At 40.1% G+C, this 64,688-nt stretch overlaps 1 protein-coding gene across 2 annotated transcripts; it reads right to left on the bottom strand.

The window, feature by feature from the left end:
- Positions 1-23,182: 23,182 nt before the first annotated feature.
- Positions 23,183-62,083, bottom strand: GPNMB (glycoprotein nmb). 2 transcript variants are annotated; one of them, XM_051961482.1, is made up of 12 exons: positions 61,834-62,083; positions 57,197-57,352; positions 54,988-55,131; positions 51,397-51,564; positions 47,196-47,354; positions 45,848-46,165; positions 39,116-39,250; positions 37,592-37,694; positions 34,019-34,227; positions 31,662-31,755; positions 30,474-30,663; positions 23,183-23,777 (listed from the first exon to the last, which is right to left on the bottom strand). In XM_051961482.1, the coding sequence occupies exons 1-11, from the start codon at positions 61,901-61,903 to the stop codon at positions 30,510-30,512; spliced, it is 1,710 nt and encodes a 569-aa protein (XP_051817442.1). In that variant the 5' UTR covers positions 61,904-62,083; the 3' UTR covers positions 23,183-23,777; positions 30,474-30,509. The 2 variants fall into 2 exon arrangements, with proteins under 2 accessions (XP_051817442.1, XP_051817441.1); XM_051961481.1 differs by lacking the exon at positions 23,183-23,777 and having other exon boundaries at positions 30,259-30,663; positions 61,834-62,081.
- Between the last annotated feature and the right edge of the window lie 2,605 nt (positions 62,084-64,688).

Genomic DNA, 64,688 nt, shown 5'->3' with positions numbered 1-64,688 from the left:
CTGTTAGGAGAAAACACTCAGCATCAGTGCTTTTTCCATGATATCTCACGGACAAGTTTGAGCTCTACAGTCAGGGAAGAGCAAATCTATGTAAATGAATGATTTGGAGAGATGGGGTCGTATTTTCTTATTTCTTTAAAAATACTTCTGGAGAGAAGAACCATTCTTTTAAAAAATAGATCTTGAAAGAATTCAGGCAATAAGTACATCAATTTGTTTTTTAGGGGCCCCAGGAACTAAAGAGTACTTTCCACAAAACAAAACTACAGGGGAAGTGATTTATGTTGAATATGTGTGTGTGTGTGTGTGTGTGTGTGTGTGTATAATATGGATAACACATATATTTATATATTACATAAATATGTATTTAAAATATAAATATATTTACATGTACAATTTATATTTGTATATAATATATTTATCTTAAATATATTTATATATAAATTATATATGTGACATTTTATATATAAATTACATATATTATATATATATATAATTTTTTTAAAAAACCAATGCTCTTTATGTTATAGTTCTTTTAAGCATTAAGCAGTTGCTATGTCATTTACCACCTGACTGTGGTTTTATGGCATTATCTTATTTGATAACACTGTACCTTATACTCTCTGTCTCTTCCCTGATTTTGTGATGAACTGAAACATAATGACAGCTTCAGATACAGTGTCGAGGCGGCTTTCACAGTCACAGATTCCTGGAAGTGTTTCTTAGGATGGCATAGATATACTTTGGATTTGTTTCTTCCATACCGATAACAACAGAAAGTGCATCCTAGTTGTGAGGAGGACTGATAAGGTCAATAACCATCAATTATGGATTAAATAGAGATTGCTTCTGGGGTCTATGAATGAGGGGATAATATAAAACCATGGATAACTCTGAAATTTCCTTTTTTACCCAATGTCCAATAGTAGATAAAATGTTCCCTTTCTAATTCAGTAGGAATAATGAAATGGACAAAAAGGAGAAAGAAAAAGAACAGTCTGTAATCATCTAGAAACTAGACTTCTACCTCAAACACTCAAGAAGGTATATACTTGGTTTTCAACCTGGTACCCACCCCATGTCAGGGTATGGAAAGAAACATTTCCAACTGTGATTCTGACCAGGGCAGGTGAGTGGAAGATTTAGTTGGGTTGTAGAGGGAGGGAGGAGAGGGATCTTGGATAGTTCTGTCTCTTCAGAGATCTTCTGAGCCTTAATTTTTTTTTTTTTTTTGCATAGAGCATTCTTCTGCCTGCATTAGCCTTTAATTTAATGAAGTGCTTAGTTATTTGACTACTTTCTCAGTGTTTAATTAAAATGTCAAAAATCTAACTTCACTGGGTTTATGAGTAGACATCTTTTTAGTACTTTACCAATTTCCTTGGATTCTGATCACTGTCTTTGGTGTGTGTGGGTGTGTGTATGTGTGTGTGTTTTTAAAAGGTTGCATAAAAAATCACCATCTTCCCCTCAGAGTTTCAACTATTTACCAAACAAGGAAGAATTTACAAAAACTGGCAGTTTGAGGTTTCTAGGCATATTTCAGGAGCCTCTTATCATTTTTTACAGTTGAATACTACTTGGAAATTATAGACTCCAAACCCTTCCATCCTAGTGAATATAAACACATGCAAGTTCTACCCTGATTTTTCCCAAAGCCCCTCTCTAACCATTTTAGTTAACTTAGCACCTGGCTCAGAGCAAGTGCTTAATAAATGTTTGTGGATTTACCCTGAATAGAGAAGCATCATAGTTGGTTGGATGGGATTGGGAAAAAGATCCAGATTGGAATTTCACTTCTGGCTGCTAGCTATGGGACAGGGTCAAGACATTTCACTCTTTCTTTCCCTCAGATTCTTCATTTGTCAAAATAAGGATAATGCCCTTCCTCTCTAGAAGTGAAGAAAAAGGCTTTTGTGAAATAACAACAACAACAACAACAATAACAATATTTATTGATTAAAATCAGCATTTTCAGATTGTGGGAATCCCAGTGGGCCACATTTTGGGAGAAATCTTCATATACCTTTGCTGAAATCAGTTAACCTCTGTTTGTTTCAGTTTCCTTATCTAAAAAGTGAGGGTAATAAATAACATCTGTCTTCACAGTTGTTATGAGGATCAAATAGTATAACAATTGCAATGCATTTAGCACAATGCCTGGCAATAAAATAATATACTATAAGCATCAGTTATTATTGCTATTATTAATTATTATTATTAATATAAGCATTATTAATACTGATCCAACTTCCTTCTTTCCTTTCTTCCTTCCTTTTATCCTTCCTTCCTTTCTTCCTTCCTTCCTTCCTTCCTTCTTTCCTTCTAAAGTAGTGAAAAGAAAGATTCCTTTCCAGGGTGATCCATGGAAAGCTGTCTGGATGTGAAGTTAGGTTTCATTCCAATTAGCTACCAGTTAGCTGAGTGACTGTGGGCAAATAGCTTCAATCTCTCAGCTTCCTTTTCTTTATCTGTAAAGTTAGAAGGTTAGTCGTAAGTGACATCTAAGATCCAATCTGGCTTTGAATTTATGATTTTATGACAAAAATACTTTAATCTGCCTGTTCCATCTCTGAGAAATCTATTCATTTATTCATTCAGCAAGCATTTATTAACTTCAATTGATAAATAGCCAAAGGATATGAACAGGCAGTTCTCAAGGGAAGAAATTCAAATTATGGGAAAAAAAAAAACCTCATAGTTGTTGTGAGGATCAAATGAGGCAATAATTATAAAATGCTTAGCACTCTGTGCCTGGAAACATAGTAGGTGCTTAATAAATGTCAGTTTTCTTTCCTCCTGTAGTACAAAGCAATCAAACCTAAGTGGGTTGTTACACAAAAGCCCACAAATCCTTTATTTTTACCGTTAACATAATTTGCCCCCCCCTATTTGGGATTTCTCTTTCTGCCAGGTCCTTTAAAGCTGAGCTAAAGAGGCCTAAGGCAAACAGCAGCCACGGAGGTCTGACCATTAATCTGAAGTCCAAAGGTAGAGGGTCTGGGTTAGGAGTGAGCAACCCTCTCACTTCCTTTTGCTCTCATCAGTAATGAGTCCCCTCCCTGCAGCAATCACTGACCTTCCTTTGAGTTTATCTTCCATCTCTTTTCATTTAGTATTCTTTCTGTGTTCTCACCACCTCTTGCCCCTTTCTCTGAGCCCCTTTTTTTCTCTCTCTGTCTCTGTTTCACTGGGCCTGAGTCTGTGTCTGTCTGTGTGTCTCTTCCCCACCCCCAGCCCTGGTTCAGCAGCCACAGCCCTGGATTGGTCAGAAGACCCAAATTCACATCCTAATTTTTTCTACTCACTTCTTCTGTGATATGGGACAAGTCACCTTACGGAATTGTGGTCCGATTCATAGACTCTTAGTTAGAAGAAACTTTCGATAACTTCTGCAGGGCCTTTCAAGTCCAAAATGCTATTATTCTAGGCCAATCTTCCATCCATATCCATCCCTGATGTGGCCCTTACCATCTGATTAGACCTTTTGTTCTCATTGTTAGAGAGTTCTTCCTTATATTAAACTGAAATCTGTAATTTCCATCCACTGGGCCCAGACTCTGGAAACAATGGCGATGGAAGGGGAAATTCCCTTTTTGCCCCCAACTAGTCCAAACTCTATTACTAACGAAACCCGCGATAATGGTGAGGGAAACAAAACCCTTTTTGAAGAGGAAAAAATGAGGCAGAACATTTAAAAAATACCCATGTAAAGTGTTGTCTGCCTGTCGGACAAAAACACCATGTGATACGTGGAGTGTGTTTGGTTTCTGGGTCCTTTGTTACCTTGCTTTGTGTGGGTTAGTCGAGTGTGCCTGGGTATGCTCTGTAAGGTCAGGGGGACAGGGTTCTTCTCTGATTAACCCCTGTATCCAAGGGCTTAGAGAATGCCCATCTCAGAGTGGGCATTCAAGCCTTTGATCAGATGAATTGTCAGTTTTTCCCAGTAAACACACAGCCTTTTGTCTGGGGGTAGCTAGACACCACTTCTATTTCATCTGGCCTCTGATGTAGGTAGCAGGGTCCTGCTACCTTCATTATATTCAGTTTCTTCAATAAGCATATTTGATGGGCATTGTACAGCTTTGTGCTGGCTTCCCAAAAGCGTTTTCAGTGGCATTGTTTCTCCAATTGCTAAGCCTCTTACCCTTGAATACTTGCACAAATGTAGGAGGGGAAGTTTCCCAGACAGTAAATGCTGCTTGCAAACATCTTGTACATTTAGGGTTATGCTGGTAGCCAGCTTCTGTTGCAAGTTCCTGGCCATAATGGTTGGTGACCGTCTTTCCCGTGGCAGCCTTTGGGTGGATCCCCAAGTTGGTTGGTTTCCTTTTCATATAACCTATGTAATGAGACTTTTTGTCCGTACAGATGGTCTACAATATGGGAACCGTGGCTTTTCTTCTTTCTTGCCCCTCTGTGAAACTGCCCCTGCCATCCAAGGCCATGCAACAAGAAGTTATTGTGTGCCTGCTGTCTGTAAGACTCCACACTTGGTATTGGGTTTATGCAAGGAGAAGATACAGGAGACAAACATAAAGCAAGCCCAGCCACCAAGAAATTTATGTTTTACCAGGAAGAACAGTCAGGGAGATTACATTTGGTATAAAAACATATTCCCCCCCTCCCCCATCAAAATCATTTCAAAAGAGAGATTGCTAAATTAAAAGAATTGGAAAGGTCTGAGGTGGTACCTCAGCTGGACTTTGAAGGGAATTAAGTATTCTAAAAAATGGAAATGAGGAAGAAATGTGTTCCAGATGGGGTGATAATCTGTCCTTGGATATTTAGTAGTTGTGTGAACCTGGGCAAGTCACAGCTTCTGTTTGCCTCAATGTCCTGAATTGCAAAATGGGAATATTAATAGCACCTACTTTCCAGAGTTGCAGTGAGGATCAAATGACCTAATATTTGTAAAGTGTTTAGCCCAGTGTCTATAACATAATAATACTTAACAAATGATTATTTCCCTCCTTCCAAAGAGATCAGAGAAAGGAAAAAAGAACTCTTTTTTTTGAAAGGTCCAAAAATATTATAGCAACTTCTCTAGTGAATAGAAACTATATCCATCCATTGGAGAATGGCTGAACAAATTGTGGCATATGAATGTAATGAAATAGCATTCTACTATGAGAAATGATGAGGAAGATGGTCTCAGGGAAACTAGAAAGACTCGTATGAATTGATGCAAAGTGAAGTAACTGAAATAGAAGGACAGTTTATCCAAAACTTAGACTAAAAAGTCTTGAGAAGTCTGATCAATGCGATGAGTAGCCATGATACCAAAGGTCTGGTGGTGAAGCACCCTTGGACTGGAAGTATCTACCAGTTGACAGAGAGGTGACAGCTACAGGGGGCAGAAGGAGACATCCTTTAGGATATGGCCACGGTGGGAATTTGTTTGCTTGGCTATGTATTGTTGCAAGGGTTTTGTTTTTTTCTTTCTTTATTTTTTTCTTGGAGTGGAAGAGTAGGAGGAAGATAAAATAGACTTTTTTAATTGAAATTTTTTTTTCAAAGGATGTGTGTAGAAGAACATGAAACATATTATCCACTGTATTTATGGATCAGAGAAGAATTTATGCAATAAACAAGAGCCAGGGAACATTGTAAAATGTTAAATGTAAAGATAATTTTGATTGCATTAAATTAAAAAAAAAGATTTTTTATAAATAAAATCAACATAACTAAGATTAGAAGAAAAGTAGAAAATTGGGGGGGAACTTTATAGATAGTTTCTCAGATAAAGGCCTCAGATCTTAGAGAGAGAACTTTGTCAAATTTATAAAAAATATGAGTCACTCACCAATTGATAGATGATATGAACAGGCAGCTTTTGGAGGAAAAAATCAGAACTATATATATATTTGTAATCAGATAAAACTGCTCTAAATCATTATTGATTAGAGAAAAACAACTTAAAATAATTTTGAGATATCTTTTAGCCATCAGATTGGCTAAAATGATAGAAGGAAATGACAAATGTAGGAGAGGATTTGGAAAAATTGGAGCACTAATACACTTTTGGTAGAACTTTAAATTGATCCAATCATTTTGGAGTACAATTTGCAATTACATCCAAAGAGCATAAAATTGTGCATGTACCCTATGACTCAGCAATACCACTATTACATCTATTTTTCAAAATAATCACGGGAAAAGAGAAAGATACTACATGTTCTAAAATATTTATAGCAGCAATCTTTGTCATGGCAAAGAACTGGAAAGATAGAATTATGGGGCAAGAAATGATGAGCAGGTTGATTTTAGGAAAACAAAGAAAGACTTGAATGAAATAATGCGGAGTGAAATGAGCAAAATCAAGAGAACATTGCATACAGTAAGAGTAATATTGTTCAGTAACTATGAATGACTAAACTCTTCTGAGTTATGTGAATATTCAAATCAATTGCAAAATCAAATACAAATTGACTTAGGAAGATGCTATCCACTTCCAGAGAAAGACCTGACATATGGAACTATGTATTGTGTGCGTGTGATTCTCAAATACTGGGTTGAGAGGGAGGGAATGAAACAGTTTGGAACTCAAATGTAACATAAAGAAAATAAATATTTAATAATAAAAAAAAATCTACCTAGCTGCCCTAGATAATGGCTGAATATTTATTCAGATTTAGCCAGATTTGGGAGCCATTTTTATAAAAACAATTGAGGCTGATGAAATCATCAGAGGAAATACTAGAGTGAGTGAAGAGAAAAAGACTCAAAAGCAGAGAAGAGGATACACTGAATATTTTTTAAAATTAAAAATTTTAAAAATTAAAAAAAATAAAAATTTAAAAATTTAAATAATTAAAAATTAATAACACCAGGAGCTAACCTCCTGTGGATAGGGGAGGGCAGTCTCACTAGTTCTCTTTTTCTTTTAATCTATCGTAGGACCATAGGGACCACAAAGACCATCCAGTCTAACTCCTTTGTTTTCCAGATGAGAAAACTGAGGTCCAGTGACTTGGCCACTATCACACATATGTGCTAATAAATTAGTACAAGAGGCAAAATTTGAATCTGGACCCCCGGACCCCAAAGTCAGCACCATCTACTTCTTCCCACCAAGCTGCTAGATGGTCCCTGATAGCCGGAGGTTTCAACTTTGACAAAAGGTTGATTCTGGCTGAACCTACACAGATACCAAGCACTTGCATCCATTGGATAGTTGATAGTGTGACCCATTTTATGTGGGGAGGCGGGCTGTCCCTTTAGTTGTTCTCTTGTGCTTCACACCAAAATCCTTGCTTGAGACTTCCCAGTGTTGGAATTTGTGAAGAGTTCCAGCACTGACTTGGACCTCCCTTCTAGCTCTGAGTCCCAAGGTCTTTTGGGGTTTCAATCAACTGAAAGGACTAAGAAGGGCTCTCTGGCCTTGGAAGGTTATCCCCGATTATCCCCACATGGGGCCCCTCCTGCTCACGTGATCTGGCCATTGGTCCCTTCCCTCTTTTAAAGTGCTAAAATATCTTACATCTGAGATAAGCCGGGGACCTCCTTCTTGCTTCTCCTGTGCCCTTTTGTTAGAACTAGCCAAGGTATCAGGCATCCATCCCCTTCCCTGCCACAATCCAGACCAGCTCTCCTTCCTGGTGGTTCCATAAATCCTTCCCCACGGGGAGTCAGGGGATGGCCGGCCAGAGCCTTTAGGTCTATTAATCCATCCAGGCTTGTTTAAAAAAAAAAAAAATCGAGGGGCCTCCTTGCCTTGCTGGGGACATGTTTTAGGTAGACTCCGGTTGGAGTCCTGGGGCGGCCTCTGTGGAGCCTTATTTTTCCTCCTGCCATAATCTCCCTCCGTTCTCCCAGCTCCTGAGATTGTGAGAGTGTGTGGGCCCCCGTTCCAGCTTCTGGTGAAATGTCAGCCACGGGGTGATGGGAAACCTCCGACGATATCAATCTTAGACTCAAAGGGTATATTATTCTTTGGGTTTGATAGTGTTAGTACAAATATTGCCACTTTATTATACTTTCCCACAGGGTGTGTCTGGGATCTGAAATGTACAGTGCAAGCAAGGGAGAGAACAGAAATCTTCCCTCCCCACGGCCTCCCCCCACCCCTTTTTTCCAAACAGAAAGGCACCGAGCGGCCTTGTAGATACCACCGTAATAGGCTCTATTTATAACGAAACACTTCACTGGCTGTGGGTAAACAAGGCCTTCCGATAATTATTTCAACTGGAATATGCCTAAGAGCCAGAACATTTCTCTCCCCGGCTGTCGGTAGTCTAAGATGTGGAAGCTACGTCCAAACAGATGGTTGCTCTAATAAAAACAAATCTGTAAAATTGGACGGGTGATGGACAGATTTCTGGATGGAAGTTTTCACCTTCTAGCTGGCTGCGCCGACGGCGTGTAGCCACAACCCCAAATGTGACATTATTTTTAATTATGGTTAGAAATTGGTCCTACAGATAAAAAGGGAGATAAAAAGCGCTGTCCCCGTGCTGACCGGGAGATTTCTCCAGCTCCATGTCGCCAGTCCTGGAATTGTCTTTTGTGGAGCCATGAAAGTAATTCCTCGGATGTGGTCCTCATAAAAACAGGGGGTGGGGAAAGGAGGCAGAGGGAGGCAAATAACCCCAAGCACCAATTTTCCTTAATAATCGCTAGCATTTAGATAGCAGCACTCTTAAAGCTTTCAAAGCACTTTACATATGTTATCTCTGCCATCCCACCAAGTAGGCTCTGTTATTATTCAGAAGAGGGAACTTCTCTAAATGCTAAAGGTTAAATGACCAGGATCCTACCACTAGAATTTTGAGGCCTGCTTTTTATTCAGGTCTTCCTGACATGAGACCTCTCAACCTGTCCCAGCTTCCTCCTTAAGCTGTTTCCTATCGAAAGCAGGTTACAATGGGTGGAAATCTCATTTCAGATTCTGTCTCCTGCTTCTGTTGAGTTAATTACAGCACGGCTCTGGCTCCTGGGCTCCTCCGAGTAGTTTGAGATTACTAGCCCTAAACCACTCCTTTTAATATAACTGATCCCATGCAAAAGTTTGAGCTTCCCCCATAGGTCTAGTGGGACAATAAACTTTTTAAAGGCTCGTTTTCATTAAAGACATATTGTCTGGCTTGAATCTTATCCTGAAGATGTCTTATTAAGGGCAGGCTGGCAGTTTGCCCCTCAAAGCTTCTCTCTTCACGTTGCTTTTGGTTACAGTGCCTTGAGCTAAACAGAGAGCTCCTGCAGCTTGGGTCCCAGCCTTTTATCCTCTCAGGCTGAATCTAGAATGCTAATAATGCCTTGATTACATACTATTCTATGAATCTTTTAAACATCTTTAGTAGACTGAGGTTTTCTCCTGCAAATCTTGATTTTTCTACCCCATTTGCTTTTAAATTAAATCTAATTTCAATTTTTTTTTAAAGAGAGAAAGAATGTAGATGTTTTTGTCTGGGAAAAATAGAATTTTAAAGTCCAGAAACTTTCAGGACTAGGAGTCTCTTAGCTTTAGGAAAGCATTCTTTCCCCTAATGCTTTAAACAGAAAACCAATAAATCATATTGATGGTACCTTTGAAGTTACAGAAATGAGACATCAATATATAGCAATTACATTTACTTCATATAAACTACAGACATTGAGGATAAATTTGGCATTTATCAGATTAGATCACCTACCTTTGGAAGATAAAGACTAGAATCCAGTGAGGATAAAAAAGCAACAACAAAACAACTGTTCCCTCACTACACTGGCCAGATCAAGAGTATATTTCTTAGCTGTCTCTCAGCACTTAAGGAAAAAAAAAATCTAAAAACATCCTTTATAAGGATCCAGTTCTATCTAACTTCAGACCTGAAAATCTACAGTCTAATAGAGGAGCCATAGCCGTGCTTTCTACAAAATGGTGCGGCAGTATTTCCAGAGAAGGAGGCTTTTGGTACAAAAGGTTTCCTAATTTGAGTCAGAATGGAGGTCAATGCATTCTTCTTCTCCTCTCCTATTTATTCTATTCAGAATCTCTCCGATAATTGGGTTGTGATCGAATTGGAACTTAAACGGGGTCTTCGTAGAGAATATTACAACTGAAAGATGTCCAGATGCTTTGCAAGCCGAGGTGCCCGCCTGGGTGACAAAGGGAGCCAGAGATATTCAAACCCAGATAATACAGTACAAAAGGATCCTAAAACCAAAAAGCTCTCTCAGCCAGCTCTCTCTTTCAAGGACAAAACCCCCTCCCCAGGACTGGCTCTGTGAAGAGTCCTGTCTCTTCGAGTACTTGTGCAGAATAGGGAATGAAGGAGCAGAAAAATGTCTGGAAACTTTGCAGGCCCTTGCAAAAGAAGAAGTTGCAGCTTGTGGCGACCTTCCTTCCCTTCTCCATCATGATCGCGCAGAGGAATTCATCCCTTTTCATAGGTCCTAAGCCTGAGAGCTGGAAAGGCAGCTAGCAGCCGGTAGCAGAGATAGGAATCGAAGCTGGACTCTGATATAAATCCAGCAGGAAAAAGAGTAGAGAGTTAGAAGGATTCAAATCCAACCCAAATGTTAATCTGAGATGAGTTACAGGACCTACATTCAAACCCCTTTTTTGCTACTTATTCTCTGTGGGAACTTGGGGAAGATAAATAACTTCCCTCTTTAAGGCCCTCTATTCCCCTTCTAAATCTGTAATCCTACTATGGACCTTGTCGAACATCAGTCTCCTCATCTGGGAAATGAGAATAACAATAGCACATTCCTGCATCACAGGGGCAAAAGAAATCATGTATCTCATATGTGTCGCAAATCTTAAAAAATTACATTATTTAGGCAATTTTGTTCAGCATAGTGAAAATCTTACAATAATTTCCCAAGAATCTTCTCCCTCTGGTTTGCCTTCTTTCCACATGCACATACATACACCTGTGTATGTGTGTGTGGAGGAGGGAAGATGCGGGGGAAGGTGTGTGTGTGTGTGGGGGTGTTTTGCAGGGTGGGGAGAGGAGAGCTAAAGCCCTGCAGGGGTTATTTGTATCTGAGTTTTTCAAAAACAGCTTCTAAATGGGCTGAGAAGTCTTATTCTAACTCTAAGGCAGGGGCTCTTAATCCGAATCTATGGACCTCCCAAGGAATCTGTGGGCAGATTTCAAGGGGTCCGTGAAGGTAGATGGGGAAAAATACACCTTTATTTTCATTAATCTTCCGTTCCTTTGTAATCCTATGTATGTTATTTTATGCATTTTAAAACATTATTTCTTTTAATCGAGTCTATTTTTGCCTTCTCCTTGGCTGAGATTATGATTGCCATCCCTGCCTTTTTGACTTCAGCGGAAGCATAATGGCTTTTGCTCCAGCCCCTTATTTTAACTCTGTGTGAATCTTTACATTTGAGGCATGTTTCTTGTAAACAGCATATTGTTGGATTATGCTTTTTAATCCATTCTCCTATCCATTTAAAAACACTCTTCTGAGAAGGGCTCCATAGGCTTTGCCAGATGGCCCAAGGGGTCCAGGAGACAAAAAAGGGTAAGAACCCCCGCTCTCCAGGCTCATGTAAATGAATGAGAACATCACATAAAGAACCCCTAGCTAGAATTTGCACTTGAGAGTCAAGCTGGAGGTTTGTAACAGCAGTCACAACCACAAGGCTAAAGGAAGGTAATTAAGCCTTAACACGATAATTAAATAATTGCTTAATTAGGCATTTAAGTATTAAAAGTGGAATTTTCTAAGTGGTGCCTTCCAATTTCTTTTGCTGGTTCCATTTTGTAACTTGATTTTGGTCCTTCTGTCACGGAAATTACCACTATGATAATGAGCTTTCCAAGGGTTTGGTTGTTTTTTTGTATGTTGAGTTTTTTTCTTTTTTCTTTTTGGTCAATTAAAAAACACTGGGAATGAGAATAGTTCCAATTCACTTCAACAAACATGTACTAAACACCTGCTCTGTGTCAGGCACTGGACTAAAAGCTGGAGATAGAAAGATAAAGAAGACATTCTTGCCCTCAGGGAACAGACAATCTAATGTGGCTTAAACTTACAGGAGAAGAATCCCCCCCCCCCCAGTTTTAATATTTAAAAATAATTCTAAACTTTTATAATTGTAGCAACAAAACAAAACAATTCACAACAGCAGATTTCTATTCCCCCCGGAATGGCTCTAAAATTTTAAGCAACAATACAATTCAATAAGATTCTAGGGTAAGCAAAGAAATCAGGCAGTCCCCTAGAATTCATTGTATTAAGATTTGACCTGTAATGAAATAAAGAAGTGTTACCCCCATCTTCTCTACATTATTGGCAAAAATTGAGTCTTTTTGCCATGGCATGTTGTTGGCTGAGTGAGTGAGATGAAGGAAATTTCTTATAGTTAATATTCCAGATGAAAAAAGAAATTCAGTAGCAATTTAACATATAAAGTATAGCACATAAAAAGACAGTTAGGATCATGATATGATAAATATAAATACTTATATTTTGAACATTCATTAAAACATTTTTTAGTTCCAGATTTTCTCCTTCTCTTCAGCCTCTTCCCCACCCATTGAGAAGGCAAGCAATGTGATACCCATCAAGTATATATACTTCTGATATCATGATCCCATAACTCTTAAAGGTTATGCAGCTATGGAGAATGCACAGTATGTAGTTGGAGGGGGCTTTCCCGGGACAAGTGAAGCCTTTCCTGGCAGACAAAATTTTTTCCAAACCATCTGATCTTCTTGAGTTCAAAGTTCTTTAAATAGTCAATCCCCAAAGAAGTGCACAGCAGGTTCAATTAAATGTCATTTATAAATAGGGAAGTTATTAATGTTCCCTTTCAGATGGGTGGCAGCTCCAACCTTTAAGATGAACCATATTCATACTATGGGCTGCCATTTTCCTGTCTCATGGTGAATACCAAAAGCTCCTGACTTGTTGTGGAAGGACTTAGAATTGGAACTGGAAGACCTTGCTCTACCATCTAATGCCAGTTAGCAAGTTATTTAATAGCCTTAAGTCTCAATTTCCTCATCTGTAAAATAATAAATAATGAATGAATGAATGAAAAAGCTTTTATTAAATGCTTCCTAGATGTTAGATGCTGTCTCAAATGATGAGAATGACATAAAAATCAAGACAGTCCCTACCTTCAGAAAGCTTAACATTTTTAATAGGGGAACTCAACAAATAGAGAGGAATGATGCCCAATAAGGGTTGTTTTGGTCTGAAAAATCACAGGGATAATTAATGGAGCCAGTTGTCAATTAACTCAACTTTTCTAGGAACAGTAGGTTTGATTTCATTACTGTTTCCAGAGGTCAAGGTAAAAGTGTGTTGGAAGGCAAGAAGAAGGAGAGAAAATGCATTGGCGTGGCATGGAGATGGTTTAGGTCTGGGCTAGATAATTACAGTAGTTAGCATTTTTATTGTAAAACACTTTTCATGGCTAATGTCATTTGATCCTCAAAACAATCTTGTGAAGGAGATACTATTATTATCCCCATTTTACAGATGATGGAATTGAGGCACAATATGATTAAGTGAGCTGTCAAGTGTCTGAATCTGGATTTAAAATCAGGTCTTCCTGACTCTAGGTCCAATACTTCTAGTTGACAGAGAGATGTGGAGAGTTATCTCCAAACAGAAACACAGTAAGAGGCAGAGGCTAGAGCTAGGCTAGATTCCACAGTTATTTGTGTTTTAAGTTTTTGGCATCATGTACTTATGAGTTTTGGTGTTTTAAGCATTTCTTTTGTACTACAAAAGAAAATAAATAGCTGTATTATATCTGTTGTCTCTTTATACATGGAGTACCTTCTCAGGAAGGTATTCTTTTTAATTCTTTTTAAAGAGGAAATCTTAGATATAAGCCATATCTAAGCATGAATTTTGAGTTAGAAGGATAAGAGATTTTTTTCAGAACTCTAGGAAAAAACCAAGAAAAGCCTGATTTTCCTATTTTGGAGTCAATAATTTTTAATATTATACCCAGTTCAGCCAGTTCATAGCCCCTTGAGATAAGGATTGATGTTTGTCATTGGTTGATCATTTTGACTCTCTACTCAAAAAGCAGGGGGTTGTTTAAGATATTGTCTCTTTTTAAATATAATTAATTGTATTTTTGTTGTTTGATACTTGTTAGGTAGCTCAGTGAATAGAGAGGTAGACTTGGAGTTGGGAAAATATGAGTTCAAATTCAACTCTGGACAATTATTTGCTGTGTAGCTGAGCAATTTACTCAGCCTCTCTGTGCCTCAATTTCTTCATCTACAAAATGGGGTGTTAATAGCACCTTCCTCACAAGGCTGTTGTGAGAATCCAATGAGATGACATTTGTAGAGCATTTTGCAAACCTTAAATGCTATCTCATTGCTAGCTATTAGTATTATTGGTTATTAAGACCTATTTCTATGTCAGGTAAAGCTGACCCTGGTTTTCCCAGGCTATGCGAGGTGAACACAAGCTCAGATATGTTTTTCTGTGCAGGAAAGGTCTCCGGGATGGCCTTGGACATCAAAAAGACCAACCTAGGTGAGTATTCAGGGTCTAATCTTGTCATTCTCCTACTCAAGAAACTCCTGTGGCTCTCTAATACTTACAGGATCAAACAGAAATTGTTCTTTGGGGTATTTAAGCTCTCTCCAACATGTCTTCCCTCACCCCAATCCTTATGCACAATGACCCAACCATGTTTGTTCCTCACACCTGACTTGCCTTCTCCCATTCCCATACCTTTGTGCTAAGGGGTCTCTCTGGAGAATTCTTCCTTCTCTGCTCAGCCTCTTGAAGACTCAGTCCAAGCACAGCCTTTTCCATGAGGTTTTTCCTGGTTCCCTTGGATGCTAGAACCTTCCCCTCCAAGATTAAATTAGCTTTGCTTTTGTGTATAGCTGTCTAAGGTCTATAAAAATACAGATTGCATCTCCCATTGCAATGGAAACTCCTTGAGGGCAGGAACAGTTTTGCATTTGTCTTGGAGTCCCTAAGAGTACAGTAACTTCTTAATAAATGCTCTCTTAGCATGATTAGTTACCTGGTGAAGGAGTGTTTGGATGAAGAAATCCATGTCACAGAGAAAATTCTGACATGGCTCCCAGTTCTGCACAGTTCCCTATTGTTTTTCCAGTAACAATGCCTGGAATGATTTAGAAGTGGGCAGAGGGGGGGCTCCTAATCACAGTTTTTAGACCATCATAAACTTTAACTAAATTTTTGACATTCTAAATGTGAGACCTTTGTGCAGTAATCAAGTGGACACAGTACCAGAGGAAGTGAATCATACTAATTTTGACATTTGAGCTATAAATGAAGGCACAAGAAAAGAGAAAATTACAGCTGAATCAGAGGCTGACTCATATGTTCCTTCTGTGAAGTTCTTCCTGAAGAAGAAAATAAAGGAGTTATTGGAGTTAGTTTTATTGTTTGTTCCAATGGGGATGAGAAATCTCATTTCATGTTCTATATGGCCACTTTAGATTGCCATACCCATGACAGGCCTTTGTAAGGAGAGGAACAAGAGAATAATTGGAGCCCAGGTGCCAACATCCCTTGCAGAGGATGAGAAGCTACAGAAATTTTATGAAGACCCTGTAGATTAAACCAGCATATGTTTTAATCCTTAAGGACTTCAGTAGGAAAAAATAGAGAAAAATGTACTGCCAGAAAACATGATTATTAATAATAACAATGAAATAATTATAATAGCAGTATGTGGTGTTTACTGTGTGCCAGAGACTATACTGAGCATTTTATAATTATCTCATTTGTTCTTCAAATCTAGGGCAAGTCTTCTATCTGCCTCAGTTTCCTCCCTGAAAAATGGGGAAAATAAATGCTATTATTATTCCCATTTTTCAGAGGAGGAAACTGAGGCACTTAGAAGACTTGCCCTAGATTACACAGTAAGTGTCTGAAGCCAGATTTGAATTCAGGCTTACCTGCTTCCAAGTCCAGGGCTCTATTCCCTGAGTCACAGGGGTGCTTTATTAGTTCAGAAGTAAGAAAGAAAACACATGAGAGTTCTGCAAGCCTTACAGAAACATCATTCTTAGATGCCTTGAACACTTTATTTAGGAAGAGAGAATTGGCACCAGGCACGGAAAGCACTGAATAACATTGCAAGGGGAAAAAAAACATTATTTGGTAGCAGACAGAAAGTGATGAAGGAATCATTGATGAATCAGTCTCTGTGTATAATCAGTCTTTCATCTCGTTACCAGCAAAGATTAAGAATCAAGCCAAATTAGAAAGTAAGACCAAAAACAGGGAGATAAAGGGTTCAGTGAAGCAGCTGGCCCTTTTAATGCTGGTTTTAAAAAATAGGAACTGGGTGAAAGTCCACTTTGGACACAGACTACTACCATTTCCTGGTGCCATTTAACTGATGGAAGCCGGTTCCCACCACAATGAAAACAACCACGGCCAAAGAATCCCAGTGTAAATGGGGGCTGGCCACTAAATCCCTTGCTTGTGAGCTTCCCCGGAGAACGTCAGCTGCCTCAGCAGATGCAGTTCCCCAAATGGAAAGGCTGGGGAATTCTACTACTGAGAATGATGGCGAGTCTTTGGATCAGCCTAGACATTCTCTGGCTTCTAGGCGGCGCCATAGACACCCTGAGTCAGGCATTCATCTTTGTGAGTTCGAATCTGACCCCAGGTACTTCCCAGCTTAACTCTGTTTGCCTCAGTTTCTTCATCTGTAAAATGAGCTGGAGAAGAAACGGCCAACCACTCTACTCGCTTTACCAAGAAAACTCCAAAGGGGGCCATGAAGAGATAGATATGACTGAAATGACTGAACAAGCAAATAAGACTTTCTGTAACTGGTTGTGTCGTGCTAACCACATGGTGAATGGCCCCTTCTTTTCATTGCTAGAGTGGCCAAAGCAGAACTCATTATTGCTGAAGATCAAGTCTTTATCATTCGTTTTCAGGCTATCAAAAAAGTAAAAAAAAATTTTTTTTTTTTAGTTTAATAACTACTGGCCCACACGCCCACTTTCCCAACTCTCCAGACTTATCCAGGGCATCTTCAATGAAGGTCTGATAAGGAAGCAGATAGACCAGCTAGTGGGTGGCAGATCAAAACATTAAAGTCATGCACTTGAAAGCTGAGAGAAGACAAAGTCTCATTGTACTGCTTTCAAAGAGCATCTATTTTAAAACAGTTAAGAGACCTTAAACACTCTTCCAATAAGTTGTCTCCTAATCATTGGTTAAAAAAAAAAAAAAAAAAGATTTTCAGTGTTCTTTGACAAGTCATGTATAATTACCCTTCCATATCATTGATACATGTGTAAGTCCTTAAAGATACAAAGATAAAAGCCAAATAGTATCAGAGACTATACTGAGCATTTTATAATTATCTCATTTGTTCTTCAAATCTAGGGCAAGTCTTCTATCTGCCTCAGTTTCCTCCTCTGAAAAATGGGGAAAATAAGTGCTATTAGTATTCCCATTTTTCTCAGAGGACTTACATTCTACTACTTGATGTATAGAAGTTAAATACATGGTAAGTAATTCTACTTATTTACTGAGTTACTGAGGTGTCTACCAGGAAGCCTCAGGGAGGATAAAGCACTTGAGCTGCCCCTTAAAGGAAGCTAGGGATGCTGCAGAGGGAACTAGAATAGTCCACTCATTGAATCTTAAATCTATTAAAAATTTTTTTTGTATATATATATATTTTTTACTCTTTGAGTTTCAATAGCAAATGAGGTATAAAACAAGAAGATGCATGTTCACCCAAAATGGTGTCCAGTGTTGTGAAAGAGGTCTAGCTGAGGCAACAAATAGAAAAGGAATTCCCACTTGGGAACAACCAAATTGATAAAGGAAATATTTTGTTTATACTCTGATGTCCTTAGAACTGGTTCATTATCATATATCTTTTGGACAGACCTTGTGAATGGACAAGGAACTGGGACCGTAGTTTGGCTCATATTTGAGAGACAGAGCAGCCTTTTTAGAAGCCCTAAGCTTTTCCCTGAAGCAAAGAGTTATCTTCTGAATCATAGGTCCACAAATGATGGTCCATGAATCAGTCTGGCCTGCCACTGTATTTATATGGCCTTGTGAGCTGGGAATGATTTTTATATTTCAAAAGAAATTGCCTTTAATAAAATAAATTGTATTTATTTAAATAAACTGCATGTTTAAATAAATTATATTTATTTAAATAAACTGTATATTTAAAATAAATTACATTTATTTAAATAAACTATATTTAAAATCAATTACATTTATTTAAATAAACTGTATGTTTAAATAAATTACATGTATTTAAATAAACTGTATATTAAATGTATTACATTTATTTAAATAAACTGTATATTTAAATAAATTACATTTATTTAAATAAACCATATATTTAAATTGTATGTATTTAAATAGACTGTATATTCAAATAAACCACATTTGCATTTATTGCATTTATTTAAATAAATTGCATTTAAAATGTAAAAACCATTCTTACTCATGGGACCATACCAGAACAGACAGTGGGTTTGGCCCAAGGGCCAACCCTGTTTGTCCAACACTGTTCTATATAGTGACTTTTTTTTTTTTTCTCCCCGGGGAAGAATAGTGCTTGCAGGGCTGATTTTAGTTCCCATTCCATCTTGGATTCAGCTTGGCTCTGTGTGACCCTGGGCGCATCACTTAAACCCTTCCCAGTTTCAGGCAACATTTCAATATTGTGGATACAAAGCAGGTACAGATCTGCATAGATAATGAGAGTTTGCAGAAAAAAAAAAAGAAAAAAGAAAAAGAAAAAACCCTTGAGAAAAATAAAGTTTAAAAAAGTTTTTTTTCACTAAGTTTTGCCTCTACTAATGATATCACAGGTCTGAGAACTCCATAAATTCTTCCTGTGATAATCTATGGCCATGAGTCAAAGAATACTATGGTTTCCAAAGAATTCATGCTAATGATAACTTAAATGGCCGTTTAGAATACAAGGCATCCATGATTAGGAATGATTAAGCATAGAGCTGCACAAATATAATGAGTAATTATACCAAAGAAAGATGTTACCGAAGAAAAGAAGGTGAGTCAACAATTTAGCAAGCGGGAAGGATACTCACTAGCCAGCTCATCTGTGCCTTTGATGTTGACCCAGTGTCAAGATATCTGGAGTATAATGCCTGACTCCCTAGAAGTATTTATCATAGACAAAAGTCATAATGGATGAGGGGGTACGGATGAGATGCCCCTCTACACTTTAGTTATAATACATCTCTTGATGAACTCCTACATCTTTCAAAACATCAAAGTCAAAAGTTGACTTTTTTCTGAAAATGCTTCTTTTTTATTTTAAATAACTTTTTATTTTTCCAAATACATGCAAAGAAAGTTTTCAGCATTCACCTTTGCAAAACCTTGTATTCCAACTTTTTCTCCCTCCATCCACTTCATCCTATAGACAGCAAGTAATCCAATAGAGTTAAACATGGGCAATTCCTCCAAACGTTCCCATATTCATCATGTTGCACAAGAAAAATCGGATCAAAAGGTGAAAGAAAAACACACAAGTAAAACCCCAAAAATAATAATAACAAAAGTGAAAATGCTATTCTTTGATCCACATTCAGTCCCCAAAGTCCTCTCTCTGGATGTAGATGGCTTTCTCCATTACAAATCTATTGGAATTATTTTGAATTACCTTATTGGTGAAAAGAGCCAAGTCCATCACAATTGATCATCACATAATCTTGTTGCTGTTTGCAATGTTCTCTTGGTTCATTTCACTCAGCTTCAGTTCATGTAAGTCTCTCCAGGCTTTTCTGAAATCAGTCTGCTAGTCATTTCTACTTATAGAATAATAATATTCCATTATATTCATATACCACTTATTCAGCCATTCCCCAGTCTATGGGCATTCACTCAATTTCCAATTCCTTGCCACTACAAAAAGGGATGATACAAACATTTTTTGCACATGTGAATCCTTTTCCCTTTTTAATGATGTCTTTGGGATACAGCCTAGTAGAGACACTGCTAGTTTAAAGGTATGCAGTTTGATAACCCTTTGGGCATAGTTCAAAATTACTCTCAGGATGTTTGGATCAATTCATAACTCCAGCAACAATGCATTAGTGTTTCCTACATCTCCTCCAACATTTATCATTATCTTTTCCTGCCATTTTAGACAATCCGAGAGGTGTAAAATGGTCCCTCAAAGTTGTTTTAATTTGCATTTCTCTAATCAATAGTGATTTAAAGAATTTTTTCATATGACTAAAAATGACTTTAATTTCATCATCTGAAAATTGCCTGCTCATATTCTTCAACCATTTATCAATTGGGGAATGATTTGTAGTCATATAAATTTGAGTCAATTTCTATATATTTTAGAAATGAGAACTTAATCAGAAATACTGGACATAAAAATTTTCCTCCAGATTTCTGCTTTCCTTCTAATCTTGGTTGCATTGGTTTTGTTTGTACAAAACCTCTTAAATTTAATGTAATTAAAATTATTCATAAAAACATTTTTGTAAAGGGTTCAATTTTTGATGATGATGCCCTTGGATTCTGGTCAGGTTTTTTTTTTCCACTGGTCAAATTTGCTGACATCCTCAGGTTGCTTAGAGGAAATGAACAGAGTTTAAGTTAGTGATTCATAGGGGCTGCTTTGGAATCCAAGGATCTCTTGAGCAATGAACAGGCCTGCGTGTTTGTTAGGATGTCTAGGACAAAACAGTCCTAGGGACAGCCACAGTGGGATGCTTTGAACGTGGAGGAGTAACCTGAAATAAACTGAATTCAAACTCAGATATTCAAAACCCAAAGTGCCTGGCCTGCATTGGCAGCTTGTGAGTGTTGAATAAGTCTGCTGTCTCCACATAGTAGAATTATCACCAAACTCCAATGCCGGAGTCAGGCCTCTGAAATGATTAAGCCTCCAGGGGAGTAGATTTGGCCGGCAGAGGCCAGCTGCCTCTCATGTTTGGGATGGAGGCTGCCTCTAGCTTTGGGGCCTTGCTCTTGTTTTTGTGATTCCTGCAACTTAGTTCATTTTACTCATAATTGGTTCTGCATGTGGTGACCCTCCTACTTACAGTTCTCCCTGAGAGCATCCAGTGGGGTTTTTTCTTCTTCAGAAGAGATCATTTATGATGTTCTCGACACAGCAATTCATGGATCACGTACGCAATTACCCTACCATATCATATAATGCTACATTTTTAATGATGACAGAATAATGTGACAAGCAGAGAGTGGGTAAGGAATTGAAGAATTGTACCAAGGAAATTACATCTCATGTAACTGACAGGATGAAACTGAAGATTCTCTGGAGAAAGCATATGTTTTTCTAATTCATGTGTCATGGCAGAATAGGGCGCCAATGTTCTTTACAAGTTCATAATCCCCAGACATCCCTGGAAGGTAGATCAGAAATACTGTGATTGCCATGGGGAATCATTGAATGCTAGACCCAGAAGGGAACTTAGATTAGACATCATCTGGTTTAGCTAACCTCCTCCTCGGATAGGTGAGGGAGGTAAAGTGTTGGGAAGAGAAGTGACTTCCTCAGTGTCACATCACCGACAGACATACCTAGGCTGAAAGTTTCCTGGATCCCAATCCACTCAGTTCAGTTCAACAGACATTTGTTGACTGCAAATGTGGAACCTGAGGGGACATGGGCAATTGGAAGGATTTGAAGTTTAGTTAAGACACCTATCATTTAATGAATAAGAGCCAGAATTAGAATACTGGGATGGGTATGTAATGCTCAACTTAATAGATATATCCTTAAAGATTAATTTCCTAAGTGAAGGAATCAATGAGTGGATAAATACAATAACTTCAGCACATGCATACAAATGCCAGATGGAGAAATCCTGCAGAATCCTTTTATAATATGAAGGAGATTGTCCAAGGAGCTCTGGAGAGAGAAGGTGGGGGACCTTAGGAAAAGCTCATCTTTAAGGATCTAAGGGATAATTTTCCTTTGATTTTCTATTTCCTTGTTTTTCTATTTCACAAGTTTGTGATTTTGTGCATTGGCATAGATGTATACCCAGGATAAGAACAGTATTATTTGTAGGTTCTTTTATCATTGAAATTTTTCTCTGAATTTTTACTATTATTATCTCTCTTTTTATGTATGTCCTAGAATTTTAGTCAGCAATTTGATGATATGAAAGGTTCCCTTAGAAACCATTAGCTCTTAAGACTTGTTTATGATGTTAGCCTGAATGTTACCCTTAATATTCTCCTATTTGTTTGTAGCTCATTGGGCTAAAACTCCCATATTTTCTAGAGGACTAATTTTCTTTACGCCATTCAAAATCAGAGGCCTTTCTTCCTTTTATCATGTCCTCACCAAAAGCCTTAGGACAGTTTATTTGGGCATTTGTTTGTAATGTGGAAGATGTCTGACAAGTAGCTGTAAATGAAAGCTGACTGAAGAATGAAGGCAGGGTTAGATTTTGGTATCAATTACACAGGATTCAAATCATCTCCAGTAAACCAATGATCTCATCAATGGAAAAATTTTTCTAGGGATGCATATCATAATCCTACTCATCCTGGGTAATGCTCATCAGTGACTTCCAATAAAACACACTGGGCATTTTCTCCCATTCTCTTGTCATTGAGACTTCAGTGGAGGAAGGGGTGGAGATTGTTTGCCCCCTGCTTAAATTCTGTAATAGTTCCTCTTTTTGTTGTTATTATTAATCTGTTTTTGATGGCATTCTTCATACTACAGCTTCTGAGTAAGTCTTTATGTATAATATATTGCAGCCTGCTTCTGTACATCAGGCACATCTCCTCTGGATAGTCCTTACCTTTAATTCTTTGAAGACTATAATATTCAATCAATCAATCAATCATTTATTAATCAGTCACTTATTATTACTGGTGCCAGACTCATGTCAATACGTGGGACAAAAGAAAAAAGCAAAACAGTGCCTGTTCTCCAAGAGTTGAAATTCTACTGGGGAGAAGAGAGGCAGCAATACCAGATACAGAGATGGACATAATATAGAATACAAACAAAATTGATATGAAATGATTGGTGAGTGGAAGGCACTAACAGCCCAGAAAGGGTAGGGAGAGTGGATTAGAAAAGCTTCATGTATTTTTTGAAATTAAAAAAAAAGATTTTTCCCATTTAAAAAGAAAAATCTATATCTATTGTACATATACATTTATATATAATATAAATATGTATCTATAGATTTATCACCATAATTTCCCCCAGTCTCTCTCCTTTCTACTTCAAGAGAGGCATACTCTATAATAAATAACATTTTTAAAAATGTTGTATTGTATTTTTATTTATTTGATTAAGTATTTACCAATTACATTAAAAAAAATTCAACAGTACTTTAGGTTTCCAAATACACATAAAGATACTTTTCAACATTCATTTTTGTAAGACTGTGTTCCAAAATTTTCTCCTCTTCCTTACCTCTCCTCTCCTCAAAACAGCAAGTAATTTGGTATAGGTTAAATATGTGTAATTCTTTTAAACACTTTTCTGTAACAAATGGTATTTTTAAAGAGAAAATAAGAAAAAAGAAAAAGAAGTAAAAACAACCACCAACACCACAAAAACCACCTCAACATGACTGATCATTGACAACATCTGAAAATATATGCGATGCTCCTGGACCTCCCCCTTCTCCACAACTGGATGGGAATGTCTTCCCATGTCTTTTGACTGAGAGCTTTTTCTTTCAAATTTTGCAGCATTCACTTTTGATTTTGGTTTTAGTTGTTCTTTCTGTTTACTTTGTTGCAGTCTTTGATCTATTTTTCTTGGTTCTTCTCATTTTAGTCCACATCAGTTCATGTTGCTCTTTCCATGCTTCTCTCTATATTGAGCACATTTGTCATTTTGTCTGTAACAACATAAATGTAATGCTGTGAGAATAGTAACATGTATATGTCACCATTTGTTCAGTCATTCTCCAGTTGAAGAGAATCTATTACTTTGTTTCTAATTTTTACTATCACAAAAATGGCTGCTATAAATACTTTGGCAAACATAGATAGGGGCTTTTTTGTCAATGATCACCTTGGAGTAAAAGCCCAATAATGGAATCTGTAGGTCAAAGGATATGAACATTTTAATCACTTTATTTGAATAATTCCAAATTTTTAACTGAGTCTTCAAAGAAATTAGGGATTTTAAGATGTGGAGTTGAGGAGAAGATGCCTTTTGCACTGGCAATATGACAAATGGAGTATTGTCTATAAGAACCATTTTGGTCTAAAAAACCATTTGGATTGGATTGTAGAGAGCATGAAAGATAAGTTATAGTAATAACATGTAGGATTCTGTGACTTACTGTCATGAAACATCACCAGAGTATTGGTGTTATAAAAGGAGCCATTTCCAGTTCCAGTGATGTCTTGTGATGGAGAGAGCCATCTGTACCCAGAGAGACGACTGTGGAGGCTTAGTATATTTTCACTTTTTGTTGTTGTTTGCTTGCATTTTGTTTTTTTTCTCATTTTTTCCTTTTTGATCTGATTTTCCTTGTGCAGAATGATAATTGTGGAAAAATGTATAGAAGAATTGTATATGTTTAACATATATTGCATTACTTGCTGTCTAGGGGAGAGGGTGGGGGAAAGGAGGAGAAAAATTTGGAACCCAAGGTTTTGCAAGAATGAATTTTGAAAACTATGCATATATTTTGAAAATAAAAAGCTTTATAAATAAAATAAGTTTAATGTAAAAAAATTAAAAGGAGTCATTCATTTTGGGGGAAAGTTTAATATGATTAAAAGAATACAGCAATTCCTGAAAGATAATCTCCCTATTTATATTTTCATATTCCATTCTGGACTTTGTTTCCTGTCTGTTTGCTGTCTGTATTTGTCCTAAACATAAGTATTAATAGATCTATCTGATAGGCTGTCTATCCAAGAATATAATCCAGAATATTATTATATTCTGAACAATAGTTAGTCTTCATTTCCTCCTCCCACCCTGTGTGGATGTTTGACATTTAGGATGTTTGACAATGTTCTGGGATTTTATGCAATCTCTGTGTATAGGAAATTCCCCTTCAGTTTTCCTATTAGAATTTGAGCTTCTTGAAGGCAGGGATGATTTTTGCCTTTTCTGGGGTTCTGTGTGGGATGATTTCCAGTGTTTAATACAGTGTCTGACACATAGTAGGGACTTAATAAATATTGACTTTGTTTCAACTTGGACTTAGCTCTTAGAATCTTAGGACTTAGAATCATGAACAAATGAACGATACAGCAATTATTAAGAACTGACAGATACTATATTAAGCACTGGAGATACAAGAAAGCAAACTACCCTCAGCCCTAAAGAAGTGTACATTTGAATAGGAGAAGAAAGGGGAACTGAAAGAGGGTCAGGACCATGTGTGAGGTGATATTGTGTGGATGTACTTGTCAGGCAGTGACAGGGAAGTCTTGTTCCCAGCAAGGTAAAGCAGAATTCGGTCATCAGAGCCCAGGTTGGCTCCGGGGATGGAGTCCAATTTTTTTTTAATTTTTTATTATAGCTTTTTATTTACAAGATATATGCCTGGGCAATTTTTCAGCATTGACCCTTGCAAAACCTTCTGTTCCAACTTTTCCCCTCCTTCTCCCCCCTTCCCCAGGTGGCTGGTGGACCAATACATGTTAAATGTTAAAGCATATGTTAAACACAATATATGGAGTCCAATATTCTTTTGGGAGGGGGATGAGGACAGTGTCCAGGACAACGGCTTGGAGCACGAGTGGCCAAGTTTGGAAAGGGCATCAGGAAGAGACTCCTCCGGTCTCCGAGGTGCACCATGAGCCAGTCTATAGTCTCAGATCTCGTCACAGGACATTTGGAACGTTCGATTTGGTCCAGTCAAGAGGAGCTTTGGAAGGATTCCTCCTTAACTCCCCACACAAGGTGATTCTACGAGCCGGCATGTGAAAAAAGCCTCCCCAATCGCCATATTGAGCAGATGGCCCGGCTCTGCAGCATATGCAGCAGTGCCCTCCCTAGAATTTTGATTATGTTTGTGGAGTGCAGACCTCACAAGGATGGCTTGGTGGTGATGGGGAGAAGTGTGCTTTCAACAGCCCCTGAGTTTATCAACTTTTTTGGTTGTAGGCACAGCAGGGGCAACGAGGGAGCTTTCTCACGGCATATGTTTGGAGCCTGCAGACTGGCAGGAAGCTCGCCGTACTTGTTCCAGAAAAGGGTGCCGGGTCTCAGGGATCCCAGAATCCCCCACACCGGCCGAGCCCAGGCTGATTTCAGAGCAGTCAGCCATTTGAAGTTAGGTGCTGCTCATGTACCAGAATGGAGGCTGCATTCACTGACTCCCGGGGGTACTGGAGAATGCTATCCTGTCCTGGGGATTTGCAGCCTTTTCACAGGGTCCCATCCCTTGCCAGGATGGGGGTTAGGACTGATACCAGTAACAGGTGAAGGGCTAGCAGAGCTGCAATGTGACTGAACTTTATCCTGTAAAACCACTTGGGAAATCTGCAGTATCAATTACTTTAGCAGAGCTTAAAAGACGCAGAGCACTTAGCAACTGTCAGCTGTACCACAGTGCCCCCTGGCCATGCAGAGGAATAGGAGCAGAAGCTCAGAAGCCTTAGCAACAAGAACATTCTAATTGAATTCACTGAATAGGGAATCATTTCCCAGAAACAGAGTTTTAGAGCTGGAAGGGGCCACAGGGATTACTGAGTCCAACCCTTTCTTAATCTTATAGATAAGGAAATGGAGGCCCAGCAATGTGGAACTCTGATTAATTTTTTTCATTCTTGTAGGAAAGTCTGAATAAATCAACTAAGCTCTGGTTTTCATGATCTCAGGGACTGCTAAGAAGCACCACAAAAACAAGCGACATCATTTCTGATTTCATAAAGCATATTGATAAAGGAGATGTGAGAAGAGATTTCTAACTATAGACATTTTCGTCTTTAAATGACAAAAACCTGTGGCTCTGACTACACAGTAATTGGTCATTATTAACAGCTGGGTAGTCAGAGCTGAGGGGAAAAAAAGATTAAAAGTATAATTGTGATCTGAAATAAAGGTCTCCATGAGTACACAGGTTGTCATTAGTCTCTCAGGGATTGACTATTCTTTCATGTTTCTAAAAATAAATAATCTCCCTGACTATCCCTGACTGCTTTCTTAAAATTATGAAAAAAACCCCACTAACATCAATCTGTAGTGTTAAAAACGAGCAAATTGTGCAGTTTCATGTGCAATCATTAAAAAAAAACAATTATACTATGTTCTGGAAAGGTTTTATTCTGTAAATTAAAAATAAATAAAATACTTTTTAAAAATGAGCACAATATAGAAACAGATGCAGGGCTCCCATCAAGTATCCTGGTCTATATAACCCACTGCTCAGGGATTCCTGTCACCCTAAAGTCAACCAGTCCAGAAATCCTAGCCCCTATAATGTGAATTTAAGATTATTTCATAACCCAAGCTGGCATATTGCAAGACATGTGTTTTAGCTAAATTATTATTCTATTTTTACAACTTCATCTGAGTGTATCTGCAAATATAAGGCTTTCCTGTTGATATTTTCAATATCCTTCCTGTGAAAATAAATGCTTTTTAAAAAATGGCATGGGGCTTCATGCACTCAACATAGCTTAGGGCCTGCCAATGTCATAATCCATCCCTGCCACTGTAAATCAAATGTACTTTGGAGGCAAGATTTCAGAACAAATCGTTGTACTGAAAGCAAATTCATGCTGAGAGATCGCCTGCTGGAGTGGATGGGATGACAGTGCCATCTACCCAGCGCTGGCTGAACTGCCATCCTTTTGGAGCATAAAGTACAAAAGATACCCCAGCCCGGACTAGGTCTTTAGTGACCCAGGACCCTCAATCTGGTGCCATCTGAGAGCCCAACAGAGACCAGGCACAATTCAAGCAGCTGTGCCTCTGCATCCCTGCATTAGCGAGAAGACGGGCATCTACCCTTTCTCTTCAAGATGATAGAGATAATTGCCATTTTTACCAGATCCATATTTGTACTCAACTCCTCACCAAGGAGACAAAAAGCAGGTAACCAATTTTAAGAAAAGAGGTTGTTTAAAGTACAGAAGCTGAGTTTAAGTCACATGATCAGTGGGATTTGAGGAGAGGTTCATTTTGTTAATATTCTCTATCCTCTTTTCTTTCTCTCTCCTCTCTTTTCTTTCTCCTTTCTCCCCCTCCTCTTTCTTTTTCTCTCTCCCCTTCTTTCTCTCTCTTTTTTCTCTCTCTTTCTTCTTCTTTCTCTCTCCTCTCTCTCTCTCTCTCTCTACTCTCTTCTTTTTCTCCTTCCTCCATCTCTCTTTTCTTTCTTTCTTTCTCTCTCTTTCTCTTTTTTCTTTCTCTCTCTCTCTTTTCTTTCTCTCTCTTTCTCTTTTTCCTTTCTTTCTTTCTTTCTCTCCTTTTCTCTTTCTTTCTTTCTTTCTCTTTCTCTTTCTCTTTCTTTCTTTTTTTTCTTTCTTTCTCTCCTTTTCTCTTTCTTTCTTTCTTTCTTTCTCTCTTTCTCTTTCTTTCTCTTTTTCTTCTTCTTTCTTTCTCTCCTTTTCTCTTTCTTTCTCTCTTTCTTCTCTTTCTTTCTTTCTTTCTCTTTCTCTTTTTCCTTTCTTTCTTCTTCTTCTTTCTCTTCTTTCTTTCTTTCTTTCTTTCTTTCTTTCTTTCTTTCTTTCTTTCTTTCTTTCTTTCTTTCTTTCTTTCTTTCTTTCTTCCTTCCTTCCTTCCTTCCTTCCTTCCTTCCTTCCTTCCTTCCTTCCTTCCTTCCTTCCTTCTTTCCTTCCTTCCTTCCTTTTCTCTCTCTCTCTCTCTCTCTCATCAATGACTCCTTCCTCACATCACCTCTCTTAGGACCCTCTCTTAGATTCAAGAAATACACTTTGGCAAAAGCAATCAGCATGTTGACCAAGTTTGACTATCTATTCCTCATTCTGCATCTGTGGTCCACAATCTCTTTCAAAAGGGGGGGGGAGACCAATCAAATTTCCATATTCCTCAATGTCCAAGGGGCCCATGACCATCTCCAATAAAACATACCATATGCCATCTTTACCCAACATTGCTTTACAGGAGAAATTAGGTTAAAATGAATGCCCAGGGAAGCCACAAATGTGAAAAGAACTTAACAACACAAATGTGGAGAGATTCAGAAGAGAAGCACAAGACAGAACAGATTATTGAAAGGAAAGAAGCAGGTTATTTTTTACCTTCTTTCTAAATCCGATCTTTCCTGTGCAACAAGATAACTGTATAAATATGTATACATATATTTAACATATACTTTAATATATTTAACATGTATGGGACTACCTGCCATCTGGGGGAGAGAGTAGGGGAAAGGAGGGGAAAAGTTGGAACAGAAATTTTTGCAAGGGTCAATGTTGAAAAAAATTACTCATTTCACATGTTTTGTCATTAAAAAGCTAGAATAAAAATAAAATTATAATTAAAAAAAAAAGAAAGGAGATAAAGCCCTCCAGAGCCCAGCAGACACAATCTCTGCCTGAGCAAGCATCCCCTTGCTCCCAGTGGTCATCTAGCCATTGTCCGAGGGCCTCCGGCGAGAGCAACCAACAATTTCTTAAAGCAAACCACTCCACTCTTGGACAGCACTGATAACTAGGATGTTTTGCCTACCATCAAGCCTTAATTTGTCTTTTTGCAAATTTATTCGTGATATAAACAGATCCAGGCAGTACAGAAAGGTATTTTTTCTCTGTGAAGTCAAGGACATCAAGATACCGGGTCCTAGAATATTGTCGTGGGTATCATTTGTTTTTCATTACAGTTCTCAAGGTACAGGCGAGCTCCCCACTGCATATGGGCTGTGGGCATCTGGGAGTCTAAAATCAGGCAGGCAGCGGGGACAAACTCACGCCCGTTGTCTGAGTGAGTGAAAAGGAAAGGGGGAGAGAGAACGGCATGATTATGCAGCTTCTGGTGTTCTGAATCCGAGCTGCCCAGGCGACATCCTGCTACGGTCTCAGGAAATTTCATTAATCTCCTTTCTCAGAGGTCTTTTATAAGTATATATACACACTGATCACTTTTCTATGGGCTTTAATACATCAGGTTTTTAAAAATAATTTAAACAGAGAGAGGACTGTGTGTTCAGAAATCACCCAGAAGCAGATTTTATTGTTTAAGGATTTTTTTTTTTTTTTTTTTGCTCTGTTTTGCTTTGACAGTGTTCTAATGTAGAAGACCATGGGAAGTCGACAGCTTCGCCTGTTAGTGTCCTCTGCCTCCTTGAAAAATTACCTTGCTGTTAACCTAGGCAAGACCCAAATTAGGAAGGTTGGCTTCCCCGGGGAGGTGTCTATTCTAGGATGGCAATGAATCATAAATCACCGTGAAAGAAAAAGTTGCCAAGTGGCTTTATTAGTTATAGAATCTGACCAAGGCTGCCTTTAGTATAATCCCCCTCTTCAATCCTTTAAAATATCTTTTAAACTTATATATATAAAAAAATCACACCCACAAGCAGTGTATACCACTGACAATATGTCTTTTCTTATCCAGTTATCAGTCATCCACTCAAGGACAGCTCCAATGTAAAGTACTATACCGTGTGCACTATAAAGGCCCAGATTGGCTGTGAGTGTTAAACAATCCCAGGCTCTCTCTTCAGCAGCGGATCCTTCTCATTGTTTGCCGGGAAGAACACAGTCTTCTCCTTCTGGAAAGAAACATCCAGGCCATTGTTCTTTCCCACCTTCCCCGGGCAGCTTTCAATTAGTTTGAATTCTTTGTATCGCCTGCAAGAATGTTTGCAAAAGTTACTCAGAAAAGACCTTCACCGAGAAAATGTTGTTCTCTCAAAAAGTCCCTTCCATTCTTTTATTAAATACGACTGGGCACTAAATAAAAATAAAGAAAGAAAGGAAAGAAAAAAGTTAATTCCATTTAGCCTCAATCTAATGCCAGCCAGTTGCTAGGACGCAGAAAGAAGTTCTCTCTTGTTTAGAGGAAGCTTTCCTTTTTTTTTTCATTCTCCCATGGAAGAGAAGCTCTAGCTTAGCACGGTTTTCGATGAATGGAAAAAACCTTTTGAGACATTCAGCGTGTTTAATTTTGAGAAAAGGAAGTGGAGCACAATGGGCAGAGAGCTGGCCTTGAATTCAAATCCTGTCTTTGACATTCCAGCTGTCTGACTCTGTCCAAGCTGCTCACTCCCTCTCTGTGGCTCCTTAAGGGTCTAAGTTACAGGGGGCTAGTGATGTGCAAAGGTGGAGGGACTTTCCACCCCAGGATTTCTCTAGACACATGAAATCATAAGTCCAGACTAATAAAACAAGGCTGGTTGTTACTAAAAACCTGACCCACTGATTTCACTGGAATTGTTTGTTTGTTTGTTTGTTTAAATTCCTGGCAATATTAATGGAGTGTTTAAGCAATCGTAGTTCATTAAAATGAAAGAGAAGAGAGAAATATGGATGGAAAGCTGGAAGGCACCTCAGAGGCCACTTAGTCCGATACCCTCATTTTACAATGGAGGAAGCTGGAGTGCGGGGGAGAGAAAGGCTTCCTCGGGCAGTGTCTGAGGTGGGCTTTGAGTCAGATCCTCTAACTCTGGAGCTAGAGCTCCACTGCACCATGGGAAAAATGCTTTGTTCAAGCTAAAAAGGAAGCCTGCGAGCCAACTCCCTGCTCTAATATCCAGGCACAGAAGAGAGGAATCATTTGTAGAGAACCAGCGGGTTTTGTTCAAACAGCCCCTCAGAAAACACCCCAAGAGTTGGAGGCAGAAACTTACTTGTACACAAACAAGGTTAGAAGAACAGTGAAGATAACCAAGGCGCCGATGGAGACCAGGATGCCTGCTCCGGCTCTGGAAGGTGACCCTGGAGCTTGGGATGAAAAGAAAGAACTTTGGAAGGAGTTCTTCTGTGGAAGGCACATGTTTCTCTTGGGATCCAGCACAGTCTGGCATGTGAAAATGTGAGCCGGACGGATGAGACCCCTCAAAAATAGCTTTGTTCACCTATATTATATCTCTTGGTAAATAGTGAGCTTTTCAAGGTCAGGAATAATCTCATTTTGGTCTTGGTAGGTATCTTTCCTACCCAACCCAGTGCCTTGTATACAGTAGGCACTTAAGAAATGATGGTTGCAATAAAGTGAATTAATGTCTTTATAATCATTCTGTCCCAACCTTTCTCTCCTAGAAATTACTACTCCCATTTGGAATGTATCAACCACATGGTCTCCTAATAGCAAAATAATTGTTGGTGCTCAGGTTTCCTCAAGCAGCTTTTTCTAGCTTTAAAAGTGACCTTGAATCTTTTTAATGAGAAGGCATGTGTTGATTGAAATATTCAAATATATATATTTTATAAACACCTGCATATATGCAATATATATTATATATACATATATAATATATGTTATATATTATATACAACATACAGTATTCAATATATTATTTTATATTATATTATATACACACATATAATATGTTATGTATTATATACAACATACAGTATTCAATATATCATTTTATATTATATTATGTACACATATATAACAGGTAATATATTGTATACAACATATAGTATTCAATATATTATTTTATATTATTAATACATATATAATATTTGTTATATATTATATACAGCATACAGTATTCAATATATGGTATACACACACATATATATATATATATATATATAGTATATACAACACAGAGATACATGTATGTGTGTATATTTACTGGTGAGAAAAACCTTGAATCAGTGAGGGCCAAAAGGAAATTGATGTTTCAATTTGGTCTAATTCTGCTCAAAGAAAGTGCTAAGGATGTGAAAATGAAAGGACTTCATCTTTGCTGTCCACCCTTCCTGTCCAATACCTGCCCTTTGAACAGGGGTGCTGAAGTAGAATCTTGCAATAAAATTAGCTGTAAATAAAAATTCAGTGACAGAGGAATGGTGAAGGGACCTAACTGAACAGTCTCCTAGCACAAAAGCACAATTCCCCATCGAGGGCCTCCCTCTTTGTTTATTTTGTTGGGACTTCATGCATGCAAGGAAAGTAAGAGTATATAATAATGTGGTTTTAAAATTGACTAGTTTGGTTTTTTTTCTGCTGATATCCTGAAGAGTAGCCAAGAGAGCCTGGTACTGTGGGTTTGGTGTCTTTATCTGGTAAAATATGGGAAAGTAAACTAGAGGGCATGTGGGCAAATTAATAAGGGAGTCAGGAATCCACTGCATTTTTTCCTTCCTTTTCTCTACTTTAAATTTTCAGTCCCACTGCTGTCTCCTCTAAGTGGGCCTATGAGCTTGACCCTGGCATCAGGTTCGCTAGGTTATTTAGAGACATGGACCAAGGTTATTATTTATAGTACCCAGACCTTTCAAGGCATCTCTGGAAAAGTGGCTACTACATTCAAGGAGAGGCTTAACTGTATAATTATAGCCTATTAGTACTTGCTCTAAGGTCACCATCTGTAGCTTCATTTGAGGACTTGGCCCCAGGCAGAATTTTCTGGGGTCACTCTTTCTTCCAAGCTGGGTTCTAGATAGACATGTTATTTTACTTTAATTCTAGCCTAGGAATCCTTACTAACCATCATTCAATAAATCTTTCAGTGTGTGAGGGGGAGATGGAATTGTGGGGGAATGGATAACCAAATTCTGAAAGCAAAGCTCTAAATAGCTCAAGGAAAAGTGGGTGTACATTTTCTTTTATATAAAAAAAAATAACCGTTTCATTGACACTCTTTTAAAAAACAATACCCTCACTTTCCAATAGTATTCCCTCTCCACCCCAAATTCTCCCTATATATTTTCACTTGACAATACTTCTCCACATGGTGTTGTTGTTGAGAGAAAGCAAGGATAGAAGCCCAAGCTCAAGTCAGGAAGAATTGGGTTCCGGCCTCTCTCTGATATTGCTCAGCTCTGTGATTCTGGGAAAATCATTTAATTTTTCAGTGCCCTCAGACAACTTTCAAGATAATAAGTGACTGATGAATTACTGACCTATATAAGCAGAGAAGTTTTCTACTTGGGAAATTTCTCCCACTGATAAAATCCCAAGTTTGGATCCCCAAACCCCACAATTGTGATACAACCAAAAGTAAACATTTTTCTGAGAGTTACTACTTACCTTTTCCATTGATAGAGACCAATGTACTTGTAAGGGCCAGACTGGCCTCGTTGCCCAAAGTAAGGTTCACACAATACATCCCATTTTCCCTGAAGGCTCTCCTTATGGTCAACAAGCACTGGTCATTGACTTCCACTGGGTCACAGACTGTGTTCTGGGGCCATTGGCACGTAGGATCAGAAATAACTGTACAGACATCAGTAGGAGTGCTGAAATTGGCAAGAAGATTGGTAGTGGTGGTGAGGAGGTGAGGAAGAGAGAGAGAGAGAGAGAGAGAGAGAGAGAGAGAGAGAGAGAGAGAGAGAGAAGAGAGAGAGAGAGAGAAAGGGAGAGAGAAAAAAGAAATAGATGTGAGAGAGAGAGAAAAAAAGAGAGAGTAGAAAGAGAGAAAAGAGAGAGAGAAGAGAGAGAGAGAAAGAGAGAAGAAAAGAGAGAGGAGAGAGAAAAGAGAAAGGGAGAGAGAAAAAAGAAATAGATGTGAGAGAGAGAGAGAGAAGAGAAAAAGAGAGAGTAGAAAGAGAGAGAAGAGAGAGAAAGAGAGAGAAGAAAAGAGAGAGGAGAGAGAAAAGGAGAGAGAAAAAAGAAATAGATGTGAGAGAGAGAGAGAGAAGAGAAAAAGAGAGAGTAGAAAGAGAGAGAAGAGAGAGAAAGAGAGAGAAGAAAAGAGAGAGGAGAGAGAAAAGAGAAAGGGAGAGAGAAAAAAGAAATAGATGTGTGTGAGAGAGAGAGAAGAGAAAAGAGAGCAGAAAGAGAAAAGAGAGAGAAGAGAGAGAAAGAGAGAGGAGAGAAGAAAAGAGAGAGAAGAGAGAAAGGGAGAGAGAAAAAAGAAATAGATGAAATAGAGAGAGAGAGAAGGAGAGACAGAGAGAGAGGAGAGAGAGAAATACTTTGTTAATGGTAGTTGACCTGTATGGGCTATAAGCTCCGTTATTATAGGGAATATCTGTGATGATGAGCTCACATACATTTGAATATTGGAATATGAAGCATCCCTCATGTGCAATGAATGAATGAGCAAGGGGGAAAAACTGACATTTGATATCCATCAAATATCCATCCATTCATCATCCTAAGTCCATAGAAAGCACCTTGGAATAACCTAGCCAATGTTCTCACCCAGCCCTGCGGATGCTGCTTTCCCTCTTTCCTCCAGGATGGAGGATATAATACTGACAGCAAGAACACTAGATTTCATTTAGTTACCGAACAAGTATTTCTTAAAGTATACAAGGACAAAGAATCCAGGGATGTGAAGGGGTTTGACACTATCTTCCCCAGCTCTCAAAGATTGCAGATTGAGTAAATAGTAGGAGATGTGAAACTCAGATATTGCTAATGCCTTTGTCGGGTGAGAACATATCTCCAATAAATCAATCAAAAGGATTATCTCAGTATTAACAGTGCCCAGATATCAATCAAAAGGCATTGCAACTGGATGCAGCAGGTCTCAGACTGGTGGATGGGCTTGTTCCTGCTGTGTAAGTCTCTCAAATAGCAGACTGGTTCAGAAGGCAAGAGCCAGGCATCTGATGATAGAGGAAAGAGCCAGTCTTGATAAGCAATCACTTGGAAGCCATGGCTGGGGTGCGAGGAGGGAGCCTTGGTCTCAGCCTCCGTCCCTCTAATCCCTGGACCAGAGAAAAACCCAGAAAGCTTTAGAGGACGAGATGTTTCCTGAGCATTCTAGCCACATAGATGGTTGAGGGAGGCAGTGTCTATACTGGTAGAAAAAAATGGAAAGGCAGGGGCAGGGTCCTGCAAGTAGCGCAGCTATACCACGACCCAGGACAACATGATTCTAGAAGCTACATATTGCTCCTTGTCATATGTACTTTCTAGGCTTGATCCTCCTTTCCCTTGGATACTGTATTTCCCTTGGATACTGCATTTCACTTGGTGGGAGGGCGTATCAGACTTTTTTCTTGCTATATCACCACAGTAAATGTCACTCTAAAATTTAATTAAATCTGGCTGACTCTTGAATGTTGTTCTTTAATCGTGTTATATACAACTTTTCCTACCCCATTTGGGGTTTTCTTGACAAAATTACTGGAGCGGTTTACCATTTCCTTCTCCAGCTCGTTTGACAGATGAGGAAACTGAGGCAAACAGGGTGAAGTGACTTGCCAAAGTCTCATAGCTAGTAAGTATCTGAGGCTGAGGTGTCCCTGTCTCCTTGTGCTCTATCTACTTCACCACCTTGATGCTCCTAATTGATCTCAACTACTAATCGTGAAGGGAAACACACTGGTGGGGGCTCAGAAGCTATAGTTTCAGAAAGACAACTCCAGCCCTTCAAGGTCAACCCTGGAACCCTGAGGGGAGTTGTAGCGGCCGTCTGGACTTCAGCTATCAATAGAGTTGAGGGCTGAGAGTAGCTCTGCAGCTTTGGCTACAAATTCACTGTGAGAGTTTTGAGATCCCCTTGTTTCCACCTTCTAGGGGCCGCCTGCTGACTGTTCTTCATCTGCCTCCACTACAAGCCCCATTTTCTTGGCTGATGACCAAGCCCCAGAACTGGACTCCGGTGAGGTGTCCGGTCTCTAACAAGTAACCCACAAGCAGCAGCCTTTTCATTTTAACAGCGTTTCTGCTCCCTAATCCCCAGTCCCTAGTTGGTTAGCCCCCTAAAGCGACGGAGTGCCCTTTCTCAGCCAACTCCTAAAACGTTTCAGTTGAATAAGCATGTATTAAACACCTGCGGTGTATCTGGCACCGTGCTCGGAGGTAGTGACACAAAGGCAAAAATGACATCAGGCTTACCCTTAAGGTGTTTACATTCTGCTGGGGATAAGGAGATGGGATATGCACGAGAATAAGCAAATACAAAGTATGTATGAAACAATATGAGGCCGACTAGTTCTATGGGTAAGACGAATGATTTATTAAGTGCTCACTACTGCCAGGCCCGGTACTAAGTGCTTTAAATTTTTTTTTCTTTCACAAACATCTTATTTGCTCCTTGGAACAGTCCCAAGTGGTAGGTGCTATTATTATCTCTGTTTTCAGTTGAGGAAACTGAAGCAAACAAGGGTTAATTAAGTGATTTGCCCAGGGTACCATGTTCGTAAGGGTCTGGGGTTAGATTTGAACACCTTACTCCAGGCCCATCCCATCCACCAATCTGCCATTTCTTCCCCCCAGCACTGAGCTAGCTACAGTCACTCACAGCAGAGTGGATGTCATTGGGAAAGAGACACCTTGGCCCTTTTCATAGGTCTGAGCAGTTGGCGCCATTCTGAAAGTTTAATAACTTAATCCAACACGTCAGTCGGGCCTTTTTCAAGGTCCTATGATCTTTGGACACTTTGTAAATTCCATCATTGCTCTTCATCCGGAGCCGTAAGTAGAGAGGGCCAGCCTTTGGGGCTGTCGCCCGGGAATGCCCTTTGTACTATATCTGGCTGGTCTGGCCCCCTGGGAAAGAATTCTAGTTACGGCTCTATCTGGGTCTGCAGTGAATCAGGCGGTTTTCTTTTTGTTTAGGGGGTGGAAGGCAAGTGGCAAATAGCCCTCTGCCTGGTCCGGGGACTTGCTGGCATCTGATCGGTCTAATTCTCATATCATACTTACTTCCCTTGGCAGGTGACAACAAAGTCGACGGCGGAATCCTCAGTCTGTGACATCGACTTCTGAATATTGGTCATCTGGATGATATTCACTTCCAGGATTCCCTCTTATGACACAAGCCCCAAGCACCCCCAACCAAGGGAAAGAAAAATGAGAACAAGTAAATCAGAAGGGCCAAGAGTACAAACAAAGCCCCCTTCTCCCGCCTTCCCCACTGTGAGAAATCAACAAACCCAAATCAAAGGTCCTGGATCCTGCCCAGTGCTCGTAGCCATGGAGCTCCGGCTTCTCAAAAGCCCAACAGAGCCGCTGACTTCCCTTCTAACTTGTTTTCATAACTTCTTACATAAAGCGGGGATTTGTGAAAACTAGCAAGGGGAACAATAGTGGACCGAGCCAAAGCATCCAGGGCCTACTGGGCCAGGGGGGTCAGAGCAAGCCAACATGACCCTCCGTTACCAGCTTCAGGGAATCCCAGGTGGCCAGCCAGGAGCTGCTGAGAGCTGCCAAACTAAATACTGCACACCCCCCCGCAGGACCACCAACCTCGCCCCCAGCTGATTGAGAGTAAGCACCCGGATTGGGTCGGTAGTGTCTCCTACGGTTGGAGGCAGCCCATCAAGTATGGTAGGAGGGATGCCAGGGGCTGCCTCCACACCCCTCCATCCCCTGGCAAGCTACCTGAAATGCCAACTTCCGAGATCCGTTTCTTTGTGACCTAAAGGCTTTGGGATTTTTAAAGAACACCTGATTGAAATATGTGCACACACACACACACACACACACACATCAATGGGCATAGTATAGAATCCTTTGGAAGTTGGGGGGGGGAGCAACATTCAAGAAGGAAAGAAAGGGCATCTGGTAGGTGGAAAGCAGCCAAAGCCAAACTTGGGGGACTTTCCAGTTTTGCTGAGGTGAATGGCTTGGTATTGTGTGGACTAAAGAGTTGCTGCCTTTATCCAGCCATCTTGGAAATACTGCAAAACTGAAGCCAGTACTTGGAGACTTCCATTTAACTCCTATCACTCCAAAGGGAATGGTGGTCCCGGCCCGTCAGCTCTGCTATGTGGGAAGCTGAGGGTGGTAAATCCCTTAAGCTCGGGAGATCTGGCTTTCAATAGCCTCTAACACCAATCCAGACCACATCTGGCTCTAACAGGGTGAGCCCCGGGAGCAAGGGGGCCACCAGAAGGTGGCCAAGAGGGGATCAGAAATGGGCCGGGTCAAATTTCTTCATCAATGAGTGGAGGGAAGTAGAGTTGGGCCTATTAGCAGAGCCCACACTTCCAGTCTGGGTGAGATAGGAAGATCCAGACTCTAAATAATGTTTAAAAAATGATGGAAGGAGAGAGAGGTTGATCTCTGTCCGCCTAGAGTTTAGGTTCTCTGCGGGCAGCAATCAATCACTCCTTAGACTTTTGTATCTCCGAGAGCCCTGAGAACGATGCTGAAAATGGGGCAGGAGATCAGCAAGTCAGCGTCTCCTGACTGAGTCTGTTGTCCCGGCTGGCTCCGGGTGCTTACCGACGATAGTGAGCGGGGCCGTGAAATGGCCATATCTGATGATCTGGCAGCTTCCATCAGGAGCATCTCTGCCCCAATCTTGCAGGTCGGCCCCAGGAGGCAACGGGATGGCGGCGTCGGAGTTTACAGTACTTACTGAGAATTGAAAAAGAGAGATTCACGCTGTAACAACAAACCGTCCAAAAGGATGTTTCAGCAAAGCACTGAAAACAAGCTGGGATGGAAAACCCTTTAGGAGCTTGAATTGAGTTGAAAGGGAAGAGCATACAATCAGCTGTGGGGGAGTTACCCAGAGATCCTACAGTGGGTTTTCTATGGGAAAGAAGGACAACCCCAAAAGTTCAATCGGCGGAGCGAAAGGCACTTATTAAGCTCCGGCTATATATCTGGCACGGTGCTGGGCACTGGGGGTACAAGGATAAAAACAAGTGAGCCAGCTCGAAGAAATAAGACGAAGGCTTGGTGGCAATGGTGGAATCCACACTGCAAGCCAGCCTGCTGAGCCTGGTCACAAATCCACACAGTAGCCCCTTCCTGCTAATTGAGGCACTGGGCGGAGAAGAAAAGTTTCTTTTGAGCTCTGGGCTTTATTGATGTAATCAAGGGAAAACATGAGTATTAAAGTATCAGGAAACACCAATTCCAATACCTGTCTGGGTTCCCGAGGACGCGGTGGATGATGGGAACACTAGAGCTTAGATTCAGAAACTCTCAGGGTAATTACAAAAAGCACTCCTCCTCCCTCCGCCCCCTTCGTGAATTCAGGATCATTTCTGGGAAATTCACTTTTGGTTGGTGTTAAAAAGATGTAGTGTCTTATTTGTCATGGAAGAAGCCCTCATTAAGTCAAGACTGCTTAACAAAGTGGGAAAGAGTGCAGAGATGTTCAACCTTTCTTTTCATTTCCAATGGTGGTCCATCCTCACCTCTGCCTAGGAGCATCCCCAGCTCCTCTTAAGGCTGCCTGGAGGAAGAGGCTCTCCTGATCTCTCTTCCCCTCCCTGTCCCCACCCAGCTAGTACCTCCCCTCTCTTTCTCCCGGGTCAGAAATTACTTTGTATTTACTTCTCTGTATCCAAATTTTTTCCCAGGAAGTATTAAGTGTCTGAGGTCAAATTTGAATTCAGGTCCTCCTGACTTCATGGCTGCTGCTCTATCCACTGCACCATCTAGCTGCTCTCTGTTTTTCATTTTTGTCTCTGTCTCCCCAGTGCCTTGCACAGTGCCTGGTGTCTGGTGGGTCCTTAATAACCACTTATGGAATTGATTTGAATTGAATTGAAAAGACATACCATAGCAAGTATTAATACAGCACTTATAGGTTTGCAAGGGCAGCTTAAGGGCATCATAGTACACAGGGCACTGGGTTTGGAATCAGGAAGATTTCATCTTCATGAGTTCAAATCCAACCTTAGACACTTACTAGCTGTGTGACCCTGTTTGCCTCAATTTTCTCCTCTGTAACGTGAGCTCTAATATCTTCAGAGAAAACATGAAATGAGGTCATGAAGAGTTGCACAAGACTGAAACAACAGAGCAGCAACAACAAAAGGGCTGCAAATCCCTTTACAATGATTATCTCTTGATCTTTACAACCATCTTGGAAGATAGGTGCTATTACTATCCCCATTTTACAGATGAGGAGACTGAGGCTGACAGTAGTTGAATGTCTTGACCTAGGACACATAGCTGATAAGTATTGGAGGCTGGATTTGAATTGAGGTCCTCCTGATCCCAGGTCCAGTTGACTTGGATTTATCCATTTCATTGGGCTGAGAAAGACACGTGCAGACCTACTTTATAAAGACTAAAGACACAAAAGTTATCATAAATGCCATTAAAAGAAAGCAAAACAAAATTAAAAAAAAACCTTCCCCAGAAACTTCAATCAAAACACTGAGATGTGATTTCTGGAAATTCATCTGCGCCAAAGGACTTTAAGCAGATTATCAAGAGTTATTGTGGTAAACATACTAGCAATGTGTAGGGAGATTGGGTTTGACTCTCTGGAAAATCATTATAGCCACTGAAACCAGGTGGCAAGGTTGCCACCACTGTCCAGCTTGGAGTCAAGTCCTGCCCCTGACAAGTACATAATGACTATGGGATCAGGGACAAGTCACTTACCCCTCGGTAGCTCAGCTTAGTAACAACAACAACAACAACAACACAATAATGGCAATCCTATTTAAAATTGCATTTTAAGACTTGCAGGGCACCAACTCTCAAAGACTAAGTTAAACATGAGCTGTTCACTTGCATAACTGGAGGGAGTTTCCCTATGCTGACAAATTATCAGATCTGTATTTAAATAAATATGGGTTGGCGGGGTAAAGGGACTATTCTCTTCATAAATAAGGTCCTAATATAATTATGGTGTTGAATTCATTTATAGAAGCCATGGATGTTTACTAAATTTTCATAGTGAAATTATAAAGTTCCTTTTGAAATACTAGAAAGGGAGAATAAAAGCTTCAGAGAAAGAACTAAAGTCAACTTTTTTTTTTTGATGAATTGAAGGTATCGTAGCCAACAAAAGTCATATTTAGATTTCAACTATATAAAGGACCTGGAATAACCAGGAAATAACTGGAAATTGCGAGGTGAAGAGAGAGTATGGATCACAGTAGGGAAAAAATTCAGGAGGGAGGAATAGACAACTTAAAAAAGTTTAGCAGGGGAGAAGACCATTGGGATGGTTATTCAATGGGATAGAAGACATTTTTAGTACTGGGGAGACCATAGCACATTTATAGGTACATGGGAAGAAGCTGGTGGAGAGAGCCATTTCAAAGAAAGAAAGATGGAAGACAGAATAATGCATGGTACATAGTAAACACTTAAATACTTGTTGATTGATTGACCGAAGGAGCCCAAGACCAGTGGCGGCTTCTAAGGATGGATGATGAAGCATTCTTCCTGCCTTTTAGCAGAGAGGTGGTAGACTAAAGGAGTCCAAAGCAGGTATTACCAGATATGGCCAATGTGTTGCTTTGTTTTTCTCAGCTGTCCTCATTTGTGAGAAAGTATAGGGTTCAATTGATGGGACAGGGGGAAGAAGAACTGTTGGGAAATGAGTGACATTTATTAAAAAAGAGATAATTGCATGGAAAAAAATTTACAAAATAAAAAAGGAAGGGATGATGCTGAGAAAATTTGGGAAACGGTTAGGGAGCTAAGGAAGATCTGGCTGGATCATAGCATCTTGTACATCAGAGCTATCCAATGACTAGCCATTGAATAATCACACATTAAATATTTGTCATTTAAAACAGAACAATTTAACTAGAGTAAATAAGCACTATCTCTTTGGTATCTTAAAGTAACATTTCTTTAAAAACCATGTAACAAAAGCTATGAAATCCCACCTTTAGGAATGATTCCATCATTTTAATTCTAGTAAAAACTCATAAATTTTAGGAGGCAGTTCCCCTCACAGGTATTATCCTAGGTATAAGGCCAGGATTAAGGTACTTAGAACAAATAGCTGAGATTTTCAAAGATCAAAAGCTACTTTCTTCTTCTCTTTTCCTTGCCCTCCCACGAAGCTCTTGAAGACTCTCCCCAAATTTATATCCTTGATTGAAACATGCCCTTTAAACAGAGGATGTCGTGAGAGCAGAAAAGCAGCATGCACACGTTCAACATAATATGATAAAAGTGATTTTCTTGCCATTAGAAAATAAGACACCAATCAAACCAAGTCTCATAAAGGCCATTTTTCTAGACACTCTCATGTCAGTCAGAGAGGTGAGTGTGACAGTTCCCATAGGACGCCATCATCCAACGCTTCTGAATCACATCTGTCTCAGCAGTTGTTTCTTTAATGGGATTACTCTTGAGTTTTGTTTTCCAGACTCAACTTTCTTATATTGATAAAGAAGAGAGACAGAGACAGAGAGAGACAGATAGAGACAGAGAGAAGAGAGAGACACAGAGAGACACACACACACAGAGACAGACACAGAGAGAAAAAGCGGGAGAAGGAGAATGAGAGAGAGAGAGAAAGAGAAAGAGAGAGAGAGAGGAAAGAAAGAGAAAGAGGGGTGGGGTGGGGAGAGAGAGAGAGAGGTCAAAGTTTTTTGCACTGCCCATTTTAACAACTAGTGCACACAGTGGAAAATAGGTTTGGAACTTTGTATAAGTCACTTTACTTCTGAGACCATTTCCCAACTCTAAAATAAGAGGTTTTGACCAGATGATCTCTTCCAGCTCTAGTGCTATGATTATGCACCTAAGTCTTGTGTTTACTGAACCATATGCCTTAATTAATTTCTCTCTTCAGTAATGGACTGATTTTGCCCATAATCAGACTCAGAAAATGGCCATTATAATCCTGAATTTGTTATTATTTAAATGTAGAGGACCAGAATCATTCCAATGGAATTCTCAATCCAGAGTGGATATGGAGTTTTAACAAGAGGCTAAGCTAGAAGAATGGGAAACAGAGAAGGGCCTTCCCTAGGCAAAAATCTGAATTACAGATTTTTTAAAAAAATGTTATTTTAATTCTATATATTTAAAAATGCAGAGGCCAAAGTTTTGCACAACTCCACATGTGTTTTCTCAGTGGCGTAGATGGAGGGTTGGAAGGGGGAGAATCTGGAACTCAAAAATCTAAAAACAAATGTCAAAAAATTGTTTTACAAAAATTGTTTTAAAAAAATAAAAAATATTTTACACGTAACAGAGGAAAATAAAATATTAAAACAAAACAAAAAAGAAAATGCAGAGGCAGCATGGGATAAAGACTTTCCAGTCAGGAAGCCTGGATTCAAATACTGTTTCTGATACTTATTAACAAGTTCCTGGAGGTGTCAATGTTCCAGGGAACTTTCTAACATGAGAATTTGATGGTAAGGGGAGTTCTCCTTCTGATAAAATCATAGGACTATGACTATATTTATATAATCATATATTTATATTTAATTATTTATTTAGAAATACTTTCTAGATTTAGAAATGCTTTCAGATCTCTACTAAAGCACAGTAGACTCCCTTAATCCAAGCCCTCCTTGCTACCTGCCTGGCTATTCATCTCCTCAAAGTTCTACCCACCTCCCAAAGTCTTCCTGCCTTTCATCCATACTCTCCTTCTCTGTTGGATTAATCTTTCTTTTATGCAGATCTAATCATAGCCTCCCTTTCTTCAAAACCCGTTTATGATTGTTCCTTGTTAGATCGAGCCCACCTGCCTTAGCTCCCTTTTCCAGGCCTTCCATGACCTCCTTCCTCCTCATCTCACACTACCAGGCAAACAGATGGCTTGCTCCACCAGCTGAAATTTTACCTAAGTTACAGATGTCACCTCCTGGAAGCATTACTTGCCCTCAATCAAGTGTGCTCTTTCCCTTCCCAGAACTCAGGCAGCGGCATCCTGGGGCTCACAACTCTCTCTTGTGCTTTGTGGCTTAGCCACTTGTGAAAAGGTCCATAGGTATTACTAATATTAAACATTAGCTTCTGTAAGGAGAGGGGCTGTTTATGTCTTGGTTTGACTTTTGTAGGGCCGAAGAGGTTACTAGGAGCAAAGACTAGAGTTCTCTTAGCTTAGAAGAATGAGGAGAAAAGATAACTATCACTCAGCACAATGCTTGGCACATTGTAAGCACTTAATAAGTGATTCAAGGCAATTCTAATAGATTTGAGATGGAAAGTGCCATTTGCCTCCAGGGAGAGAACTATGGCAGCTGAATGTGAATCAAAACATAGTATTTTCACCTTTTGTTTGTTGTTTGATTGCTTTTTTTTTTCTTTCTGGTGTTTTTTCCACTTTTGATCTGGCTTTTCTTAAACAGCATGAAAAATATGGAAATCTGTTCAGAAGAACTGCACGTGTTTAACCTATATTAGATTGGGATTGTTTGCTGTCTTGGGGAGTGTGGATGGGGGAGAGAGGAAGAAAAATCGGGAACAGAAGGTTTTGCAAAGATCAATGTTGAAAACTCTTTGCATGTATTTGGGAAAATAAAATACTATAATAAAGAAAAAAAGAAAACAGAAAATAAGTTCATTGAGGTTATTAATTGATCTAGGAAGGGCTAGAAGAGTAGCTGGGTGGTGTCCTATTGGGTAGAACACTAGTCTTAGAGTCAGGAAGCTCTGAGTTCAAATTCTGCATCAGATACTTAAGAGCTGAGTGAACCTGGGTAAGCTCCTAAACCTCAATTCTTTCAGCTGTAAAATGGAAGGGTGGGTTGATGGCCTCTAAGATTCCTTCTAGATCTAAGTTTGTGGTGAATGAAGCCAGTGGGTCAGAGAGCTTTGTAAATCATTAGAATCATCCCAAAGTATAATGTAGTGACCTAATACAGATATCCCTAACCAAGGAACCCTTGCAGAGAGGAAAACAGGAAGGAAAGCCCCCGAATGGAGTCTCCAAGTGGAGGCTATATAAACATTTTCCAGTACTTTTTGGGTTGGGTGCATCCTTTTCTAATGTCAAAATTCTGTGATTATCAGGAGCTCTACAGCTCAGCCTACAAAGCCTCTTGGAACCTTTCCCCCTTTCTCTAAGTAACAAGCAGCATGCACGATCCCCTTCCTTCTTCCTAACCCAGTGGTGATTAATTTTTTTTAAAAATAAGTTCTGTTACAAGCTAATTACATTATCTCTAGCCACTGCTTTAAATCAGCAATCTAAAAATATCACCGGAATTGAAACTTCTTCCACTGGTGTGGAAAGATACCCACAATGGTACATTAGAAAATGCTTCCTTGTTTTATGCTTACCTATAAAGGGAGGAGAGGTAGGTGCTGGGGGACTGGGTGAAGGCCCAGGACACGGACCGGGGACAGCCGCTTGGACGGTCAGATTAAGAATGAAGCTTCCATTGAGGGTGTAAGTATGATTAAAAACAGCACTGTTTGAAACAAATAAGCCGCTGTTGTCTCCAAACTCCCACTTGTAGTGGATGGCAGAGGTGTTCAGGAAGTGGCTGGGATCGTGAAGGTAAACATCAAACAGAACGGGAAGGTCCTTGATGAAGATATCATCAGATGAATTGCGATCGTTTTTCTGGGACATATTCACAAATACAGGGATTTCATCTGCAAGAAAATACCCCCCACACAATACATAAAAGTAAATGAATAAAAACATGGTGATTTGACTTCAAGTAAAAATCTTTAGACTCCAAGGTGATTTAAAAAAAAAAATCAATGTGTGAAATATAAAAATTATACTGGATATCCTATTTACTTGAGTTTTCCTAGAAAACTAAAATGATTCCATGTTTTCCTTCTTTGGGCAGCTAGGTGGTACAGGGCGGTAGAGCTTTGGCCCTGAAGTTCAGAAGACTCATCTTCCTAAGTTCAAATCTGGCTTCAGTTACTTATTACCTGTGTGACCTTGGGCAGTCATTTAATTCTGCTTGCCTCAGTTTCCTCATCTGTAAAATGAGAAGGAAATGGCAAACCATTCCAATATTTTTGCTAAGCTATTGACTGGACACAACTGAAAAATGACTGAACAACTTTCCTTCTTCTCTGTCTTGACTCAAATCACTGACCCTATCTTACATGACTTCCTTCCATCTCTGCCACATACAGGCCCCTGTTGAAATTCTTTCTAGGCTTTAAGGTGCAGATCCTATACCATTTCCTCCTGGAAGCCTTCCTTGATTTCCCAAGACAGAAATGATCTTTCCTCTGACATTAAACTAGAATTTAGTTCTCTTTTTACTTATTCTTTTCTGTTTCATTCTATACTTCAGTCATTTGTATTGAACACTTCCTTGTATGTGACATTTGTCCCCTACATAGTTGTAAATTCTATGAGACCAAGTTAATACTCCATCTCTCTCCTCAGTCTGACGGCTGGTACACAGTACTTAGGATACATTATTGTTAAATGGAATAATGAAGCTGCACATGATGTTCTTAAAAACTGGGGAAAACACTGGATTTAGAGTTAAAATGAAGAAGATGTCGCTAAATCACCAGAGTGCCATAGTCTACTCAAAAACCCACATTTCTCAGACTATTTGCTTTCTTATGGGTAAGTTCCACGTTTCTTAGAAATGAGGATGTGACTGTTGCCAGGAGTGCCGGATCCTCCATTTGTGGGTAAGTCACTCACCTGTTATTGTATATATGTCCCTGGTCGATGCGACTGGGACATAGGTTTTGTGTCCTCTTCTGTACACATTTACTTCCATGAGTTGGGGACCAAGAGTCATGTTGGCTGTGTTTATAGAAACTGCAGCTGAGGAGCGTCCCAATTTGGGGTAATACTGACCTATGAGAAAGGGCAAATGGTAGTTATGCTTTAGGAATTGGAAGGGATCTCAAGATGGACTCCAACCCATACGCCCTGAAAGAATCCTTACAATAGCATACTCAACAAAGGGTTATTCAATCTTTGCTTGGAGACCTCCAAGGATGGGGACTTGACTACTTACTGTGAAAGTCTATTTGACTTTGAGATAATTCTAATTGTTAAACCTGTATTTGCTTCTTTCTTTACCACTTCACTCATTGGTTCTGGTTCTGTTCTTTGCTGTTGATCTATTCTTCACACAAGAACACAACACTAGGCTTTGCACCTTTGACAGGATACCACTTAAATACACACATATACAATTCAGCAAAAACAATTCTTTTCCAGACCACTATTCAATCAAACAGTGACACGGTTTTATCAGACTTCAGATCTGAATAAGGATCATCTCACTGGCTCAAAAGGAAAAAAATGTATTTTAAAATGAAGACCTAAATAAGAAACTCAAAAGATCCAGGACACGGTATCATTTTCTGCTCCCCCGGGTTAGTAGGAGGTTTTGGTAGAAGTGAGGAAATGAAAATAATAACCTAGCGTTTTATAAATCCAGAAACATAAATTACTGGAGGAAAGACTCCTTATCTTACAAGCACTGCTGGGAAAGCTGGATAACAGTTTAACATGAATTAGATTTAAACCATATGCCACAATAAACTGCAAATAAATATGCAACTTGAACATAAAAGGTAATATCACTTTTTTACAAATGAAGAAAATGGAAGAAAGTACTTTTCACAGCTATGGTTAGAGGAAGGATTCTTAATCAAATAAGGCATAGAAATAGGCACAAAATTTAAGACGCTTTTTTGGAACTAAATGATTGAAGATTGAATAAGAAGAGAAAGTATGGTGTAGAAATTTTTTTCCCCCCATCAAACATTACTGATAAAAGTCTAACATCTAACATACACAGAGGATTGATTTAAAAAAAAAAATCCAACAGCCATTTTCCAACAGATAAGTAATCAAAAGGTACTAAGTTTTCAAAAGGAGAATTGCAAACTATAAATGGCCGTATGAAACCATGTTCCGTGTCACAGATAAGAAAATACAAATTAAAATACCTCAGAGGCTTCACCTTCCATCCTATGAATTAACAAAGACAACAGAGGATGGGAGCAGTCGGTGTTAGAGAGGCTGGGGAAGACAGACACTCATAATGGAGCTGTGAATTTGTCTGATAATTCTAGATAGCATTTTAAGATTGTGCAAGAAAAATGGCTAAATTGTTCATACCTTCGGATGCGGCAATCTGACTGTAAGGAACATATTCTCAAAGAGGTCAAAGACAGAAATAAAGATCTAACATACGCAGCAAAATATCCACAGCCGCATTTTTTACGGTGACAAAAACTTAAACAAAGTAGCTGCCAATCAATTCAATTCCACCAGCGGCTACTAAGTGGTTAATATGTGTCCGGGATCCCGAGGCTACAAAGATAAATTGATTGAAAAATGTTGGATGAACTGTGTTATAGGAATATAAAGGGACAGTCCAGTGCGTGAAGAAATAGAAATATCAGAGCTTCAGGGAGATGTGGAAAGATCTGTACAGACTGACGCAGAATGGGATAAGCAGGGGAAAATGAACAATGGTGTTTAAAAAAAAAAAGGATTAATAAAAAGATGTCAACTCTGAAAAGTTGAAAAACCAATAATCAGCTCACAGAAGAGACTAATAATAATAATAATAGCTAATACTTACATAGTACTTCTTATGGGCTGGGCATTGTGCTAAGCACTTTGCAATTATTTCATTTATTTGATCCTCACAACAACTCTGAGAGGTAGGGATTATTATCCCCAGATACAGATGAGGAAACTGAGGCAGAGAGCACTTAAGTGATTTACCCAAGATCACAAAGCTTCTAAGTGTCTAGGGTTGAATTTGAATTCAAGTCTTCCTGGCTCCAAATTCAGTGCTCTATTCATTAAGCCCTTTACTTGCCCCAAAGAAACAGTGAAGTGACATAGTAGAGGACTGGATTTAAAAGTCAAAAAAATCCTGGATTCTAATCTGAACTCAGACACTTATTAGTTGTATAACCCTTGGCAAATCACTTAATCTTTTTTGGGGGGTGGGGGAGTGAGGGGATATCTTAGTTTTCTCATCTGTAAAACAGGATAACAATAGTATCTACCTCCCAGGGTTGTCATGAGGATCAAATGAGATAGCATTTGCAAAGCACTTTGCAAACCTTAAAGCCCCATAGCTAAATATTATTATACCATCCTCCTCTTTGCAGAAAGGTGGGGGACTTTTAGGACATAGGTTGTAACACATTGCTAGACCTGGTGACAGGAGTAGGTGTTTTTGCTTAACTGTTCCAAGGAACAGAGAGGGGACTCCTATCCAGAAAGTCCTTTGTGTTAAAACACAAAGGCAGCAATAATATTTATTTGGGAGTAAGGGTAGTAAGAATGTCACCTTGACTCTCACAGGCTGTCCTAGACTTCTTTGTTTTTTCATTAAAGACAACTAGGAGTGCTGGCTCAGGAAGGCTTATCTCCCCAAATTCAAATCTGGCCTGAGATACTGACTAGCTGGGTGATTCTGGGCAAGTCACTTAATCCTGTTTGCCTCAGTTTCTTCATCTGTAAAAGGAGCTGGAGAAGGAAATGGCCAATCACTCCAGGATCTGCCAGAGAAACCCTAAATGGGGTCATGAAGAGTCAGACAAGACCGAACAGCAAAATGAACCATGCATTTCTTGGTGGGTCTCCCTGGGTTTGGATAAAATGAGAAGTGGATTATGGGATAATGCAGACAGCCTCCAACTTATCCATGGCTTTTATGAGACTAGTCATAGTAATCACTCATTTTCAAAAGGGCTTTCCAATTACAAAGAGACCTGTGTACATTTTAATTGGCACCTCCCAAGAATGCAGGGAGGTTAAGGATAGAGACATTAAGTGATTGAACTTGAAGTTGAAATCTTCCAAATCCCAGGCTCTTTCCATTCTAGCTGTCTTTATGTGTGAATGAGTCAGGATAATCCTGTGGGATGGGGGGAATCGAATAAAATCCCAGGATCTTCATGGGAGGAGATTTCCATTTGGAGAAAATAAGTGCCTATTGATTCAAATTGAACTAAATGAATAAATCTCCCAAGGACAGAATCCAGGCTACAAATAATGAGTATATTCTCAGGATTGGACAAAAAGAAAAATCTACTTAACCCATAACCCAGTTACTGAATAACTGTTGTCGATGGTAGCCAGAGGAAAGAGGACCGACTCTAAGTGAAATCTCGAGAAGCGGGAGAATGACCTCAGACTCCCCAGAGCAATCTTGAACAGGGTGGGAGACGGAGCAGGGTTAGTCAGTTGGGAAAATTAATCTTACAAGGAATTGTTGAGATCGTCTGTTCTAACCCCATTGTCTTATCCATAAGGCAACTACAGAGTCAAAGTCACCCAGATCATGGCCACACAGCTCATTCCCAGCAAAGCTGGGGTTTCATCCCCATGTTACATCCTTCCTTCCAAAGCTCAAGGAAATTAACAGGGCTGCTATCGGGAGCCTCTTGATGCAAACAATTCTTAAATTCTTATAAGCAGAGAATAAGGATGTCAAAATGTCTAACCACACTAACAATAATAGTAAAGATGAGAAGAATATTTTAAAGTTTGCAAAGCACTTTACATTCTCTTTTGTAAAATGAGAGGAATAAACTTGCTATTCTCTGACAAAGCCTTCCTTCTGTCTCTAGGTTTCCGAGCTGAGGATCATTTCCGTTGTTATGTCTCACAATAATCTTGTTCAGGAGATACTAATGAGAGTTGCCATGCACATTTCCTGGAAAGGAGGGACAGTTCTTCTATAATCCTACACTGAGAGTCAGACAGGACTTTACTGGTCTGATTTACAGACGGGGAAATTAAGGCCCAGGGAAGTGAAATGACTTGTTGGGGACTATCCAATGGTCTGAACGAGGTCTCCCTGACTTCTAGAGCTAGCTGAGTGAATAGAAAGGAAAAGATCTGATAAAATACCAACCTAGTGTATGAAATATGTAAACAAAATTCTTCTTCTTCCATCCAGGATGGCAAGGAAAGGGCTTCCCATCTGGAAACACATGGTGGGTACTTCTGTTTGGGCACTTTCCCCAGTCTCTTTCCTCCATAGTCCAGTTGTACACATAAGAATCTGAGGATGAGGCAGTGTCTACATAGAAAAGAATGGGTCAGAATTCATATGGGAGGGGGGAGAATGGGGGAAGATGGGAGCTGACAGTAGGGTCCCCCCACCCCCATTCCATTATAAATAGAGAAGGGCAGTTGAAAACCTATAATTCCGGCTGGGCTCAGGCTAATTATCTAATGTGGCACTTATCTACTGATTGGTTCTCAAATCACCAGCCCATTCAAATCCAACTGATGGTTTTTTCATGAGAAGTTTTGTTAAAAAAAAAAAAATCACAAGGACTCTTTTGCATGTATGAAATTACTGACAGGAGCCTGGTTTTAGAACTAGTTAGTTGAGCGAGACTTGAAATCCAGACTGTGGAGCAGGGGCAGGGTCACAATATGGCCTCTCTATTCTTCCTTGCCCACCTTCCAAGATCATTATCCCACTAAAAATAACAAATGGCCAAGCTCTCCTCTGACTTCCAGCTCAGAGCCCGATACAGTGGCCGGGCCTCATTAGCCAGAAGACTTAAGTCTATTTATAAAACTAAATGAATAATGAGGGCCCCTAAATGTGCGCTAATTAAGTCGCGCATCTAATTGTAGAGATTGTAAGCAAAGACTCTCATCTTGAAGAATAGAACCATCTCACGGTACCCAGAGCCTAATTGGGACATGGTCACGCATTATTCTTTATTGTTGTTCTTATCAAAGAGTAGCAAAAAGGATATTTTTCTATTTTTCAAAGGTTCTCTTAAATCTTAAATTCTATATTCAAGGCTTTTCTCCTCTGCATTCTTGACACCAATGAATGGCCAGTCATTTTCAGTTAATATAATCTCTCCTTCAAATATGTTACTTAGAAGCAATAAACTATGTGGTGCCATTATGCGTGTTTATTTATTTAAAAAGAAGAAGAAGAAGAAGAAGAAGAAGAAGGAATCCTAGGAAATAGCAAACACTTCAATCCAAAGCAGTCTGGGTTTTTATTTTGGAAAGGGAAGGGAACCTAGAGAAAGTTTGAGGGAGCTATTAGAAACAGTGAAATTCCCAAACTGGTCCTGCTAATTTCCCTTTTGCAAGCTTTCTTTGATTAACTAAAGAAGTTGATTAATTATACTCCCTAATTCAGGGAATATGTCATCTTAACAGCATCAACTAAGAAGATTCTTTTTTCTGAATTGATGTTAACATGCAAAAAAAAAAAAAAAAAAAAAGCAGTAGTCTTGAGTCTGAAAGGCGTCCTCAATAGAGACATGTCTCTGACACATACTAGACTAGCTGGGTGACCCCGGCAAGCCACTTAACCTCTTGGTCCCCCAGGCAGCCCTCTAAGACTACAAGTTAGACAGTTGCTGACCTACAGCAGGGCAGAAATTTTCCATCCCAGGCTCTCCCACGAGGATAAAAATGAAAGGTCCAGATCAGAAATTTTTGTTCTATTGCATAAATTTCCTGTGATTAAAGAGGCTGATTAATTAGATATATATTTCACCAAATAATCATTATTTTATTATTATCATTACTCTAATTATTGTGACTAATCTTATAATAACTAATACTATTCTTATTCCTGCTGCTCCGGTTATTATAACTTACTATTATCATTATTATTAGTATTACTCTGATTATTGTAACTATTAATATTCCTGCTCTCATTCTAACTATTGCTATTATTGTTATTGCTACTTTGATTATTGTAACTTACTGTTGTTATTACTATTACTACTGATTATTGTAACTATTACTATTATTATTACAGCTACTCTGATAATTTTACTATTACTATTATTATTATTACTGCTACTCTGATTATTGTAACTATTGTTATTATTACTGCTGCTCTGATTATTTTACTATTACTACTATCATTATAGTTATTCTAATTATTTTACAATTATTACAGCTACTCTGATTATTTTACTATTATTATTACAACTACTCATTATCACAATGTGTTATTATTACTGCTATTTTGATTATTGTAACTATTACTATTATTATTACTGCTACTTTGATGATCACAACGTGCTATTATTACTGCTATTCTGATTATTGTAACTATTTACTATTATTATTAATGCTACTCTGATTATTTTACTATTACTATTATTATTACTACTACTGTGATTATTGTAACTATTATACTTATTATTACAGCTGTTCTGATCATTTTACTATTATTATTGCTGCTGTTCTGATTATTTGATTATTACTATTATTCTTATAGCTACTCTAATTATTTTACAATTATGATTACTACAGCTATTCTGATTATTTTATTGTTACTATTATTATTACAGCTACTCTGATTATTTGACTATTACTATTACAGCTACTCTGATTATTTGACTATTACTATTATTATTACAGCTACTCTCATTATTTGACTATTGCTATTACTGTTCCTCTGATTATCATAACTTATATTATTATCACTATTGCTGATTATTTTAACTATTGCTATTATTATGATCAGCAGCAACATTGTTATTATTATCTAACAACAAAAACTGGACATATTCCATTTGCTATGAAATACAAAAAATCGGGGGGTTGTATTTTAGTTGCTTTAAAAAAAGATAAAATAAAATAAATATCACAAGCCTTAATTGGGCTAGGCACATAGTAGGTGCTAAAGTTATTGAAATGAAAATCATTGGACCCATCTGTCAAATTGTCTGCTCTCTGAATAGCCCCAAGAGCTCAGATTCCCAGCACAAAAACTCCGTTGACAACTAGCCTGAAGAGTTCCACTTGAGCCTAGAAAAAAGCCTGTACCTGACAATACAGCCTTTGTGACAGTTCTGCTCACCCAGATCCCTCTTAGAAGAATTCTCCCTCTTTTTCTTTTTCTTTTTCTTTTCTTTTCTTCTTTTTTTAAAGAGGAAACTAGATGGGCTGAGCAGCCATCCTCCTGTCACTCAGTTGGGGGCAGCTGCGCCTTGGAGCCAGAACCACAAATCTCTCCAAATCTCCATGGATGAAATAGTTGTTTTGTGTTGTTTTTTTCCCCAGGGCTTCCCTAGTTTTGTAGTTTGGTTAACTTATGAGGATGGTATTCCATGGGATTTTAGAATGGAAAGAGTTTAGAGGTGAAAGATGAAAGTTAAAGAGGGACCTGAATAGCCATTATCCGGACCTGGTTATTTTACAGATGAGCAAATTGACGAACAGAGAGAAAGGGGAAAGAACAGGGACGAGGGCTCCCAGTAGAAAGACTGGGAGACAAAGGACCTGGCCTGGCTCCTGCCTTTGGCATTTAGGAATCCTGCAGTCCTTTAACCTCCACAGGTCTCCCTTCTCTCAGCTGTAAAACGAGAGTTGGACTAGCTGGACTCTGAGGCTCGGAATCTAAGCCCTTCCACAAGCCAAGTAGCTGAGCCCAAATTCGAACCCAGAGCTTGTGACTACCAAGCTGGGGGGCCCTGAGGGCCCAGGGCTGGGGCTGCCCCCTCACCGTTCTTGCAGCTGTGATCATAGACGATGTCTCCACTCTCCACTTCCTTTTGACATCTGGGGAACACCAGGCTCACGACAAAGGTGATGTTGGACCCCACCAGTGCCGGGGAGTCGCTGGTCAGGAGGGCCCGCACCTGTCCTCCTGAGAAGAGCAAACAAAACAAGGAAAGTCCCGGGGCCCTGACCCAGCATCCTTTATTCCTTTCCCCTGGGAGGGACCACATAACGTACAACTTAAGGCCGGGGAAAGGACCTGTGATTTCACTGGTGAGGGGAAAACTCCTCTCAGTGCAGGTGAGCATCTCACTGCAGTTTGTGGTGCCAGAGGGTCCGGGGCACTGTGGGGGGACAGGACCTGATTCAGCCCTCACAGGGCACAGGTGAGACTGGAAGCCTGGACCTCTGGACTTCCTGGCTAGCCCTTGGCTCTTTATGCCAGCCTTGTCCCCAATTCAGCACCTGCGCTTCTCCTAATGGTCATTACCAGCTATACACACGCCCGCAGAGTTAACTCAGAACCAGCTAATTCATCAGTTGTGAAAGTCCAGACCCTCTGCCATCCACACGCACCGGACGGTATTGGGGAACGCTTGGGGAGCGAAGGGGTGGGCACTGTCTGAAGCCCTCTCCCCCCCACTGTTCAGCTTTTGTGCACAATCTCTTCTCCATCTGGTCCCAGAACGACCAGTTTGTACACGGCCATAGCCGCCGCCGTCCCCCACTGGGAAGGGAGGGAGGATCTCAAAAGAAAGAACTGAGTAGCTGGAGTACTCGACAATCTTTCTTTTCAACTAAAGCCAGCTAAAATATCTCGGGTGATTTTAAAAAATGCTATAAGAATCATAGTTGTTATTTTTGTTGGAAGAGAAAGCAAAGTCCTGCAATATCCACGTAATACTGGTATGTAATTACAGCTCTGTCATGCAAAATAGCATCATGATATTCTATGATGCTATATGATATATTAAATTATAAAATAATACTATTATTTTTGCTGAGCAGAAAGCAAAATCCTACAAAATTCAGGTGACATTCGTGTGTGATTAAAGCTCTGTCATCTGCATGGTATTATTGTTATTACTATTATTAGTATTATCAAGTGTTATTAGCATTATTATCAATCTGCATTATTAATATTAATATTAACATTAGTATTAAGCAGAAAGCAAAGTCCTGCAAAATTTAGGCAATATTGTATATAACAGCACCTCTGTCAGAGGCAAAACATTTTGTTATTAATAACAATGTTATTATTAATATTAGTATTATACTATTACTGAGCAAAAAGCAAAGTCCTACAAAATCTAAGCAATATTGGTGTGTAATTACAGCTATGTCATATGCAAAATAACAACAATAATATTATATAATATTACATTATATTATATTTTAATGTCTTATTGCATTACATAATAATAATTATTATTTTTGTTAAACAGAAAGCAAAGTTTTGCAAAATCCAGGTAATGCCGGTATGTAATTACCCTTCTGTCATTTGCACAATAATATTGATTATCATTATTGTTGTTAAGCAGAAAGCAAAACCCTCCCAATCCAGGTAACATTAGCATCTAATTACAGCTCTATCGTGTGCAAAATAATATTATATTTTAATTATTGTTGTTGTTATTTTTGCTGAACAGAAAACAAAGTCCTGCAAAATCCAGGTAATACCGGTATATAATTACAGCTCTGTCGGATTGAAAATAACAACAAAAACATTATCCAATATGATATAATATGGTAGAATATAGTAGAATGTAATGTAATATGATGTGATATAATATTATGTTAACTATTGTTTTTGCAGAGCAGGTAATATTTGCAGGTGTTACATCTCTTTCATATGCAAAATGATATTTTATTATATCATAATTATCATTTCTATTGTTGTTATTATCATGGAACAGAAAGCGTGTCCTGTAAAATCCAGGTAACGCTGGTATGTAATTACAGCTCTGTCATATGCAAAATAACAATAATAATATAATATAATTTATTGTATTATATTATATTACATTATAATAATAACTATTATTTTTCTGAGCCAGAAGCAAAGTCTTGCAAAATTCAGGTACTGTTGGTCCCTGATTACAGCTCTACCACATGCAAAAGCCATTCGGGTGACTGTAGAAGCAGCAGGGCCAGAACACACCAAGTCCTTTGTATTTTCCTGGAGCCTGTGGCTGTGCTGGCCTTCTCAGTACCTTTCCAGCAGCTTTTCCACCGGGAGTCTCCCTCTCTCCAGACAGGATAGAGTTTTTCATTCCATGTGTTCTGGTCGGGAGACCAGCCTTGAAGTCGGTCCTGGTGCCTAAAGACAGGGGCCGCAGCCCCTCCATGACTTGCCACGTCTCGAAATCCTAAATTAGGATGGGGAAGAACATAAGTATCCACTCCACTCTGGTCTCCAGAAAGGAAATTTTTAAGTGAGAGAGAGAAGTGCAAAGAATAGAGCAAATCCACCCAAGGACAACTGGTTGATCAGGCAAATGGAGTTTACTATTACTTGTCAATTAATCAATCAGCAAGGATTGATGAAATGACTCCCAGGTACCAGACACTGTGCTAGACTCTGGGCTGGGGTTATAAATAAAAATGAACTATTTCTTGTCTTCCAGAAGGTCACGTTCTACAGCTAGCTATCATTTCTATGGTTTTAGATTTTAAAATGCATTTTATAAATATCATCTCATTTGATTTTACTGAAATAGGTGCTGTTATGAATGATCCCATTTTACAGATGAGGAAATTAAGGCAGGGAAAAATTAAGTGACTTATTGGGGTTGCCCAGCTAATAAGTGTCTGAAGCTAGATTTGAAGGTTTTCCTGATCCCAGGCCCGGCATAGCACAATTCAGGACATCATAGTAGATAAAAAGCCAATAGAGATATAACATTATGGGCTGGGCTGGTACACTTTCTACTAGCAGACCGTGGAACAGCTGCCACTGTTCCCAGTCATGGGGATATGAGAGGGGACATCCAGCCAGAGGCTGCTGGGGGACTATGTCCTTTAGCGAGGGTCCACAGCTCATATTCCTCCTGCAGATTCAAGCCCCATGGGAGCGTCTGGTCCATTAGCTCAAGGGGGTCCCCTGAAAACCGCATTATGATATGTAATTCCAGGAGAAGGACTCGAAGGGCTGAGGAGATCAGGACTGGCTTCATGTTAAAGTGACCTTAGGACAGTCTTGGAGGAAAAAGAAAAGGTTTCCAAGAGGCAGAAGGAAGGACAGACAGACATTCTGAGGATAAGGCCAGTTCCTGCAGAGGTAAAGAGGCTGAAGATGGAGTCCTGTGTGAGCAACAGCCAGAAAGCCAGTTCAGCTGAATCATAGGGGGCTTGAAAGCGAAGTAAAGTACAATAAACCTGAATTGTAAGTAGAGTCAGGTCACAAAGGGCCTAATGACCAAAAGATTTTTCTGTTTTATCCTAGACTAATAGGGAGCTATTGTCGTCTTAATTGCGAGTGTCACGGTCCGAGCTGCGTTTGAGCAAAATCATAATAGATGATCACCAGTCTCGGTATCTGTTCTATACCAAATACAGTCATCATGCAAATCTTTTTTTAAATGAAAAAAAATTAGAGGACCGTGTTTAAATCCATTTATAATGTTCCATTCGATCCCACAGATTTCTCTTGACTACCTATCATGCTCCCCAACAGTCCTGGCCCTTGGGGAGCCTCCAGTCTGCTGAACCTGCCATCGCTGGGGCAACCCTTCACGTCTGACATTTGTAAAAAAGGAAATCCCACATTTTGGGCCAGGAGCCATGTTTCTTAATTACAAACCTTTGGAGATTATTCTTCTCAAGATCCACTCTCAGATCTGAGAAGTTGGACAGAAATAACAATTGAGGACTGATGTTATTTTTGGTTGGAAATTAGTAACAATTTTTTCTCATTTTATTTTCCTTTTTGATCTGATTTTTCTTGTGCATCAAGATAATATAGTAAATATGTTTATATATATTGGATTTAACATATATTTTAACATGTATAACATATATTGGATTACTTGCCATCTAGGGGAGGGGATGGGGGAAGGAGGGGAAAATTTGGAACACAAGGTTTTGCAAGGTCAATATTGAAAAATTATCCATGCATATGTTTTAAAAATAAAAAAAGCTTTAATAAATAAAAGAAAATTAATAATGAGAGTCTGTAGAAGTGTGGTCAAAAGACTAAAGTTCAAATTTCATCTTTGCAGATTATAATAGTAGCTAGTACTTATTATGCCTACTATGTGCCAGGCAGCATGCTGGGTGCTTTACAATGATCATCTCCTTTGATCTTCCAACAACTCTGGGAGGTAGGTGCTATTATTGCCTCCATTTTACAGTTGAGGAAACTGAGGCAGACAAAGAGTAAGTGCCTTGCCCAGGTTCCCACAGCTAGTAAATGTCCAGAGCTGGATTTAAACTCAACGCTTCCTGATTCCAGGCCCACTTTACAATCCACGGAGCTACCTAGCTGCCCTTTGGTGGGTTGGGGGAACAACTTTTAAAAATATTTTTAATCATGCCATATATTCCTTTCCTCTTAAGTTTCTCCTCATCTTGAGCCTAAAGAGCAAAAATTAAAATTTAGCAAAGTCAACCGACACAACCAACCCTTTTGAAAATGTATACCCTGATCTTCTAGCAGCTAATAATAATAATTGCTGTTATTATTATCATTATCATCAGAGTTTGAACCCAACTTTCTGATGACAAATCCAGCCTAGGAGGAGAGACACAGAGGTGTAAGGGCTGGTGAAGGGTCTCAAAAGGGTAGTCACTCTCCGGTAGCAGCGTCTCTGCCCAACCTTCAAAAATACAAATGGCAGATTTCATCCATTTCAAATCCCAAGCCATCTAATCCTATCCCCAGGCCGCGGGTGTCCCCAGATCTCGTCCCAGCACAAAGTCTGGGAAAGGGCATCACCTGCCTGCCCACACCCAGGGAAGGTCTGTGCCCGCTGAAGCCTTTCTCTGGGCTGGGGCACTTAAGGCAGCTTTGCTCCCACCAGGCCCCAGCAAACACCCCGGGGCTGGGGTTGGGACCCACCTGGAGCTCTGGAGCCCAGCTGGAAGAAACTTTCACTACTCCCTGCCAGGACCAGACAGGCTCAGACATCTGCCTCCCTTCCCCACCCCACCCATCCCAGCTAGAGAAGCTGCCCCACACAAGAGAAAGGGGCTTTTATGGCTCAGGAGATCATCTAAACTCAGAGGGACTAGCCAGATCTTCGCCTCCTCCCTCCTTCTTTCCATTACGTCCCAGAACCCCATCTGCTCGGCACCTCTCTGTGGCAGGACTGTCTGTCAGGAGCTACTTTGACAGATGGGGAAACTGAGGCTCTCCAAACACTAAATGGTCTGCCCAAGGCGACACAGGTGGTAAGTGACGGAGCTGAGATTTGAAGCCAGTCTTCCAAGCTACATCCATCGATTAAGTGAAGGATTCTGGGATAAGGGTCAGAGAGGAGAGGGGTTTATATTTATAGGCTGTGTCACCACAATAGAAAGGACGAGACCGTGGGGGAAGTTAGCACTTTGGCACGTGGTCCTACGCTCCCTTCAGGGAGTTAGAGCAGGTTAAGAGCCAAGTGCTTCCTGGGGCCAAACCCCGAGGCAGCTGTGTGGTCTGCCCTTAGGGTCTCCTTTCCAGAGTCCAGATACCACCTGGGACATAAGACGTTCAGTGGAGAGCTGGAAGCTCCAAGGGATCACAGAGTGGAGCCTTCTCTTCTAAATTTACTTCCTGGCTACTCCATACAGATGATTTTTGCATATGTTGTGCCCCCTCCACCCCCCCAGGATTATAAGCTGCCAGAGAACAGGGGCTTTATCTCCCTTTGTAACCCCAGGCAGAAAGCAGCAGGAACACATAAGACCTAGAAGGGAATTCAGAGGATGTCTCATTCAGCCTCTCACCTTACAGAGGGGGAAACTGAGGCTTTTTGTGGTGAGCTGAGCTGCTCACGGGCCAGGTATCCCGGGTTCCCCACCAAGCCACATGAGTCGGACAAATCAGCCAATAGGGGAAACTGAGTCACTTGCGTTGGCTCCCCGGCCTTATTCCAGGCTCTGGTTCAGGGACGGATTTGGGGCCGACCTCCCTGTCTGCCATTCCCTGATCTCCTTAAGACTTGGAAACGAGGACTTGAGCCAAGTCTGTAGCAGCCCCGAGCTCCACCCGAGCCGGTTAACAAGCTCCTGCAAATCTCGGTGGGGAAATCGAGCAAGAAGGAGTTAGGAACACCCTTTCCGCGTGGCGGGGGTTATTCCAGGGCACGGGGCCTCGGCCCTCTGACCTAGACCGTGCGCTTCTCCTAAGGGCCTTGGCGGATGGAAGCCAGAGTTCAGAGTCCCGGCCGTTCGGTGGGCACGGGCAGCAGCCCCGGCTCCGAGGGACATCGGGCCAAGAGGACCAGGAGCCGCCCGCGGAAACGCAGCTCCCAGGGCATCTTCGGTGAGGAAGGGCCGTCCGGGCAGAGCCAGCACTGCTTAAATCCCTCCTAAGCGCCAGGGGCGAGCCCAGGACCGGGAGGGGAGTGCAGAGATCCAGCGATTCCTGCCCTCAGGGAGCTTACACTTGGACGGGGAGATGAATGAGAGCACTTAAAAAGTTGCTTTCCCTTCAGCACAGATGGAAGAGATTATCCCATAAGCCTCTCTGGGCTTCCGTTTTCTCTTCTGCAGAGTGACAGTGGGAAGTTGCGACAAGCAAAGTCCCGAATCCTGGCCGGGGCAGCTTCCTGCAGACCCCGCTCGGGCTCCATGAGCCCCCCAGCCCCTGCCCAGCCCCTGCCCAGCCCCGCTGGGGAGCCGATAAGAGAGGGAGCGAATGACTCACGTTTAGCAGCATGGAGGGGGATTCTGGCCGCCAAGAGAAGAAGTCCCAGAAGGTAGCAGAAGCCTGCCATGGGGGCAGAGGACCGAACTCCCGGCCGGGCTAGCTCGCGACTGGGACTTCCTGTTCTCGAGCCACTGGGGGGAGAGCGGCAAAGATATCCTCCTGGCCCCAACTGAGGTCCAGCTCCTCCTCTCCTCAATTAAAGAGGGCCTGGGGGCGCATCATGTGATGGGGCTAAGCTTGCTTGCCTGATCTGGTGTCTTCAGTTCAATCCTGAGAACTCGTGCTTGTGAGTCACACACTCCAGCCTTTACTTCTTCAGTTATTGGATTGCCTATTAAACACACACACACACACATACTCATCTCCCCCCTCTGCCCCCTACCCAAAAAAACAAAAAACAACAACTTCATCTTTCCAAACGCTGCTTTGCAGACCCTTAGTCTTTCCATCTTTTTTCTAAGGGCACATGGGAAGCTTCAAGGATACAGAGCCAAAGAACCAGAGCTGAAATCATCCTGCTGGGCTGCTACTTATTATTTAAGTGCCTCAGTTTCTCTGGGCCTCAGTTTCCCCATCTGTAAAATGAAAGGGTTATTCCAAAGGACCTCTCAGCTCTAAAATCTGATTCGCTGTCTGTTTGAGGGTTCTGCCTCCCATTTTAAAGAGATGGATTTTGATAAAGAAGAGATTTTCATTTATTAATTTATTTTTAAAGCATTTTTTCCATCCAGTGAATTTGTCAACCCCAAATCTGAGGCAGTCAGATGATGCAGTGGATAGACTGGAGTTGGGAACATTCATCTTCCTGAGTTCAAATTTGACCTCAGATACTTACCAGCTGTGGGATCCTGGGAAAGTCACTTTGTCCTATTTGCCTCAGTTTTCTCATCTATAAAATGGACTGGAGAAAGAAATGGAAAACCACTACTCTAGTATCTCCACTGAGAAAACCCCAAATATGGTCATAAAGAATCAGGCATGACTGAATAACACAACAGTGGTATCATGGGTTCTTGGTTTGTGGTCCCATCTCTAAATTCCAGGTAGAGCTGATGAGACTGTGGAATAATTATGGAATATCTCCCTGAAATCACAGAATTCTGGTGTTTTCTGGAGTTAGAAGGAACCTCAGTGGCCCTCTACACAATTCAGACCTGAAAGAGAATTCCCTCTCCATAGCTTTTCACTATCCCCCATAACTGGAATGCCCTCTCTTTTCCTTCCTTCCTTTAATTTCTCTGGTGTCCTTTAAGACTCAGCTCAGTGATCTCCTTCTCCCAGAGGTTCTTCCCCAGCTGCCAAAAAGCCTTCTCCTCTTGGGAAGATCTACTTCCATATAATCAATTCTCTTGGTGTCTTTTAGATATACAGCCCATTATTTACATATTGTCTCTTCTATGAGAACATAAATTTTGGGGGGCAGGGACATGTTTTTGCCCTTTCTTTGCCTTTCATCCCCAGGATTTGGTATGCAGTAAGCACTTAATAAAAGCGTGGTGAATATTTGATGTCATTGCACATGTATGAATTTAGATAATCCACCAATTCTAAGGTTTTACCCCCTGATCTCTGAGCCCTAAATAAGCCCAGGTATCACTGGTGAGCAAGTGATAGTTTAGAGCTGGGTTTACATAAAATTACATGGCCAAAAAAAAAAAAAAACCAAACTATTTCTACCCCAAGTTACTGAGATCCTCTGCTTCTTTATGCTCAAGGCTCTCAGTTATTTGGAGTAGAAATAGTATCAGCTCTGAGTAGGGGAGCTGAGTAGAAATCAAATCCCACCTTGGACACATTTATGGACTTCAGTTTCTGAGGTCCTTTGTAGCCCTGGAGCTGAGACCTTTGGAAATTGGCAGAAAAGCCAGGATGGATGGGTGGCCTCTTGAGAAAGGAAAGGATGGGAATTAGTTTAGCAACTTAGTCAGGTTCCAAAGGGCTAGAAGAATTCTTGGCTCCCTCCAGGAGTGGGGTGGGGGGTAGGGGCTTTCTCATTCTATTTGGTGACCACGGCCCTTCACTTGGATTGCCTAGAAACAGGACCAGAGCCGGGCCCTCGGGACCTAAGTGTTCTCCCAAATCTTCCCCTGGCCTCCTATCCGCAGTCTTTGGGCCAGTAACTAGGAGCCCGGAGTGGGAGTTGTGGGGTCAGTGCAGCAGCAGGCTGGGAGTTCCTGCAGGCAGCAGGTGCAAAGATGATGTCTTTGGCAACAATAAGCAGGAAGTTAGTTGCTTTGAATACCATCCCGCTCCCCATGAATGTGAGCTTTGGGGACTTTTGTCTTCTTGTCCCCCTGCCTGGTGCAGAGTAGCTCCCTGATAAATGCTTCTTGAATTGAATGCTTTGCAGGCAAAACTGGATATTGAGCTTCATCTGGAATGCCAAACTAATGGTCATAGGAAGCATTGTTTGGAGGGGGAAATCAGACATGACTAGCAATTCTGACAAGCGTGGTGAATATAGCAGGGGGTGTGGGGGGAGGAGTAGGGAGAGCCCCCAGGAGAGATCTCTGCTACAAAACTTTGTGGGAGATTGTAAATGTACTTTTTAATTTTAACTAATTATTTTTAATAACAGCTGTTGGTGATTCTTACCAAGTACAAAGTACTAGTACCAAGGACAAAGCTCTTACTGGCAGAAGGAATAAAAATGCAGCTTTTCTAAATTTTTGCAGCCAGGACAAAGCCCCATTTTTCCACCCTCGTTGTCTGGAGGAGGAACTCATCTTCTATGGATTATTATTATTAGTGTTTCATCCTAATGGGGATTTTATCAAATAATTTTTCATTTCCTTGAAAAAATTCTAACTGAACAAAAACCGAACAAAATGAAGGTTTCCATAGAGGCCTAG

Source organism: Antechinus flavipes, chromosome 5 (genome assembly GCF_016432865.1).
Source record: "Antechinus flavipes isolate AdamAnt ecotype Samford, QLD, Australia chromosome 5, AdamAnt_v2, whole genome shotgun sequence".
Lineage (NCBI taxonomy): Eukaryota > Metazoa > Chordata > Mammalia > Dasyuromorphia > Dasyuridae > Antechinus > Antechinus flavipes.
This window is presented reverse-complemented; position numbering and strand designations above follow the sequence as displayed.

Bases quoted from the DNA above. Each gene is read 5' to 3' on its own strand.
- GPNMB (XM_051961482.1), bottom strand. From the start codon at position 61,903: ATGGCAGGCTTCTGCTACCTTCTGGGACTTCTTCTCTTGGCGGCCAGA. The intron at 47,355-51,396 runs GTTGGTATTTTA...CCTTTCTCATAG, and splicing joins TTACATATTTCATACACTAG to GTCAGTATTACCCCAAATTG. The intron at 31,756-34,018 runs GTAAGTAGTAAC...TTTCATCCCAAG, and splicing joins GGTCTCTATCAATGGAAAAG to CTCCAGGGTCACCTTCCAGA.